The sequence below is a fragment of the Aristolochia californica genome, unplaced genomic scaffold, assembly GCF_029961685.1.
Source record: "Aristolochia californica isolate CCGP_79_NKW_82.1479 unplaced genomic scaffold, dmAriCali1.0.hap1 SCAF_6, whole genome shotgun sequence".
Classification (NCBI taxonomy): Eukaryota; Viridiplantae; Streptophyta; class Magnoliopsida; order Piperales; family Aristolochiaceae; genus Aristolochia; species Aristolochia californica.
Window position 1 is genome coordinate 36,942,503 of NW_027182257.1, and position 60,948 is coordinate 37,003,450.

Genomic DNA, 60,948 nt, shown 5'->3' on the forward strand with positions numbered 1-60,948 from the left:
TAGTAATCCTCATCCCAATGATTTGTTTTGCAGCACCCAAATCCTTCATTACAAATTTCTTGGATAACTCCCTTTTCAAATTATCTATTTCCTGTTTGCAAGCGCGTGCTATCAACATGTCATCAACTCAACATATAGTAGTAGGATGATATAGGAGTCATCAAAGTTCTTCACATAACATCAATGATCCACATGGCACCTTAATAAACCATTACTACTCATAAAGGTGTAAAAAATTTTATACCATTGTCTTGGAGCCTGTTTAAGATACAAACTTTTTTGAAGTTTACACATCCTTTTCTCCTTTCCCTGTGCTTTGAAATCTTGTGGCTGCATCATGTAAATTTCTTCCTCCAAATCACCATGAAGAAAGGTTGTCTTTACATCCAATTGCTCTAAGTGCAAGTCTTCATTTGCCACTAGTCCAAACATTGTTCTAATAGTAGTCAATTTTACTACTAGAGAGAAAATCTTAGAGTAGTTAATGCCTTCTTTTTTTAAAGTCCTTTACCATCAGTCTTGCTTTATACCGCTTGTTGCCATCATATTCGTCTTTTATTCGGTACACACATTTATTTTGCAAGGCCTTCTTCTCTTTTGGTAGCTCAGTCAACTACCATGTCTGATTGGATAACAGTGAATCCATCTCATCCTTCACGGCCAACTCCCATTTGGTTGATTCATCAACTTGCACGACTTCCTCATAACTCTCTGGTTCACCTTTATTAGTCAACAAAATATAATTCAGTGCAGGAGAGTACCTCTGTGGTGGTCTACTAGTTCTGGAAAATCTCATGAGTTTAGTCACAGGAATGTTCTGATTTATTTATGGGGGTATGTTTTCTTGGTCTTCCTGAGCAATATTCTTCATTTCAATAACTGGAAGATCTCTCAACTGAATCACTTCAGACTTCTTGTCTTCATCACTTGTGCTCTCATACTTTGTTCTCAAACTGTCTTTATACAGGGCACTTTCATTGAAGATCACGTCCTTGCTCCTGATAACCTTATGACTTTGGTCATCCCAGAAGCGATAACCAAACTCAGTACCACCATTGCCAATAAAAAAACATATCTTAAATTTATCATCAAGTTTACTTCTAACAGCAAAATTAATATGAATATAAGAAACACAACCAAAAACTTTCAAGAAAGAAAGGTTCACATCTTTGCCACTCTAGACCTCTTCTGGTATTTTCCAATCCAATGGTATTGAGAGACTTCTGTTGATCAAATAGGTAGCGGTGTTAATAGCCTCAGACTAGAACATCTTTGGCAATCCAACATGTAATCTCATGCTCCTAACACACTGGTTCAAAGTTCTGTTCATCCTCTTAGCCACACCATTCTGTTGAGATTTTCCAAGAATGGTCCTCTTCATCTTGATTCCATTATCAACACAATACCACTTGAAATCATCATCTATGTATTCTCCCCCATTATCTGACTGTAGGCACTTCACCTTCAAATCTGTCTCATTCTCAACCATTGCTCTCCATCTCTTGAAGGTATTAAAGAGATCAAATTTCTTTTTCAGGAAATAAACCCATACTTGTCTGCTTGCATCATCAATAAATGTCACATAGTAATTAGAACCACTAAGGAAGGTAACAGTTGAAGGCCCCCACACATCTATGTGAACCAACTCCAAATTTGTTGTCTTTTGCTCTTTCCAGCCTTAGAAAAGCTAACTCTTTTCTTCTTCCAAAAAATACAGTCTTCACACAAATTGTTGTTCACAGTTTTCAACCATGGTAGCTTCCCTTTGGACTGAAGCACTTTCATTCATTTCTCACTCATGTGATCGAGCCTATAATGCTACAAATCAGAATCAATAACAGCATAAAAAACTGCAACCTTGTCTTTGCAACTAGAAGTGACGTAAAGAGTTCCAATTTTTACTCTGCGTGCAACAACCATGGCTCCCTTAGTGACTTTCCAGGCAGCACCATTAAAAGTCATATTATGACCTTTATTATCAAGTTGCCCTACTGAGATCAGATTACGCATCAGTTTGGTTACATGTGTCACCTTGTGAATTTTTCACACTGATCTGTTTGACATCCTCGAACTGACATTACCAATGCTGACAATATCCAAAGGTTCTCCTTTAACAAGAAACACCTTCCCATGATCTCCAACAACATAATTCTCCATGATCTCACAGTGTACAGTGGTGTGAAAAGAAGCTCCTGAATCTAACACCCATGAGTCAATAGGGCTATCAACCGACAAGAGTAAAACATCTTGTACTTTTTCAATAATCACATTTTCAACATCGTTTTTCTTTTCATCCTTCTTCGATGCTCTGTAGTTCTTCTTTATGGGACCATACTTGCCACAATTCCAGCACTCCGCATTCCTTCCGTATTTGGACTTGCTTCTACCATTTCTTGACTTCCCTCTACCATTGCCCTTGTTAATATTCATCTTGAAGTTCCTACCTCTAGTATCGACATATAGGAAAGAATTAGATGTCAACGATTTTTGGGAGTCTTTTCTAAAAACTTCATTCGCAAGAATGGTATCCCAAACATCATTGCAAATCAACTTCTCATTGCCTATGGAGTTGCTAACTGAAGCCCTCATAGGCTCCCAACAATTAGGCAGAGACACCAAAAGTATTAAAGCATGAACCTCATCATCAAATTTAATTTGAACAGACATCAATTGATTGACAATCATGTTAAACTCATTCAAATGCGTTGCCATTGATGTGTTTTCTGTCTTTTTTAAGAGTTTTCTCATGAGACGTACTTAATTATTTGTGGAAGCTTCTCATAAATATTTGACATAATCTTCATCATCCTCACAGTGGTTTTCCCAACGCCACATTGTGAGCGATGTTCTTCGATAATGTTCACCGGACTACTCCCAACACCTGTCTATCAAGGAGATTTCACTCATCATCTTTCATACCTTCTAGTTTCATATCCAGAAGTGGTGAGTGCAACATTTTACTGTATTGATAATCTTTGATTTGCATCCTCCAAAACGTAAAATCTATACCATCGAATTTATTGATTCCAAGTGTCTATCCTTCCCCTCCAGTCATTGCCCTTAATCACAAACCAAAGCTCTAAGACCACTTGTTAGGAATTAGTCGCCCTAATTCCAAACTAATGAGAATAATAATAATATTCGCAGAATAAAGGAAAAATAGCACAAGATTTATATAGGTTCGCTTCAAAGTGAAACTATGTTCTGTCTTTCGTCGTTGCAGTAATTCACTATGAAGATGAAATAGTTTACAAGAGATATCACACACACTTACAAGAGAGGTAGAAATAGTTGGTACGTAGATCCACGATATATGGACTGCTATTAAGGGCAGTTTGAAAATTTTACTCTTATAAAGCGGTTGCCCTAGTTTTCTCTTTTTAATTGGGGGGGGGGGGGGGGGGGGGGGGTTATTATGGTTTAATCAATCATCTAAAGAGCATCAATTGCAGTTAAGAGATGTTAGAGAAAAACAAGACTTGTAAGTGTGTGTGATCTCTCTTATAAACTATTTTAATCTTCATAGTGGATTACTGCAGCGGCAGAAGATAGGACGCAGTCTCACCTTGAGATGAATCTATATTAATCTTGTTTGTATTTTTGTGCTTGTTTTTTTTCTTTTTGTGCGATTATAATTTTTGCTCCCCCCCCACACTCCCTACTACTCTTCCCGAAGTCTCAACTTATAGATGAGTTAAGTTACAATATTATAATAATACCCCTGAGAATAAAACTAATTACATCAATGTCATCTCTATGGGATGATTCTTTATTTACCATCACTGTGTGGGCTTGACCCATCTTTCACCTCTCTTGGATGTGTGGCCCTTCCTTAGTCTGTGAGCTTGAACCCATCTTCTATGACACTTGGACGTGTGGGTCTTCCTTGGTCCTGTGGGCTTAGGCCTATCTTCCAATACTCCCCCTTAAGCTGGGAATGAGAGAATATCATGAACGCCCACTTGCTACAAATAGTGTGTAGGATCTTCCTATATAACATTACTCATAGTCGTAAGACATCGCTCTATACTGTAATCAAATGATTCATGTTGGATGTTGGCGCACTCCTATCCTATGTAGGTAGTGAGTCTATAGGCATTGCTCAGAAATGTAGTAATAAACTCATCCATTATAGTGTCCAACTCTCAAAAGGAGTAAACATGCCAATTAAAGGGGGAAAAAGGTAATCACCCGAAAGATGTCCCATCGAACATGTGATCGAGTGATCCCTCGTGCTCCCTATCAGTACTGACATTGTCAGTGCCAATGCCAAGAACTTGTCCAACGTCGCCAGTGTCAGATACTCTGACCATGCAGGGAGTCGAGTTTTCTATTGTGAATAGATCATATGAGTGGACTATTGACCTCTCAAAATTGTGTCTTGGGTTCAAATTTGCCTCTGGAGCGCATATTAGGCTTTACCATGGGATTTACTAGGGCTAGAGGGCATTCTTGCATAAGCCCGAGCAGAAGTCCCTCTTTTTTGAGAAACTTATTAAAGTCTCTCTTGATATTACTTAAGATGTGGAATATATTCATTCACAAGAAGGAAAAAAGAAAAAAAAAAGGAAATGAGGGGAGGGAAAAAAAAAAGGAAAAAAGAAAAAGTAAAAAGAAGAAACGAATGGAAGAAAGGAAACAAAAAAAAAAAGGAAAAAAGGAAGAAGAAGGAAAAAAGAGGAAAGAAAAAAAAATTGGAGGAGAAAGAACCTAAGGAAAAGAAAAGTAAATAAGACGAGAAGGAAAAAAGGAAAAAGAAAAATAGCAGGAGAGGTAAAAGAGAAAAAAGAATAAAAATAATTATAATTTAAAAATAAGGTAAAATTATAATTAAAATGAAAATTAGGATTAGAAGGAAAATGAGAAAAACAAAAAAATTAATTTATAAAAAAATAATTTTTTAAGAAATAAAATATTAATTACTTAATTTATAGTTTAAATTTTTTAGTATACTAATTTAAATTGTGGGAAAATTAAATAAATATTTAAAAATGATAAGAGATAAAGATAATTTAAACATAAAATATAAAGAAAATAAAAATATATTAAATTAAAATGCAATAAAACAGAAGATAAAAAAACATACATAAATATGATAAAGAAATAATAATAATTTTTAAAAAATATTTATTAAAGACCAAAATAAAATAAAACAATCAATTGATTCATTATAAAAGCAAAAGGAAACAAGAGTTAGAAAATTTGTACAAAACAAGAAACAAAAATAGATAAGACAACTAACCTTATTAAGCTTGTTTATTTCTGCTAAAATAATAACGTGATTTTTGTAATTATCTGGTAAAACCTTTTCTGAGTGAAATATCAAATTTGTTGGGAAAATTCCTTTTTTTGCTAGCAAATTGTAAATTCGATGGGAAAGAACCAAAAAAAAAAACAAGTAAAGACTCCTTGTTTGTTTTTAAGTAAATTTTGATTTAAAAAAAAAATAATTCAAAATGCAATAGATAATACACGTACAGAATCGCTACAGGCTCACCCCTTGACCTCACACACGTGCGCATCCATGAAGCCTGAACTTCGGGAGCGTGATTGCGTGCACGTGTACCAAACTTTCTGGTACGCGTGTTTGAGGAATCCGAACTCCCGCGGAATTATTTTCCGAGGAGACCTTGTCTTATTATTGTGGCCTTCATTTAAAAAGAAAATTAAAAAAAAAATTTCTCAGACGTATGTGGTTCGAAGTTCCCCCACTAGCTATCCTTTCTCCTCAAGGAAACCTTTAAAAAATATATAAAATAAAGCATTTTAGGGTCTGCGAGGCCACCAAAGGCATGATTCCGCAAGCAGCATGCGGCGGTGTCGTGGTTGACTTGGACTTTTCTCTAGCACGCTGAACCATGGGCGCTGTTGTAAGTCATTGGGGGAAGAAAGCGGGGGCGTTTTCGTCATGAAAATCAAGCATAAATAAGTGGTAGGGAGAAAAAGGATTTTCTCAATCGCGACCAGAGGGACGGAAGAAAGATAGGGGATTGGCGTATGGGCAAAGGGATGTGATGAAGGAAAGAGAAAGGGTAGAGGAAGAAAAGAATCGAAGACCCAAGGATCGACGCAGATAAAAAGCAGAAGAAGACGAAGAAATATCGTTCCCTGGACGTTGCGATTTTAGAGTAGTTTATTTTAATCTTGTTATTGTGGTTTTTGCCGGAATACTTTATCGGCGGCGAAGATCTTTTCACGATCGAGGAAGCTGATATCGTCGTGGTTGATCGGAAATTTTTTCCTGCCAAGTTTTTTTTTTTCTATATACAGGTATTGAAACCCTCGCTTTTAGATTTCTATTATTTTTGGTTATTTTTCGTCGTCGAGATTTCTCTGGGGAAAAAAAAAAAAAAAAAACAGACTGGCATCCTCGATTGCGTCATGGAGGCCGGAGGGTCAAATAGTAAGGATGCTTTTGCTTGTGGAAAACGATTGGCATCAGGGTCTGGAAACAGGTTTTGTTCCTACTGGAAGAGAAGCAGAAGAAGATGAAGAAGAAGTAAGATATAGTAGAAGATCCAGAGATAAAAAAGATTTGTTTTTCAACGTCCAAATGAAGCGATGAAGCACTAAAGTTCGCACAAGTGTAATTGGAGCTAGGGCTTTTAGATCTATTCGATTTCTAGGGTTCATTGTTTTGTTGTGGATTCTTTCTTCAGAGAGCCGAAGGTGCACCACTGGGCGGGATCGCAGTTCTTTTTGCTCTTCTATCGATTGGTGCGGGGATTTGTCTCCTTTCATTCAGTGATGCCAAGCGGTTGCTTCCTTTTTATGCTACCTTTTTGCACACTACAGGGGGAAACACGGGCTTGCAGTCCTGGATCTAGTGTTTTGTCATGGGGCTCCTCGGACCGAGTTTCCTGATTCCTCTAATACGTTTTTTTATGCTCCTAGGTTTTGTTGTTACGGGAAATCATCTTGGCTTTTGCCTGTGTACTGGCAAGACATGAGTAAGACGGGTATAGGGTTTCATAATCTTTGGGCGAAGGTGGTGATTTTCTAGTTGTTTTAGAGACATACAGAACACCACCTAGGGTATGCTAGGGTTCACAGGATCCACGGCTATTGGTGACATCTGATGTGCCAGTAAATGTACTGCCTGTCTAGGTCAGCTGGATATCTGTCACTCCTCCTGGTGGGCTTCTCCAGGTGGGCTTTTTAGGTTGACGTGGTTGACGGTGTGCTCATTTAAAGCCTCATCTTGGTTCCTGCCGGTACTCTTAAGCTGTTGAATTGCTTCATCATGATTGGAAGAAGTGGTTTTGTCAGCTGGAGGCTGATTAATAAATCGAGGATTGAGATTTGATGTAACGACATGAGATTCTGAAGCTACCATGTTGATCAAATGTTCTTGTCTGTTGCCTTCTATCTTCCAGATGCTTTGATCGTTGATCAATGCTAACTTTAGCATCAACATAACGTAACCATTCAATTGGTGATATGATTGGTGAAGAGTTCTGGATCCTGGGGCACCTTTCATTTGGTGAATGATACTGCAGTTGTTCTTCCTGGTTCTTCAGCTAATGGGCTGTTTGGCAGAAAGGCTTATAACTTGTGGAAGTGATTATGTGCTTAAAACTGAACTGCTGGAAGTAATTTGAATAATTTCTACACAGCTAGATATATTATGAAAATAGTGAATTGAAGAACCTTTGATGAGTCACTTTTGGCTGTTTATGCCCTGCTTTTGGAGGAATGTTGTTCTACTCTTGTTCTGTTTATGTTACTTGAAGCTTTTTGGCTGGTTATGTACTGGCTATGAAGAAGCCTTCAGCCCATATGGGCATAACTTTTTGACTGTGGCCATGTCAATGCTGCTATATGAATTGAAGGACTTACATGCTAGCCTTTAAGTCTTAGTTAACACGATCTGCCCCAAGGTAATGGCCTTGAAGGCACACATTGGCAGTCTGTTGTCAGCTTTAGGGCTCAGTTAGGTAGCCGTTTGTTAGACACTTTAACTGTATATCACATTTCATCTAGAGCTATGTAGCTTTTCAAGCTTGAGCTAATGGTCAGCTCATTTTTTGACTGCTCAGGGTCCTGTATTGTTCTGTTGGACTTCCTCTGCAAGGGAATGATCAGTTAGCTCTGTATACAAGGACAATGTGGACTTTGATTCAATGGTCAGTAGCTCTTTCTATTGATATAATCTGCCTATTTAATGATAAGTAGTGTAGAATGTACCTAGTTCTTTTTCGGATTTCCAGGTGTCTACTATATTGCAGTCTCAAATGATGTGTATTTGGCTAAAGATGTCCTCTGGTTGCAGATTCAGTTGTGCACCTGTACTGGGAGGTCTGCCTCTACTTTTGAGATTGGTAAAAACTGTGAAGTATCACTTCCTTGCAAGCATTGTGGGGGAAGGACGGTGGATGGGAAAGAGGCAATACAAGGGAGCATGCTCAGCACGGTGGGTTTGGAACTCACAAGAGTCATTGACCCAGATTTGACGTGGAGGACAGTTGCGAATAGGAAAGGAAGGCGAGCGAGGACTTCTTTGACTGCTACTAATAAAAAGAAACCTAATCCACAGAGTTTGAGAAATAGGGGGGACCTTGTTGATAGGAGCTCAAAGGAAGTGGAGGACATGCCAGTTTCTGAATCTGAAAAGGTCCACTTCTAGCTTTCCAGACATTTTTTTGCTTGAGACTCTTTTGTTGAAAGCTAATTTGTGATCTGTGTCTTTTTCTCCTTTACCAGCTTGGGGTGACTATTCTTGGGAGACGCTTCAGTGATACACTGGAGAACTTACCCATCAAGAAAAGGAAATTCATGTTGGTCCGGCCTCCATCACCTCCCTCGCGAACATCTTCTTCGCTTTCAGAGGATTCTGCTGGCTCCACAAAAAACTCAAATTTTGAACAACACGATATGGTGAATGGAAAAACTAACTTGGAGGGTGAAAGTGAAAAGGCTGGGTGTGATCTGGAGGGTGAAAGTGAAAAGGTTGGAGGTGATGCAGATTTTTCTGGTATTTCGATATTGGCAACAGCAGCTTGCAATAGTAATAGAGGAAGTGGCATTAGTAATGCTAATAATTCAGAAGTTTTTCCCAGAATTCCACAAACTATTGAGTCAAACCCTGTTGAAATTTCTGATAAAAATCTAGAGGAATGCTCTGGGCTCTCAGGTGATAAATCTGACTTGAACGGATGTGCGGATATAGTGAAGAAATCTGATCATGTAGAGACCATGAAGGATTTAAATAAAGAAACTGGTACAACTGGAAGGTTGGATTCCTCTTCTTCACGGGATGATAGGTCACATTGGGACTTGAACACTGTCATGGATGAGTGGGACAGTCCAGAGGATGATGAAGATAATTTAGAAAATAAAGAAAATGTTGAGTTCAGAGTTACTGACTCTCTATCATGTATAACTGTTCAAAAGATCCCTTCAGTTATGCCAACTGAAACGCCGAAGCTTACAACTACTGAATATGAACTGAAGCTAGAGATGCAATCTGATCCTTCTGCCTGTTCTCAAGGGAAACGCCTCAATGGTAAGGTTGAGGACATACTAAATGGTGATATGGCCCTCGCCAATGGCACTGGGGTATTGCATAATCACGACAATAGTGGTATGAATGTTGAAGCTATTCCTGCTTCTGTCAGTGTGGGTGAGCTGATTGAAAACCATTCTGCTGCTGTCCAATGCCTAAACTTTGATTTGATGAATAGAGGTCAAAGCATGCAACAGGATGCAAACCTTATACAGGAAAACAATATATCTGAGCCATCTAGCAATGTTGTCTTTGCAGATAAAAGTGACCTTGCATGGGAAGTGAGTCCTGGCAATACCATTAACGAAGAGCAGAGGGCGAAGACCCTTGATTCTCAGAGTTATGTTTCAATATCTTTAGATTCAGAGAAGGGATCCAACAAGGATAGTGATTCTTTGATTCCGGAACCTGCAAAGGTTACGTGCTCTGATGTAGATCTGCTGAAAAATGGAGAGGCAAGTTCATGTCCCCAAAGTTGTGATGCTTCTAGCTTTCTAGGCTCTTTTGATTCTGACAAGTTACATATGGCTAGTCCTTGTGTTGGTGAGGGGGAAACGTTGGTTGCAGATTCAAAGACTTCTATAGCTGCCAGTTTGGGCACACAGATTGATGCTGAGGCCCTTCTCAGAAATCCAACCTCCAAAACTACAAATGTTGCAACTGTGACAAGTGACTTGAAATCCTCTGAAACCTGCAAAAGTGATGGCGATTTGCCCAAATCTTATCCTGTTGAAGCAGCAGATCCTTGTGAAAGTGATTTTTCAGATGTTTCTCAAAATGATGGTGATCATGCAATGGGGTTGGAAAAAGAGGCATTGCCTCAGGGAGCAGATGAGGAATCTCAGTATGAAGATGGTGAGTTTAGGGAACCTACACTACATTGCTGGGGAGATGTTGGTGACGAGGGGGAAGCAGAACAAGTGGACTATGGTTCTGACAACAGAGACATGGATGTCTTTGAAACTCCTGCAGATTGTGGCGTTTCCAGTTCATTACAATGTGAGGGTGATGAAGCTGTAGCACAGGAGATTCCTGTTGATCAGCCAAGCCTGCCAAGTTCGTCAAGAATAATCCAGTTGGAAACTCAGTCTGTTAATACAAAAAAAACTTTGAAGGTGGTGAAAAAGATCTTGAAGGGCAATTTTGAAAAAAAAGAAGGGAGTCAGAGTATTGGGACGACCACAAAGATAGGTAATGAAGCAATGGTAGAGGATGAGGCTGGTGATAAACATGGTGGTGGTATGGGATCGAGCCAGACAGTGAATGCAAGAATGAAGTCAACAGGATGGGATCAGTTGCCCGATATCCATAATAGTTCTGAGGAAGCACGTGAGGAGAGTAGCACTGTTGTAGTGGTAAAATCAAGTTTGGGTAAGGAGTTGCCATCACGTGTTGAAGGACCCAGATCCTCTGACACATTGCTTGTAAAGGACACTGAGTGTGTTCATGGAAGCAGGTAGACTGCTCAATACTTTTTCACTCTACATTTTCTAAAGCTGTCATTTCATATCTATTCTTGTTAAGATTTTGCAAAGTAATTTCTTGCTTTTGCAGGTCTAATGATCGTGAAGTGTCGAACTCTAGGCTTGAGACAAGTGCTAGCCCCCGTAGATCCACTGGTAGGGGTGGATCTTCGATGCATGTCCGTGGCAGAGGCCGTGGAAGTGATCACTGGTTGGATTCTTCTGGAAGTCATTGGGGTCCAAAACATTGTCGTTCACCTGGTTACTATGGCCCTAGTGATTTTGGTCCCAGTGGGCCTAAGAATAATGCTGCTGCCGCTGCTGCCAAGGTGGAGAGCAGTGGCTTTCTTGTTGCTCCTGATGGTACTATTGTGAAAGCAGGAGGAATGGGACCAACTGGTCGTGGAAACAGACAATCTACAAATACTTCCTCACAGGGTGTACGAAGAAGGGGATCTGCAACAGATAGGGACGGAGGTTGGAATTTTGGAAAGAACATTGAATTTGGACCAAGCAGAGAAATGTCTCCTGACCACAATGTTAGTGTTGGTAGGGGCAGGCCTACTGGATATACTGGCACAAGGGTGGTCAATACAAGTCACAGAGAGAGATACAATGGTCCTGTTTCAGATGAAAGTTTTGACATGCAACATCCGTTAACTCATAGAGAAGGAAGCTTTTCTCCCATTCATAGAAGACCTCTTCGTCTATCTCGTTCTCGCACAAAGTCTAGGTCAAGATCAAGAAGTCGTTCTCCACATATGTGGGCATCTTCAAGGGGTAGAAGAAGCGGTGGCAGAGTCACTGGGGGTCCTGGCTTCCAAAGGCATAGTAGGTCTCCTCCTAATTTTCGGTCAGAAGCTAGGATTGAAGGAGGGAGGTCACCCCAACGGCGAAATAGCAGATCTCCAAATTTCTGGCCAGAAGCTAGAATCGAAAGAATGAGGTCACCTCACTGGCGGCCTGGCTTTTCAGAACACATTGGTTTTGTCCCTACGTCTAGGAATCACAAGTCCCCTCCTCATGCTTCTAGATGGATGGATGATAGGAAGGATGCACCAGATCATTTCAGAGAACAAGATTACAAACGCTCATCAGTTTCAGAGCGGAGTCCACCTCCTCCAAGAATCTTTTCTAGAAACCAAAGATTTCATGTGATGGGGTCCCTTGGGAGAATGAAACCAGACGAGTACTACAGGCCTATTCATTCTGGGAGGTATCCGGAGTTTGTGGGAGCTGATAGAGGACCTAGACATGAAGGGAGTGACGAAGATAGAAGGAAGCACAGTGATAGATATGGTATGGTCCATCCTATTAGGCATCATGATGTTGAAGGAGATGTGAAGCGGTTCCGATATGAGTTTGATAATGGTTTTAGAGCACAAAATCCTCATACAAAAAGTGGTCCAGATTTTCATGGTAGGGGAAGTCCCAGGGACTATGGACGGGGGATTGAGAGCCGTCTTGGTGATGGGAGTAGGAGAGGTAGGGAAGAAAAAGATCAGTTTAGATATAGTCGAGAAGGAAAACACAGTTCAAGCTTTGGTTCGTACGGAGTACGGGAATGTGAAGAGGATTTGGCACTAAGAAGGAGAAGACCTTCGTGATTTGGTGTTATTTAATACCCTTTTTTCGTTGCTTTTTTTCTGGATGCATGGATGCCTTTGCTGATGAATTTTTTTGCCTTTTCTCAGCATGAAAGTGTCTGTCACCTGCAGTTTGGTGGTGCCCCACACTTGTAAAAAGGGACATAAGTATTAGGTCAATCTAAATTTGTTTGGGCTCATGTTTCTGCACTCTTTTTTTTTCTTTTTTTCTATGAGCCCATTCTGAGTGGGATGTAACCTCTTCATGAGGCCACTAAAATTGATTATCTAGTGGAAATTCAATTTACGTTTGTCTGGCTTTGCCATCAAATCGACTATGATGAGAAATTTGTTTATGTTGGATTAATGATCTCAAGTGAATAGGTAGTTTCCCATTCCAAAGTTTATCAGGCTTATCACGGAATGCTCCTAATAGCTCAGGAATTCTGGTCTACCTGCTAATCACTAGGTTGTTTTCTGTTCCGAAGGTGTGCAACTCAGAAGAATGATCTACAGAAAGGTATGTCTTACTCTTCCATCCTCTATGATGGCAATAAAATATAATGTTTACTGCATCTTTTCCTTCAATTTGACGCTTTCAATATCTTAAAATTGTCCAATTGTCAGAATGATCTTATTTGTGCATTTCTTACTGATGTTTCACCTCATCTTGGTTTTTGCTTACATTAGATTAATAAGTCCTCACTCTCAGCATTCTGTTACATGTCGACATGCATGGTTCCTCACGTCTAGTGGGTAAAGGTGCAAACGAGAAGGCCTTCTCAGCTATTATGGTCATTCTTCTCCGAATGGTTGTGGCAATGTGGCTCTGGGTAAGACTTTTGGTTGCTTAGTGCCATTCTGGTTGGCTGCTGCTCAATCTACTCAGGTGGGAAAGGGCTCCGCAGAAAATGATCCCACAGTAAGATATTTCTTCCGTAAACCTTCTTCCTTCCTCTTCTTCTACCCATTTTTTTAAAAAAAAACACTTTTTCAGTTCTTCTATTTATTCCTGTTCTCTGCAGCCCATTAACCAATAGAGGAGATCGGATCCAATGTCGCTCATCTTCTAGATCCATTCACCGGTATTGTAGAACAGAATCACTATAAAAAAAACAGAAATTCCGTTACCCAGATGAAACACTCCGCATAAGAGACCTGGATTGGGGCGAGAGAAGAAGACATGGAAAAGAGCTCCCTGATTTTTTTTTCCCTACCACTATCACAAACATAGGAAGTGATTTTTTTGTCACCAAGAGAACCTGCCCAATTTGCATATGTAAATCCTTTGATTTTGAGGTGTTCGAGATTCTTATATTACACCCCATTTCCCAGGACTTGTTTTTAAATACGTCAAAATCCCCTCTAGAATTTTCTAATGAAAAAGTTGTGGTTTGCGTATAAACTAACTAATAACGATTATTGCAAATAAGATATCGGTTTAGTAAATATCAAATCAATTAATTTTTCAGCTAATCTTTGAGATTTTTCAACATCTACCTCATTACCCGATCCTACACAACTTCACATTCGGATCCATCAGGGTGTGAAGAGATTACAACCAAGTATTCTGGAACATATTTTCTTTGAGATAAGATAATACAATGTCGAAACTGTAACACTTCAAATCCAAGAAAATATTTTAATAAAACCTAAATTGTTAGTTTGGAAAAATTTACAAAACCCCTCCTTGAATTGGTGAATACCATTCTTATCGCTTTGAGTCATGAAAATATCATCTACATAAACAACTATAAGTATAACACTAATATTAGTACGATTTACAATATAAAATGATCCATCTCACATCTCTTATTCTTGAAACCACAAATCACCTTGTTGAATTTTTCAAACCATGACCATGGTAATTGTTTGAGCCCATAAATTGACTTCTTTAGCTTACAAATTTTCTCCCTCTTAACCACAAAATCTGGTGGTTGAATTATATAGATTTCTTCAAGAAGATTACTATGAAGGAAATTTTTTTTGACATCAAGTTGATAGACAGACCAACTAAAATTAGTAACAATAAAGATAGGAAGTCTTACAAAATTGAGTTTCCCCATAATAAATTATGTAAATTTGAGTGAATCATTTGACAACCAACTTGACTTTAAGGTGTGTAATACTACCATTAGGATTATGTTTTATTTTTAAAAACCCATTAGTAACCCACAAGTTTTTCTCCCATGAGGCAGATCAACCAAGTCCTAAGTATGATTGTGATATATGACTGTCATCTCCTCTTCCATAGTAACTCTCCTACCTGGATGTTTCAAGGTCTCTTCATGATTCTTGGGAATATACACATAAGACAAAGCAACTAAAGAACAACACTCTGAGGAGAGTTAGTGAGCAATGAGCATAAATAAAGTTTAGACATTGGATGAGATGTGGAGGTCTTGTGTGGAACACAAGAATGAGGTTCTTTACTAGTCGCAATAGATCGAGAATCATATGAAGGTCCAAAAATAACAGAGAAGAGGGATGGATCACTAACCTCATAAATAACAAACTAAACAGGTGAAAGGCCGGCCAAAGGAGTAAGAGTATCTATTAATTATTGGTCAATGTGAGGTGGTGGATTGAATGGCTCAACTGGGCAAGGCATACTTGTAGGACACTGAAAAAGTAGAGGATTATAAAGCTAGATAAGTAGATGCTTTGGCATAGAGGGGTTGATCCTCAATTAATGTGCAAAAGAGAATGATAACAAACATATCCTTTTTTATTTCTACAGCAATCCAAAAAATACAAAGGATTCTGGATCAAATTTACGTTCACCTGGCAAGAGGTTATGAATAAAACAAATGCATCCAAACACTCCGGTTGGAAGAGAAATATCTTTCATCTGGTTAAGAGACACCCACGTGTGTAGGGGTAGCATGACTAGTAAATAAGCAGAACTTCCATAGAAATGACATATAATTGTAATTACGCAAGCTGATGCATGTCTTCTTATGTGTTTTTCCTTTTGAAGTATGTAACCCTAAGAGCATTGTAGTCATTGTAAACAACTTCCTACAACTATAAATACAACCTCAAGCATGACGTAGATTATTCAAGCCTCTCTCTATCTCTCTCTCTCTTTTTCTCTTCTTTCTCGCCCTTGGTTTCTTCTCTTCTCTCTCCCAATAGTTAAAGTTAATTTCTTCTCTCTTTCCCTTGAGATATTTTTTGTTTATGTGTTGGTCCAAGAAATCAATAAAAGGAGATAAAAAAAATGTTTCTTGGTGATTTGACTTATAGACATAAGGCTTAGAAAGAGAACTATGGAACAAATAGAACTTTAGATATAGGCAACAATGGAGAAGGTGAAGAATCACCTATTCCTTAAAATTTAGTTTGAGAACCATCCAGAATGGAAACAAAATGATCAGTAGGATATGGAGACGAGGAAGGTAAATTACCAAGTTTTCTAGTGAGATGTTTAGAGGCACATGAGTCTATTATCCATGGTGAAGTACTGAAACTAGAACGAGAAAGGTAGCAAAGTGATAGGTGGAGGGTTGGAAGATGTGCCCAATATATTTTTAAACTTTTGAAAAATTTCAAATTCTTCATTTGTGAGTGTTTTAGAACCCGCAGATAGAGAAGTTCTAGTCTCTTTGTTATTTGGGACAAAAATTGTTTGATTCATGTTGACTGGTTTTATATGCAAGTTCTAACATCTATCAACAAGATGATTGTTTAATCTACAACAAAGAACAATTATGGGTGGTGGACTGGTATCTGGGTGTATCTCCAAAGGTTCTTCGTTTATCTCTACCTCGGCCAACATCTCTACCCCAACCTTTACTAAGAAGTTTTGTCCTCTACCTTGAGTGACATGGTTTATGTTTCACCACCTTCTATTTTGAAATTTATTTTCCATTGTGATGTTTCACCAAATTTGCTGGATTCTAAGCATAGTGGAACAAATATCATCAAAAGAACGTTTTACAACTTTCCAAAAAGGGCTATACTAACTGATAAAACGGAATTTGTAACAAATTCACACCAATCTATGGAATAGGTAGGATTGTTATGTAAAAGGTTTATGGACAGAGTTAGGTAGGATTGTTATCAAAATGTATTCCCTCTTGACCAAAAGGAATTCCAATGAATCCAACAAATAAAGTAAATAAGACCAATACAAGCATAGATAGTAACCTAGTATTGTTGGATTCCTGCAATGGAGAGAATTTTGGAGTTGATTGACTTCATAAACCATATCAGCAAGTTGTCTATAAGTTGAGACATGCTTAAGCATTATGATTCCTGTTTGCAGCTTTTCTCATAAAGTGACAGTCCACCTCGATATGTTCTCATGAAACATTGGGTTAGAGGCAATGTGTTGCTACTTGATTATCACAATAGAGTTCCATATGACCTTTGTGGAATCCTAATTCTACTAGAAGAGATTTAATCCATAGAAGCTCACTTATCCCATGTGATACAGCTTTGTATTCTGCTTCTACACTGGATGTTGCAACCACATTTTATTTTTTACTCCCACATGTAACAAGGTTGCCTCCAACTAGAGTACAATATCTTGAAGTAGATTTTCTATCATCTGATTATCTAGCCCAATTAGTATCGGCAATGCTTTCAATATTGAGATGACCATTACACGTATATAAGAACCCTTGTCCCGGTGCCTTTTTCAAGTGCTTGAGAATCCTCTCCAATGCCTGCCAATGAGATATTTGAGGTTTATGCATATACTGGCTGACCACACTGACTGCAAAAGAAATATCTGGTCTAGTCACATTGAGATAAAGAAGCTTGCCAACTAGACTCTAGTACTTGCCAATATCAACTTGACCGATCACATGATCACATGATCAATCAATGCAATTTCTATCCTTAAAAAAATAAGTTGATTGATCAACCTTAATCAATTAATTGGTCATGTGAGTTTACATAGTTATGTCTAATCGATCAATATTGTACGTGTGACTGATCATGCCTTATTTTTTTATGCATGGATTAGGTATGATTGATCAATCCTGTAGGGGTGATCAATCATCTTAATAGTTAATTATGGCACAATTCTAGGTGATCGATCAATCCAACTTGGTTGATTGATCATGCTTTATAATGTTTGCCACTTTGCACTAAGGATGATCGATCATTACTAGTAGTATGATAGATCATGTCGATTGCCAATTTTCTTTCTTAACTAGGCTTCTACGCATGATAAAATTGATATTAAGGTTTTGTAACTAGTTGGAAACATTAATATGCATAAAAAACATGGTTTGAAGAGTATTTGCCCTAAAGCTCCAAAAACTCTTATTTTTACCTTGGGATGAAGTCTTGTTGACTCTTCTCTTATGTGGCTAGAGCTCTTGGGTTTTGTTTACTTGAGTTGACTTTAGTCTTCAAGTCTTCATTTTTCATGTTGGTGCTTCTTGAAGATGACTTGATACGTTTTTAAGCATGAGGTCTTGAGATGTGTTTGGTGGTTCATTTCCAAAAACCTTGAAAATTGGGTCTTTTGAAGGAAAAACATATGAAATGCTAATTTTGCAATCATCAATACTATTATGTTTTATTATCATCAAAATATGGATGAGAGTCTAGGTCAACAAAAACTCATACAAGAGAGGGTTGAGCCAAAAATGGGAGATTTCTCAAAAGTCATTGAACTTGTGTATGAAGAATAATTTTTTTTTTATATATAATGAATGATAAAAACAAAGGGTTGATCAATCTTTACTAAGAAATTAAAAGAGGGAAACTCTTATCTTTGAGATGAAGATACCGGTCATGCATAGGTTTGCCTGATCATCTATGTATTTTCTTCTCAATGAGCTTCTTTCCTTTAGTCACAAAATTTGAGCAACCTTCAAGCAAGGTCCTAGGTTGTGAGCTCTGATTTCTAGGGCCTTATCATATAGTTGAAAAGGGTTTAAAGAGAAAGAGAAGAGACAACAAAGAGAGGAGAAAAGAAGAGGGGAGAACTCTATCTCAGAGATAGAAGAGACGAACTCATGAGAGGGAGAGAGAGGAGAAGGAGAGATTCTCAAGGAAGCAAGGAGGGAAATAGGACTAGAGCTTGATGCTCTAACCCAACTTCCAAGAGCCTTTATTTATATTTTTTGAAACGAGTCTACAATATCTAATACCCTTAGGACTACATCTCAAAAAGCAACAAAGACAAGCAAGGACACATACCAGCTTGTACACTAACAAGTCTATGCCACCTTTGCTTAGAAATCTTCTTATCTACATTCCTTGATACCTTACACATGGGTGACATTTCACTAAATTTGAAATCAAAATATAAGTTCAAAAATCGAAGACCACAAAAGTGACAAAATTTTGAAGTTGTTGAAGCCAAATGAAGACTAGTTCTTTAAAATAATTAATGGGTATTTTCCCTTTTATGTTTATGAGTACAAGATAGCCTCACAGCTTCAAACCGTCCAAATTGTGTTTTTTCCTTTTTTGTCCTCCTCTCTCCACCTCTGCTGCAAACGAAAGATTTTCATCTCTGTCACAGCATTTGAATTTGCTGAAGCTCTCAGGGCGGCCCATGTGGGTTTCCTCTGTGGAGCCGCCTAGCCACATTTGCGGCTGTTCGTCAGTCACGTCCGCCTAAAAGATCATAGAATTGATGACGAAACATCCCCTCTGTGATTGCTGCTGATGCTTCTCTTTCGATTTTTATCCAATTATCTATCACAAAATAGTGGTCCTTCCCTGTTGGATTTTATTTAACATCAGCTTTGTTTTAATATACAGATCACAAAGTTGAGTTTGATTAATTGTTCTTCCGGATACACTCGTCCGTCATCGCAATTGACAGCAGCCAGTGGAGCCCCATGTCAGCTGTTCCATTTTTTTTTTTTCTGAAAATTGTTGGGTTCATTTTTCGTTTATCTTTATTCACCTTTTCTGTCCACTTTAATGGCTGAATTCGAATGCGAAAATCCAACCGCTTATTTTATATGAGATGAAAAAGGTGAGTTGGGCATTTCATCGTTCAAATTGGAGGCTCAGACAAGCGGCGGTAGGTCGTCATCACCGATTGCTTAATAGAGAAAGCCACCATTAACGATTCTCAAGGTTAATTTCTTTCTTCAAGCAAACGAAAATCCTGTTTCTCGTGAGACATCTTTCTAGACGATTCATTTAATCTCCCAAATCGTTGCTTTGACCGGCGCTAGCTAACTCGAACCAGAGATGCCAATTCCGACTTCCCTTTCCCTTGGCCGCTAAGAAAAACCCCAAGCTCGGCATCTAGAAGCTAGGCGGATAACGCTGTACACGACAGATTCACAAGCCAAAAAAAAAACTAAAATAAAATCGGTTGCTTTTGCAATTGAAGTCCACGATTGACATTCAAGAGTAGTACTGAACACTGATGCCAAATCTAACCTTCATTTTCCATTTGTAAAAAAAACTAAAAAGTCAATATTTCTGCAACTAGGATGGAAAATCAAACATCAAACGGAAGTTTCAGTTCTTAAGTCAAATCCAAACAAAAGCTTTTATGGGAGACTCCCTCATGAAAGGGCACCTTCCGAGTTGGATACTCACACATAAGAAACTTCATTGCGAAGTTTGTTGAACCTTCTTCTATCCCTTGAGGCGGCGAATACATGGATAAGTCCATGTACATCATCGATTCGTCCGACTCGGCGACTCCGACAAACAAGGTGAGAGACTATGAGACCCACTACCCCAGCCACGTGACGTCTCTCTGTTTCTTAATGCCGAGTAGTTGCTCTCGCTTGTTGAAAATTAACGATAACAGACGGCGGCCGTACACTCTGTGCTTCAGTGTAATCGGTTGCGGCGGCCTCGTTGATCGAAAATACAATAAGACCCAGATGATCGATTGATTGAAGGAACTGGAAGCGGCATTTTGGTAAAATTGGGAGACTGGCGTAGGACCTTTAAGACTCCAATCTTTTATTTTGGAGCAGTAATTCTAGCGGTTTTTGCCGTTAGTTAGTATATGAGGAGCCTCCATTTGACTGGCGTCGGCCAACTTCCGTGAATAAGCACAAAAAACAGACAGTCTCCCCACGACGATTCTGGTCAAATCTTCTCACGGGCCTGCAATTTCCTTGCCCTTCCCTCCTTCCCCGCTTTCTTGTGGGCTCTCCTCATCGACCATTTAAAGCTTTTCTCTTTGCCGATCATCTCCTCTCATGTCGGAGAGAAGAAAAATGGTTTTGGGCAAAGAGAAGCCGGGGAGGTTCGTCAGAGGTGTGAAGACAGTCTTCTTCCTGGTCAGCATGTTATTCTCCCTACTCCTCTTCTCTGCTCCTGTTCTTCTTGTCATCACCGATGCTATCCTTCCTTCTGCTCTTATGTCCGCTTTCCTCTCCCCACTCTCTATCGAGACTCTGGGTGCGCATCTCAGGAACTACGATTTCCGCGTTTCGATTGTCGATATCCCGCTGATTTCCATCGCCAGATCGGTTGTTATTATCTGTAAGTATCCGAATCCATGCCTGCCGTCTTGAAACGAGAAACCACAAATTCCCATCTATTCATTTTGATAGATAAAGATTAAAAAAATTTCATAGGCGTTTGTCTTTCTCCTCTTAGGCGTGTATTGTCTCTGCGACGGACCTCGGTTGTCACACGGCCCGTATCTGGAGATTACCCGTCTGTGCTCTCTGCTCTCCGTGGTTGTGGTCTCATTGAAGGCCTGCGTGTTCGGCGGCAGGCTGGGCGGCGATGAGGCGTTGAGCTTCCAATCGCGTTATCTTTCGGGGAAGGAGACGTGGGCCATGGAAGCCATGTTCCTCTGCTCGCTCGCCCTCGCCGTGGGTCATGTCGTCGTCGCCTACCGGACCAGCTGCAGAGAGCGACGGAAGCTGCTCGTCTACAAGATCGATCTCGAAGCTGTAAGTTCATCGATCCTTTACTCGTTCTCCATTCCCCAAATGTGAAACGTTGGACCGGGGAGGGCACTTGCTGTGGGACCCAGTTGATAGACCTGACGTGTAAAATGATGCGGATCACACGATCTGACTCACCAATGGGTCCCACAAGATAGATGAGTCCAATTGAACACAAGGGAGGGAAAGTGTCAACAACTTCTTCAAATGGGAATTGATTCTAACATGAGCTACCATGAATTCCAGAACATGGGCCCCACTTCATTGATGTGTAGCCTCCTCTTTTTATGCATGTCCCACATGCTAACATGAGCTTGGGGGTGTGTGTGTCCCATTCAAAACAGATCTTATCACAAAATTATAAAATACGACATGTGACACATGAGCCCACCAACTCCCTCTCTTTAAAATTTAGTGCTTTCGTCCCATGTTTCAATGGACAATTTAATCCCTAATCTTTGCTAATAATTCTTTCAGGTTTCAGCTTGCAAGAAGGGGTTTCCCACCTACCACAAAATCCTCCAAGTGAGAACAAAATAGAGTATACTGAGTTAGCATCCGCTTTGGTCCAGTGAACTACTCCGCAATCAGGAGGCGTCTTACTGTGAGAGTCATCGTATGATTGTTTGTTCGACTCAATCGGCGGCGGCGGTGGCGGCCGGCCGAGTTTTGTAGAATGTACATAAGAGGTTAGGAATGAAAGAAAAGATGGACGACAAGGGGTTTATGTATTTGGTTTGTTAAGCATGACCGGTCAAGATATTGGTCATGAGCCATCTCTTATTCTTTGTTGTGTAGTTATATGGGAAAAAAAAAATGTTCAGGTGCAATGGATTTATTTTTGTTTGGCTCATACATGTGATGAAACCACATGGGCAACCGTCCCTTTTTCTTATTTTCAATGGCTGATTCTAAAGTCAAGCACAATCTCAATTATTCAAACAAACAAAGCAAACAATTTTTTCAACCCCCAAAAGGAACACATAAAATTTTATAGTAGTTTACATAATATTTCATATATTTTTTATCCACTCCTAGGGATTTGCCCACCTTAGAATTATATCCACTAATCAACAAAAGTAGAACACAAAAGGGTCCAAGTTACAACACCAACCCACTGAGACTTATGGTCAATAGCAACGAAGTACAACAACTACTAATCAACTCTAGATTATTTTACGACACAACAAATATTACTTGTGTTTTTACTCGAGTTCAAAGGCTCTCAAACAGGTAAATATTACAATAGTGAAATACAATAAAAGTACATGCAATTCTAGGTGATTTTACTATAATAAATAGTAGTTCAATTCAAATATTAATTAATTAATTTCAAAATATAGGTTCAATGAGATTATAAAAACTCAGTGCTTAGAGTTTGAAAGTTGTGGGGAGGCCCATATTAAACTCAATTCCCATGATTTCAAAGTAAACGCAATCATGTTGAACATGAAAAACACTAAGTATTAGAAGCATTTCAAAGTAATGAGCTCTAATACTTATCAAAAACTTATTTGAAAAGCACTGGGCATACAAACGCAATGGGAGCTTTGAATTTAATTTTAGTAGACTTTGTATACAGTGTAAGGTATGAAACCATTTAAGTAGACAATCAAATGGTCCAAAAATTGCCTTTTAAGAGTCATTTCTCCCACAAAGGACACTTTGTTATTGAGTAAAAATTAGTCAAAAAAATTAAATATTCAAAAAATATTATAAATTCATGATTTGAGTTGCTAAACACACTAGTATCTGACTTACAACAATCATGATTTATTTTTGTTGAATCAAATATGTCATTTCCGTATTTTTGGAGTTTTGAAGATGTCATCGAGTCTAGTTGGGTTCGACTTGTTGACCTATGTAAATGATTTTGTTCCCTTTCTTCATGATGTTTAGTTGATGCTTTGACCATGTGTTTAGTGAGACTTTTCCTCTTTAACATTATCTAATTGATGTCGTATTTGTGGGTCGGCCCTCTATAGTGCCTTTTTCCTTCTTTCCATCATCCACCTTGCTCATTCTATCGTCTAGGCGCACAACTTCAACCTAAAGTTTTTTTTTTGTCTCATGTCGAAGCCACAGCCAGATAGTCAACCTTCATAATCACCTTTCCTAATTTGCATGGATGTCACAAGTGGCATCTAGTCAATCATGACTCGTGTGGATGGGTGTACTTCCCATATTCTTTTTCATGTATTTTTCTGTCCACATTGCTTATTTAAGTTTTATAATTAGTTCATAAGTGTTTGTTATCATGACAATAACTTTATTGGGATTTTTTTAGCCAACAATCTCGCCCTTTTTTTATGGGACAAACAACCTTTTGAACAATAAAACTTTATCAAATTTAAAAATACAATGGATGCATGAATGTGAGAACTCCCATTGAGTTTGTTCTCTAAATTTAGTATTGGTTATACTTTCTTTTTGTTTGATCTTTTTGTGGTTGTGTTGCTAGGTGAATTATTAGACTACTCCTTTAGTTTTTAATTGGTTTCCATGGAGCCTGTCCTCCCCTTTTGACATCATCAAAATTACAAGATCATAGACAATTACTAATTTTTTTTTTTTTTTTGCATTTGATAGAGTATAGAACAAGTACAAGTACAAGTGAACCATATTTATAATTGCATTTGAATAATTACAAGAGGAGTGATAAAATTCTTTGCCCTTCTCAACCATGTTTGTCAAGAGGCCTTCACAATGTTTCTTCTACATGGTTAATAAATATAGAGGTACATCAGAGGGTGGAGTTCTCCTTCATTGTTGGTTTGTGCTTAGCACAAGTGGAAGAAAAATCTATCACTTCCACTTCATTTCCTAGCAATAGAGTGGTGTTGAGGACTAGTGTAGAGTAGGGAATAATGGCTTTAGATAGGTCTTCTCCTTGTCCCTCATTTTTCACATAGGGTGGTATTACCTCAAGTTCTTCTCTAATCTTGGCTACCAATTTGACCAAGTATTTATCAGACACATTTCTAACAAAGTTTTTTGTAGTCTTTTTCCCTTTTACTTTTGATGCCTATTGCCCTTCCAGTAACTAATTCATGTTAAGCAATTCTTCCTCCAAATATACCTCTTCTTTCTCTCTTTAAATATTTTTGTCTTTCATCTTTTTCTTGTTTCAATTTTTCCATTACTTGGCACATTTCAAAGCTTTATGAAGTGCTTGAGGGCTTATCATTGTGGCAAGTGCTTACAACTCTCTTTCTACAACTACTTCTTTAGCCTTGAATTTTTCAGCCAATTTGTGTATAAAATCTATTTCTCTTCAAGACTAAGCGAATCTATTTTTATGGTTCCTTCTAAATTTTCAGATTCCTTTGGTTCTAGTGCATCCTTATCAACCTCTTCATGTGAGAACTCATGGTATGAAGAGGGAGGAAAAGTCTCTCCTCTAGGTGCAAGACAATTGTTAGGCTCATCGTGATAATCTCCCTCTGTTTGATCCAAGCCATTTCTTTATCATCTTCTTCATCCTCTTTATCCTCTGTTTCTACTTCCTTTTTATCTTCATCTATTTCTTCATTCCTTACCCATTCAAACTAATCAACTTCTTCATTATCAGTTTCACCTTCATTTTATATGCCTTCAATATGGGGCAAATAGGTCCCTTCTTTTCTTAAATGGTCTTTTCACATCGTTACTATGTTAACCATTGGCTACAATGAGAATATTGATCTTCAAAGGGCTTCTGAACATTACCCAACATACCTTGCAATATACCAAACTGCTCAAAGGGCCTAGAGTCCATATGATCCTCCTGTGAAACTACCTTAAATAGCTCTTCCCTTCTTCTTTTCTTACTAGTATGGAGTTTCCTTCGTCTTCCTGGGCTGACATATCTCCTTCTCCTTCCTTTTCTCCCAAATTTTCTTTTCTATGTCCTTGAAATCCAATTGTAATGGTAGAATTCACTAAGTCTCCAACATTTTCAACTCTAAAATCCTTTAAATAAAATCATTTTGCTAATAAGATAATGGGTAAGAATCCACCTATGAGTCATCTTATAAATTTTCTTGTCCTACTATTGAATATGACGTAAAAATAACATAGACTCCAAAATATATTTAATCTTTTCTCTTAAGAATATACACCAAAATTAGATCCATTATGGATCGATGCTCTATAGTCATACTAATGATGGTATATTGGGCAAACAACCTGGCCAGAAGAGGCAAGAAGAGTAAAATGAGCAAAAGTAGTCGACCACATAGCAAGAAGTCAAACCCATACATAAATGTTAAGCACATCAATAAGAAAGATTAAGTCATTAGGTGAAAAGACAAAAAATAATCAAGCATATGGTGAAAAAGAAGCAAAAGAAGTTGACCCCAATAGAAGGAGCCAACCTTTATTCATAGTAGAACAAAAACAGGTGTTGACTATGGAAAAAAAAGATAAGGTATCGCCACCCGGTAGGAGTCGTCGACTCCTTAGCATTGGATTCGACTCCTTTAGAAGCACATACACACACACACACACACACACACATATATATATATATATATATATATATATATATATATATATATATATAGAGAGAGAGAGAGAGAGAGAGAGAGAGAGAGAGAGAGAGAGAGAGAGAGAGAGAGAGAGAGAGAGAGAGAGAGAGAGAGAGAGAGAGAGAGAGAGAGAGAGAGAAAGAGAGAGAGAGAGAGAGAGAGATCATCCAGTATGAAAGTCTCTATCGTGTGAAACCTACAAAACCCATTTCTAACCATTTGATTTGTTGGAAGATATGACCCAAACCCACACGACCAAGGAAGACCTACATATCCAAGTGTGTTGGAAGATGAACCCAAGCCCATAGATCAAGGAAGGCCCACATATCTAAGAATATTGGAAGATGGGCCCAAGCCCATAAGATATGGACCCACCATGATCACAGGAGCTGGTGGGATCCACCATGATCACATGAGGTGGCATTATGAGTTTTACACAATAAGAAGTCTTACACAATAAAAAGTCTTACAGAGCTACAATTATTATGGAAGGAGGTCTCACAGAAGAGTTTCAGTTTAAAGGTGTTTAGTCACGTTAGTCTTCTATTTATATTGGGTTATTTAATTATGCTAGGACTTATCTTTAAGTGTTAGAGTTTGCATGTAATTGGGACAAAGGTAGTTTAATTGTAATTGGATTCTACTACTTTCTTCTATTATAAATAAAGGTTCATGTACTCTAATTACATTAAGTCAATGAAGTACTTCTCTTTTCCATAAATTCAACATAATCTTTGTCAACAGTGTCTGGGAAACAACTGCACTTCAAGAGGTGAAATTCGCATCCATCTTTCTTGTTGATATCTAGGGCCAACACATAAACCCAAGAGATCGCAAGGGCAGGAAAGAAGAGAGAAACTCTAGCTCTTGGAAGAGAGGAGAAAAGAAAACAAGGGAGACAAAGAAGAAGAAAAGAAAAAGAAGTACAAGGACAAATTTGAGCTATGCCGAAGAGGCTTGAATACTGTACCCCATGCCTTGATGTTGTATTTATAGTTGAGGGGAAAGTATTTACAATGACTACAATGCTCTTAGGGCTACATGTTTCAAAAGGAAAAAGACATAAGAGGACATACACCAACTTGGATAATTATAATTGTTAGCCATTTTTATAGAAATTCTCCTTATTTACTAACCATGCTACCCCTACACATGTGGGTATATTTTAACACTCCCCCTCAAGTTGGTGTTTCTAATTCCACTTTGAAAATTATCTTTGTCAAGAAACTTGAATGCCTTTATTTGATTCATCTTGTTCTTGTTTACATCTTGCTTCTAGTCTTTGTCTTGTTCTCCCCCTTACTTCAATATTCTAGTCACATAAAATTTGATTGCAACAACACGTGAAATTCTTCATTATAAATTATACGTTTTCTTCTCAAATGATAGCAACACCCATATTTTAATATGGAAGGAGGTGCAACTACTGCAACACTCAACTTCCAATCTCATCCTTCATACTTCTTCTTCTATTCTCGCCTTCAAGTTGTGAGGTAATGATAATAATCCCAGTTTGAAAATAAAAATAAAAATTATAGTAACTATCTCCTCCATCAAGGTAGCCCAAGTATAAGCAATAAATTGGACACAAACTCTCAAATGGTAAACAACATGGGTGAGAAAGCAGGACTACAAACCAACCTAAAAGGATTTCAAACAAAGCAGTGATAATAATTACTAAAGAGGGTAATGTCTATCACTCAAAAGATGATGATAAAAACCCAAAATGTACCGATACAAATAGTCTCAATGGGCTTAAATATACTCATATATATAAAAAAGGCCCAACCAAAGCAATGCACCAAGGGGTTGGCCTAAGAGAGTAAATGAGAGTAAAAAAAGGATGGTAAGAAAAAAGGCAACCTAGTAAAATGGTAATGGGGATTAAAGGGAGAGAAAATAACCACTGCCATAATAAGAAGGAGACAATATTGATAGTATTGAAATAACTTAATTTTTTTTGGCAAGCCTCCCTATCTTGATCCCTACTTTGTCCCTGCACCATGTTGTTTTGTTCTTGCCATAACAATAATGTTGAGAGAGAGGATGAGAGACACAAAAAAAGGTGGGAAGGGAGATGGGATTGTTGTGCACTTCCTCACTTCTTTGCCAATGTTACAAGTCCCTAGAATGGGATGACATCTCCATTACCCCTTTAAGTGACACATATTCCTTGTTTAATTTGTCCCATTGCCATCCCTTAGTGTAGGGGGCCAGCCCTTCCCTCTATTCTAAAATTGTATTTTGTTCACTAACTATAGCTTTTAAAATAAATGTAGAATCCATTAGAAGTATAAAATCAATGGGTTTAGAAACCGGTCATTTGGATCTTCAAAATCCACCTTAAATGACTCCCCTCCAACAAAAGTTTTGAAAAGAATTATAAAATGAAAAATGTAACAATTTGTAAGTTAAAGAGAGTAGAGATTGGTGAACCAAATTACTTCTCATAACCTCTATATTTTGAATAGAAATATTTGGATATATATTTTAATTTTTAATTTCATTTATTCAAACTTTTATCCTAGGCATTATGTTTGATTAGTATAACTTTTGCTTTGTGGGTGTTCTAGTAATCTAGTGTGTGAGTGGCTTTTACTTAAAAATACTTCAGTTTCTCAATATATAAAGAACGGGCAAAATCAAATTTTCGTTTATTAACCTGTTCTGCAAATCCACAGAAGTCCGGGAGTTCTAAAATCCGGATTTTTCACAAAACCCTTTAAAGATGGCCCTTTTCCTCTTTAAAGCCAAGATTCTTCTACTACGTGTAGTGCCTCCAACCCATTATTGATGCCCGGCGCCCCTTCATCCGACTCGTGCTCCTTAGAGTTCTCTGCAAGAGGTAAATAATCTCTCTGTTTCTCTTCGAAAAGTCTGAGCTTCAGTGGGTCTTCTTTCTGCTGCCTGAGTTATTTATTTTTTTATTTTTTTATTTTATGTTTGGTTTCTTCTGCTCTGATTCTGAGCCTCTGCCTATAACTTCCTGTTCGGTAAAGATGTGGGGCTTTGGTTTTGTATTCTGGTTGTTCCACATTCAAGAGTCAGGACACAATATCTCGCAAGGAAACTAAGAATAACTCTGTTTTAAATTGAGGGTACTGCGGTTGCAGCCAATAAGTGATCGTTTCGAAACTCAATGCTGCACTTAGGAACATACTTAGTGATTTTGCTTTCTACAACAGTTGTTCACAGAAGAAAGGAATGACCTCATGAACCATGAAGTAAAATTGAGCAAACAGACCTCTATTTTGTGTGAAAAGAAAAAAAAGAAAACAACATTCAAGCAATCTAGTTGGTTTGAAGAATCATGACTTATTAGCTTGATGTGATCAGTGATCTCTTTGCACTTGCAGCTGTCCTAACTCCTTCCTATACCATTTGCCATTTTTAAACTAATTAGCTGCTTATTTGGCTGCTCTTCTTTGTTGAAAGAGTTTACATTTGATTTTGAACTTTCAACTTTGGTAGGTTACCATGACCAGTATAGCAAAAAATCAGAGTTTCAAATATGGCCTTCTATCTTTTGTACAGTAGTCACAGTGGTTAATGTTTTTAATGAGTTCAAGCAAATCAAACTTCTTCTAATTAAGATTTTTCTTCTTACGACAAGGCCATGATCATGCTACTTCCTTGAGCCCAAGGAAATTTCATCTTCATTGATATATTTTATTATCTATTTTACTGGTGATGAAGGGCTTATCATGTATTAGTATGCATCTATATAAGCATCTGTTTGAAAGCTACACCAACAAGGTGAAAGCATTTTTTTCTCTGATTACTTAGAGAGACATGCTAGTTATTTTCCTTCCATGCAATCTTGTACAGGCTATCAAATTTCGAGGCTATTCAATGAATTTGAAACCAAGGCCATCAAATGAATTTAACCCTGATACACTGTAATGGTGTATCAAAAGGGACCTCAGATTTGTTTCACAAATTGTTTTTGACGTTTCTCAACTGTTTGTTTGGTAACTTGAAAATGTTTGATGACCTGGGACTATGAGTCATTTCAATTTTATATCTGTTACAGTTTAAACAAACATAAATCTTCCAGTGGACTTTTTCAAATCTGGAAACAAGGTGAAGTTAAATACTATAAATTATTATGTAATTTGATCAACATCTAATTATTAATTTTCCATCATTTACTAGGAAAATGCACTAATGATGACTAGGAAAACATGATGGATTTTCCAGGCTGTTAATTAGTGAGGCACTAATAACTCTCCAACTTTGGGTTTCTCGGAAACCGAAATAGATTTCCAAGATTTTCTATTATTACAGGCTTTATTCACTTTCAGGTTCTTGATTACTAATGGACCAAGCAATGGAAGCTCCTCCATCAGCTCCATGCTGGAGCTCAATTGTACAGAAGCAGGCCCCCCAAAAGCCTCAACATCCAATTGCAAATTGCGTATTTGAAAACTACAAGTCCAAGCAGGGAATTGCTGTTGCTGTTGTTGATGCTAATGCCATAATCCAGGGTGGAGATCAGCTTGTTAACATGGCAGACAGAATTGTTTCAGTTTCTGAAGTCCTCACCGAAGTGCGAGATCCCCTATCCCGTCTCCGACTCCAGGCTGTGCCAGTCACTATTGACATCATGGAGCCTGACCCTGATGCCCTTAAGAAAGGTGAGTTTTTTTTACTGTTTATGTATATTTTTTTAAAATTTTCTAGTCTTGTGCTTCATTTTTACCAGGTTTCTTTTCTTTTGAACTCTATGCAATGATAATAGAAAAATATAGGAATATTTTATGAACTGTAAAGTTGATGTGAAACACTTACTTTAAATCAAGTAGTTGTCTGGGGATAAGAGCTGGAATGCTGCTGTTAAGGCATTTCAGGTATTTCATGGTAATTCCTAGATAAACCTTGTAATTGGATATGGTTTTCGGATGCAAGGAGTATTTCTCAATCATGAAAGACTTCTACATTGGTCTACTTTTTTCTTTTTTTTGGCTGAAATGGGTCATTGGTCTACTTTGATACCACAATATCTAGCAGCATATTATTTTCGAGCTAAAAACCAGTTTTTGATTTACTATTTGTGAAATGGCAGTTGTCAACTTTGCTAGGGCAACTGGAGATCTGCAAACCCTTTCAGATGTTGATCTTAAACTGATCGCTTTAGCATATACGTTGGAAGCACAGTTTCATGGAACTAAGCATCTCAGGGACAATCCTCCTCCACTGCATGTAGTAAATGTGAAACGACTTCCTGAGAAAGAAATGCTTGGGTGGGGTAACAATGTGCCTAATTTGGCAGAATGGGAAGCTCTAGAGAATGCTGTTGAGACTGACTTAAATCCTGATTCACGAATTCTTGCTTTAAAAGACCTGAACTTGGATGTCTTCCCTTCAGGTGATCATACAAGAAGTAATTTAAGTGAAGATGGAAATAGATCTCAAGCTGAGCATCATGGGGATCCGGATGTTGTTTCTGGTAGGCGTAGGAGGTTCATGCCTAAAAAGAAAGAAATTAATCTTGAAGAGAAGAAAATGGTTGCAAGTGGAATTGATGCCTCATTAGGAGAAGATGCATATAGTGTTGATGATTGGAAGCCAGCTGTTAGCCGCAGCACACACAGGAGATACTTAAGAAGAAAAGCGAGGTGGGAATTGTCTGAAGCATCTGAAAAGCTTCACCATACTGATGATGAACTAGATGATGATAATAAATCTGTAGATACTTGCATGCAGGGAAGTTGTCAGGCTCCCCATTCATCTAATGAGCCCCATTCATCTAATGAGGAGTTGGGTGGGAAAGATGCAAATGTGGGACTTAATGGTTGTGAGGAGCACACATGTTTGGAGTCAGATCCCTCCATATATTTGCAAGAGAATGAAATGGGTGAGTTTCGTGAAGGAGGGAAAGATCAAGATTCTGTTGTTGCTGAAGCCTGCTTGAGTAAAAGTACTGCTGATGAGCATGATGAAGTTGAAGCTTTAACTACAGATTTGGATAATCTTGAAATCCTGAGCCATGCAGATGAAAGTCTTGATACTTCTGTTGTGGATGATGGTAGTAGTGTGCAGAGTTGGACACTACAATCCTTATCTGATTCTACTGTGGCCTGTGTTACGAGTGACTTTGCCATGCAAAATGTTATTCTACAGATGGGTCTACGGCTTGTGGCCCCTGGGGGGATGCAGATTCGGCAGCTGCATCGGTATATACATGCTTATTTCCTTTCTTGTTAATTTTTCGTTTTCCATATTAATAGTTAGTGTCATAGGGAGGCCTTGTTGTCAGTTTGGAGTAAAAACAGTACTGCAGTTGGTTATATCACTTAATATCGAAACACAGAAGGCTGTAATGCGGCCAACTAAATCGGAAGCTCAATATAGTGTGATGCTTTCAGTTGGTAATGAATAAAGCTCTCTTATCAATTGTTAAAAGCACATCAACTTTTATGGTTGAGATGTTTATCTTTTGACATGCTTTTTGCTTTAGGTGGATATTAAAATGTCATGCCTGCAATAAGGTAACAGCAGAAGTTGGGAGGATTTTCTGTCCAAAATGTGGCAATGGTGGAACTTTGCGCAAAGTATCTGCAACAGTTGGAGAAAATGGGATCATCCTTGCTGCTCGTAAGCCACGTGTTACTCTTAGGGGCACAAAAGTAAGTAATACTTATGTCTGAATCCATCAAAATTTGATAAGTATGCTTTCAACTGCTAATAAACTTTGCTGCTCATGTGTATTGCAAATGTCTAGTGAGAGCTGCAATATTATCTTCTTCATTGCTGTTGTTTTCATTATTATTTTTGTTTTCTTCTATATGTACAAGATAGTCGTATATTATGTTTTTACATGATCTATATTTCATTATCTTAGTCTGGGCCCCTTCTTGTCAGCAAACCTAGGGATAATCTATATTAAAAAATTTAACTTCTGCTCATCTGATTCATTTGTTTGTGTTGATTTCACGTATGGCAGTTTTCACTTCCATTGCCTCAAGGTGGTAGAGATGCAATTACTAAAAACCCCATCTTACGCGAAGATCAACTCCCTCACAAAGTTCTCTACCCTAAAAACAAGAAAAAGCCAAACAAACAGGTTTTGGGATAGTTCTGGTGGTTAATTCTGTTTTCAACTAGTATTCTCTATCTTATACCTTTGGTTGACAAATTCTTTGTTTTACAGGACTTGGACATGTTCAATGTGGATGACATCTTTTCTCACGGTGCTGACAAGAGAGCTCCATTAAACCCCCCTATAAGAAACGCAATGGCACTTTTTAGTGGGAGGAGAAACCCAAATGATAATCATTTTTTCCGTAATAAGCATTAACATAATTTTGATTTGTATTTTACTTCAATGAGTAGAAAGGATGTTACATTGTCTTTGATGGAAGTGAACAGTTGTTTTTGAGCTCATGATGCTCCTTAGTAAGGTTACAGAAATGAGTTGATATTGTATTCATTTAGTCCCATTGGATGAGAAATCCTTAAATGGGAGTGGTTTTGGTTTAATGTGACTTTCCCTGGTTCATGTTCATTAGAGGTGGCATTTCGTGAGTAGCTCGAGCTCAGTTCGGTTTGAGTTATCTCGATCTTGAATTGAATTCGAGACTAGAGCCGAGCTCTAGTGAACCCTGGTTTGGTTTAGAAGCTTGCGTGTTGGTTCATTACTTAATCACACTTCGGACTATAGACTTCGGCAACCTTTAGAGAATTGGGGCTCGAGAAAATCGGGAGTTCAGGTGTTTACCTTGCCTGTTTGTGATGTGAAGTTTGTTCGTTGGTGATTCTCCGATATTTCCTAAGTTTAAATAGAGAAAGAATTAATCTGCCCATTTAGGGAAGTTTTCGTTATTTATTTGATTTCATCCTCTATTTCTATGATGTTCTTTAATCTTTTCAAATTGTTGTTCAATCGATTTTTGTAACTAATATTGGGTATCGTTGACGGAAGTGATGGAACATTAGTAGAGGTAAGCAAATCTGCCCCCTCTCCCCTTTCTATCTCGTGTTGGTTTCTATTATGTGATTGATTGCATTGAAATCTTGTAGCAAATCTGCCCCCTCTCCCCTTTCTATCTCGTGTCGGTTTCTATTATGTGATTGATTGCATTGAAATCTTGTATATGTTTCCACAAAAAAATTTGGCCACCTTTCTCTGTTTTTTGTTTGTTTCTTGCCTTTTTTTTTTTTTTTTTTGAAAATTTCCACCCTTGGTAAATTTCTTTGCAAAGTCCATTTTCTCATTGTTATCTAAAAAAAAAAAAAAAAAAAAAAGGTTGAGGCCAGTTAACATCTTGCAATGAGCAGTCTAGAGGATTTTGAGAAAATGAGCAGTCACACACCCATGTTTGCCTGGTGTGAGCTTATAGATGCCAAAGCCCCCATGTGCTTTATGAGTGCTAATGTTTTCACTGAGCAGGGAATATATCTAAATGCACCTGTACATTTCTTTTGATTATGTAAATACACTTGATTGCAGGGTCTAGAATCTAGGCCAATGAGCCAAATGCTAATTTAATTGATTTTAATTTTTTTTTCTGAGCACATGATATTAAAATTAATGTAATCTGACCTACCAATCATATTTTTGTTATGTCATAGTGGATAACTGCTATGGCAAGTTTGTGGAGTGCATGGAACCAGCCCTCGTAGTATGTCACACTAAACCAGAAAAAAAAAAACAACCAATTGGTAGGTAAGTTCTTAATAATTTGCACGGAGAAAAATAAACAACCAATTGGTAGATAAATTTTTTATAATTTGCATGGAGAAAAATAAACAACCAATTGGTGGATAAATTCTTTATAATATGCATGGAGAAAAATAAACATTGAGCTAATGAATCAATGTCTCACTCTCTACATATAATTTACATAATGAAAATTGTTTGTATCTCTTCTCTCATCTATGTATCTACATTTATTTGTTAATCTTTCTTTTTTTGGATTTATCTTTGGATTGTTTTTTTTCTTTATGTTTTTAATTTGTATTTTTTTATAGAAGCATGAATGTCAACACCTCTTACTCAATTGACATAAATATTTAACACTCGTTCTAGTGTGGCTAGGGGTGGCATCGAGCCGAGCTGAGCCCGAATCTACCTATGTTCGAGCCGAGCTTGATTTAAATATTTCGAACTTGAGCTCGTGCCGAGCTAAAATTGTTATCGAGCTCGAGCCCAATAATTTTAACTGAGTTCGAGCCGAGCTCGAGCTTCAATATTCATTTAAATTTTTTTGAAAAATACATGTCTCGAGTTCAAGCTTCAACATACATTTAAAACTTTTCAAAACACACATGTCAAATAAATTGTATATAAAATTATGCATACATTTTAAATAAAATTAGGCATGACCTCTACATAAAATTGGGTATGACCTCTACTTTAAATTGGGTATAAGGGTGGCATCGAATCCAGCTGAGTTCGAACTTTCCTATGTTCGAGTTGAGCTTGATTTAAATATTTCGAACTCGAGCTCGAGCCGACCCTAACCTCAAGCATAAAATTGTAATCGAGCCCGAACCTAATAATTTTAACCGAGTTCGAGCTTAACCTACATTAATACTCTAGATAAAATATATGTCAAATAAATTATATATAAAATTATGCATACATTTTAAAAAAAGAATGATATGGAGGTTCAGGATTGAATCTCGATAATAGATTAGAACGCACCAATATTAATCTTTTTTACCCCAAATATTGTCTAGCTTATTTTGTAATTTTTGAATCTGGCCATAAATTTACTCTGACCTCCTTAGTGCTCCTGGTTGAAAATTTATATTCTAGGAAAAACTAGAAATGTTTTTCCTATGATACATATTTCTAAAAAGTCTTTTAAATAAAATCCTATGACTATTAATGACTTTCTAGAAAATTACAAGAAATATTTTAAAATTTTCTTAGGAAAGTTAGATGGACTTCTTATTGCCTATTCTAGGAAAATAAATAAAAATTAATAATCAATCTAATATAATACTATACTTATTGATAAATTTTTAATCAAATAAAATGTCAAACAAAAAATTGCTATGAAAATTGCCTCATCCTAAAAGTATTACAGTATCAACTATCAAATACTTATTCAAAAATTTTCTATACGGTTTTCTATCCCATCCTGGCAGGGAAAATCTTACTTAGAAAACTATAAAAAAATTTTAATAAGAATTTTCAATTAGAAAAATATTTCCAAAAAACATCAGGCACTAAAAGTCCCTAGAAATGTATTTCTACTAAAAATGTCTTTTCAACATTTTTTGAAAAACCACTAATAGTCCCTAAAAATGTATTTCTACTAAAATGACTTTTCAATTTCTTCAAGAGCCACGATGATGCCTAGGGAAGGGTTCTAGCGGCGGAGGACCTGTCATTGAGGATGACGACGGCAACGGAAATAGAGGCGAAGGTACGAGGAAGAAATTGAACGAATAAAATGGAACCAAGCGGCGAAGGCGGCTGGCGAACAGTTGTCGACGGTGACAGCAGCGGACGGAGGGGCTCGGCGGTGAAAGTCTGAAGTTCACATAAGGAAGGAGGGATTTTCTTTCTGTGTGGGAATTACAGAGACTTTTCTTCTTCTTCTAAAATCAGAATGTTTCTAAACAATCTACAACTTCAATTCCAACAGAAATAGAAATCAGACTTGATGGGCATATTGGCATAATGGGCAAAAAACGATCACCTTCGATACTGGACTAGCATGTTGCCGACCTTCCAGATAGCGATCTTCTCAAAACCGGCAATGGGCATGACGAAATGCTTGTTAGGGGTTTTTCAAATGACAAGGATAAGAAGAATCCCAACCCCCCCCCCCCCCCCCCCCCCCCCCCCCCATCTCTCCCGCTCTTGCCCTCCCGCGCTCTAGTCCCCGACTCTCGAGCCCGAATCCTAGACTTGCGAGCTTTCAAGCCGAACCTTGATTCGGTGGAGTTCTGCTTGTTAATTTAATTGAGCCGATCCTGGATCTCGAACTCGGCTCGAGATCCAGGTATACCAAATCGAACCGAGCCGAAATAGAGCCGACTCGGTTTGAAGCCACCCCTAAGTGTGGCCATAGAAAATGACTCAACTCCACCAAAGTCATATCCCCCTATAACTACTAATGTAACAGTAGTGAGCCTAGATGAAGGTACCCTAAAGGAGGAAGTAGGTGACTCTATCCGGAGTTCAAAAAGACAAAAAAAGGTCTCATGTGTGGTTAGAATTCAAAGAAGTCTCATTTATAGGTGGTACAAAAAAAACTCCATGTGTTCATTGTAAAACCAATTTGAGTATTATTAGTAGTGGAGTGAACACACATATGTAACATTGTCGTAGTGGAAAAGTGGCAATGAAAAAATCAAAAACCATAAACATACAACGGTCTAATGTTGATCAGAGTCCTCCGGGTCTTACTTTTATGGATTTTGGAGGCAAATATGATCAAGCTAGAATGAGAGTACTCATTGTTCATTGGACTCTTATGCATGATCATCCATTTATGACAGTAGAAGAAGAGGGATTTAATTTTGTAATGAATATGGCAAATGTGAATTATAAAAAAATATCCCGTAAGACCATTAAGGAGTGTATGAGGTAGAGAAAAAGAAATTGAAAAAATTATTAAAAGAGATTAACAAGATTAGTCTTACCATAAATCTTTGGAAGTTCCAAAATCAAAAGAATGAATGAATACATGGTTATTATTGGGTATTTTATTAATAATATTTGGAAGCTACAAAAACGAGTCTTAAGTTTTGGCATGTTCCTCCTCCTCATCGTGGTGTTGACATAGTAGATGCTATTTATAAGTGTTTGAAAGATTGACAAATAAAAAATAAAGTATTTAATATCTCATTTGATAATGCTGCATATAATGATGTTTGTCTGAGAGTTTTGAAAAATGAATTTTCAAGAAATAGGAAGTTGGTTTATGGTTGGAAGTTATTTTATGTGTGTTATTATGCTTATTTTTTTTATCTTATTAGTCCAAGATGGTCTAGTTCAAATTAAGGATATCATCGAGAATCTGCGTGAGAGTGTCAAATTCATAAATTTGTTTGAGGCTAGACTTGACACTTTTTCTAAAATTGTTCAACAACTACAACTAGGTGCAAAAGGGTTGGTTAAACACGTTGGAACTTCACTTATGACATGTTGTCTTCTGCATTAAAATTCAAAGATGTTTTTCCTAGATTTCAAGATAGATAACCAATTTATGATCGTTTGCAAGTCTTGATGAATGGGAAATGGTTGAAATGGTGTGTGAGGTTTTAAAAGTTTTTAATGTAGTCACTAATATAATTTCTACGATGTAGGAAGGTTGCCAACTTTTGAAGATACTTGGAAACTAACCCTTTGGGTTTTGATTTACTATTTTGGTTCCATTTCTACTTATTTACCTAGACTAAATATTATGGTATGTGATTGTTCTATGTAGTTGCAAATGTGGCCAATCTAATTCCTCAAAAGAAAAAAAGAAAATGGGTTCGAATTGGTAGAAACAAAATAATATGCACCACTGAAATCGCCTATAAGCATGCATCACTAGATATGAATAATCCAGTACTACTAACTAAATTGTGTATGTAGCAATCAAGTGAGGCATATATATTACCATGCTGCCCTTTAATTCCCAGCCACCTAGCCCCATTGAAATTGAGCAGGTTTAGTTTGTTATTGGTGGTTTTGAATAGATTAAGAGCTGTTCATATCACCGTCATTGCCGGTGGCCGTCCAACCAAATTTGTCATGTCCAGGAAGCAAAATGCCTCGAGAAATCCTGAAAGAGTTCATAAGACTGACTGACCAATATAAGTATTTCGAGACATCCAGACAAATTCGTGGTGGATTTCGCTCCAATTATCTCCCCGGACGCTTCATTTCGAAGATAATCCATTATTATGATGTTTTAGTTGCAGAAGATACTATTAATTAAGTCGTTCATTCTTTGTTGGTAAGGTCGCTGACAATGACCTCAAACCACAAGAAAACATGTTTCTATTTGATCCTCCCCCTCCTTGGGACTATGAGAGTCCTCAACTGGAGCTTCATGGAAGTCGTGAATTCCACTCTCTCACTGAATTTGCCACTGTAAACTGCAGATGGAGCATTGGCAAATCGTCCTTCCCGTACCAAATACCATTATCTTGATCTGTTCAGCTCCTGTCAAATCCAACTCTTCGTTGTGAAAGAACCACTCTGGTTTACTTGTTTCAACTAGAGAGATGAATGAATGAAAAGAAAAAACCTTATGTTATCCTTCAGTAGGAGATTGACTGAAAAGGAGAACTACTGAAAAAATCAATAAGACTGAAATCAGCTCTAAAAGCTATTTTGAAGTAACTGAGCTTTTTTTTCTCTCCAGAGTTCCTTAGACAGCAGCAGCTTTAAAAGCTATTTTAATTGAACTAAAATAGCAATGTAACTAAGTGATATGCCGATTTTCGGTTGTCCATGGCTTCAGCTTTTAGTAAATTTAATGGAGTTGCATACTGTTTATGGAACCTTAAATTTTACAGGCAATTTGCCGTTCACCTGTAAAACCAATAGACAAATCGTAAAAAAGATTAAACTGAATCTGCACAACTTTAAATCAAAACCAGTAATTATGAACTTCGACTTTAGTACCTCTAATGGTCCGTGCCTGAGACTTAACCTGACAAATTTCAGTGGGGATATAAACTAAGAACAAAGAATTGTCTCTAGGGATTCAGTTTTGTCAAATTTACCGGCAGAATCTACAGAAGAATTAATGAGAATTAGCTTCTGCCAACAGCTAAAGTCAGTACGTTGTCCATCGAACTGCCCTCCTCTTCTAGGTGATAGCGAACGCTATCCTCAGGATTTTGCCGAACCTGTAGCCATCACGAAGAAATTATGCGAAGAAAGTCTTGCTCGCAGATCAAGACGGATGTCAATAATAAACAATCAGGGGAATGCGATGCGCAGACAATTCTTCGCTAGGTGAGGACGCAGAGCGTATCAGAGCATGCACGAAATCTGCCGAGACCTGCTTCACAAAGGTCATGACGAGCTCTTTTCTGTCCATGGAGGTATCGTCTCTCATTTTCCTTGTTTTGGCAGCTGTAGCTGGTACCGTGTTCTTGTTTTGGAGTATGGTTAAGAGCAGAAAGCTGCCGCCAGGACCAGTTGCTGTACCAATTATTGGGAGCTTTGTATGGATTACCAGCTCGGTAGTTAACTTGGAGCCCGTGCTGCGGCAGCTGTGGAGGAAGTATGGGCCAATCATGACGATACGGCTGGGTTCCCGGACAGTTATCTTCATCTGCAGTAATACCCTGACGCACGAAGTTCTCGTCGGCAAAGGCGCCGTCTTTGCTGACCGCCCGCCAGTGACGGCAGCTACAAGGGTCCATACTGCTAACCAGCACACCATCACTTCAGGGAGATACGGCCCCGTCTGGCGCGTCCTCCGCCGGAATCTCATGACCGAGATCCTCCACCCCGCCCAAGTCAAATCCTACCACCAGGATCGTGTATGGGTTTTGAACCTTCTTATCCAACAGTTGGAATCTCTGACCAGGGCAAACGGAAGTGTTCAAGTCATGGAGCCCTTCAGGTTTTCCATGTTTTGCCTTCTCCTCTTCATGTGCAGTGGGGAGAGGCTGGACGAGAAGGTTGTTAGGGAGGTTGAAAAAGCTCAGAGAGCTTACATTAAGGCTTTCGTAAACCTCAACATCTTCGTCATCTTCCCCCGGATCGGGAAATGGGTGTTCCCTAAGATGTGGAAGGACCTGGTGGAAATTCGCCGCCGACAGGTAGAAGTTCTTCTACCTTTGATAAAAGCCCGAGAGGCAAAACATGAGAAACGTCTGCAAATAAATGAGGGAGGGAAGAGCTTCAAGGACGCCTACATCGACTCGCTTCTCGTGCTCGAGATTCCCGATGATGGGGGACGAAAGCTCACATATGACGAGATGGTCAGTCTGTGCTCGGAGTTTCTGAACGCAGGGTCGGACTCCACTGCGACCGCGCTGGAATGGATAATGGCGAATATAGTCAAATACCCCGAAATACAAGAGAAACTGGTGAAGGAAATAGAGGAAGTCGTCGGAGAGAGACATGCCCATGGAGGAGAAGAAAACCCTAGGAATTTCATAGAAGAAGAGGACTTGAAGAAGATGCCATACCTGAAGGCCGTGGTGATGGAGAGTCTCCGGCTCCACCCACCTTTAAGTTACGTGCTACCTCATGCCGTGATGGAGGAGGTGGAGATTAACGGTTACGTGATTCCAAAAGAAGCGACTGTGAATTTCTCAGTAGCATCGGTAGCAAGGGATGAGAAAATATGGAAGGACCCCTTGGAGTTTAAGCCCGAAAGATTCATGGAGAAGGAAGCAGTCGACATTACAGGGACTCGGGAGATCAAAATGATGCCATTTGGCGTTGGAAGGAGGATCTGCCCAGGGCTTGGAGTGGCGATGCTGCACTTGGAGTGGTTTGTGGCGAATTTGGTGAGAGAGTTCGAGTGGAAGACGAAGAAGGGAGAGGAGGTTGACCTCACTGAAAGGATTGAATTCACCACTATCATGGAAAATCCTGTAAATGTCGTCTTGCATCGAAGGAGCCAGAGAGTGCAGAACACCTAAGATAAGAGGGAAAGGGATTGGAGGAAACAGTATGATGCAAAACTCATACACTTTAATAAACACTTAAATAAACACTTACATAAACCCAAAGTAAATCTGGTGTTGATTTATAGCTTTTGTTGATCTCCTTCACCACTCAGACATAAAATAATTAAATAAATAAATAATACCTTTGTCTCGGGAAAAATCACCTATTGATCTGACTGTCTAGATCTGTAATAATTTTGATATGATGGTTCAGATCATTAATCCCAATATGACTATCAGATCTGTAACTGCTTTGATCTGACGATTTAGATCCGCAATGGCTTTTGATCTAACCGTTAGATCGGCAACAACGCGATCTGACCGTTTGGATTTGTAACCGTTTGATCCAATGGTTCAGATATTGTAACTGTCTGATCTGATCATCAAGATATGTAATCGTTACAATCCAACGACTCTGTTTTCATCTATTCCCAAGTGTGACCACACACGTGTAGGACGACACACACGTGCAAGCATGATAGCCTGGCACGTGTGCGTGTACGAGTCTCACACAAACTCAAGGAAGATTGATGTGGGTAAGTGTATTTAACCTAGGAAGTTCCAATTGCTTTTAGTAATGTGGGACTAAACAAAATGAAACCAGAAGAAAAAACTTATCTTTAGTCTTGACAGATCTTGAACTTGCCACCTCAAACAAATATCACAATGCTCTGAACAACAGAGCAAGGCACGCACATGTACTTGTTGTGCAGACGCGTGTCTTTTATTTTTAAAAACCTTTGACATTCCCCATCATTTTTGAAAATTAAAAACCAAGATATGATTAGATTTGACAAGGTTCAAACAATCAGTGTAGTATAGCTTTCGGTGACAGGTGTCTTTCACACTTGAACTTGCATCTAGTTGGAATTTCGCCACCCACACCGATCCTAAGTGAACGAATCTTAAACTTGAACTTTATGTGTAGACTTTGAGAATATCGAACAACTAAGTGTTAATCTTGTATGTGAGTTCCATCGGGATAGCGTGTTACGATCATGCACATGTGTCTTGTATTGTGAGTGCGTCTTAGAAAACAAACCTCTATTCTCTGTTAGATTGCGGCCACACAATCACACATTCACATTGGTGATATCTTTGAGGGTATACTTTATCTCTATACCCTGCTATAATAACTTCGATATTATTAAGGTAATACACCAACCTCATATCCAATATAGTTGAGCACTTACTTCATAGAGATGGGACATGAATAAAATTCACTTTAATTTGGTGCTCCTACCAGTCACTCATTCAGCATGTTTTTCCCATTGAACCTTCGTCTTGAAATTTCCAGTCAGAAGGTTGGGTTGCGACTAGCGATGACTCAAGTAATAGGCTTTAACCCATCCCCTTCGAATCATATTGTACTTGTCCTCTCGACAAGCCTTTGTCAGATGATCTGCCAAGTTTTCCATTGATTTAACATAACTCAAGGTTATAACTTTAGTGGATGTGAGTGTTATGGTCTCTGACCATGGACCGAGTGATTGGGAGAGGTCTTCTTGAATTTCCGTAGCAGAACCAGGGCGTCGGGACCTTCTTGGTCTACCTATGTTGACGATTTGGGATTGAAGATGGAATCGAGAATGAGAATAGGGAATGCGCACAGGAATGAGAGTGGAAAGATAATCAAGCTCGTCGAAGGGAAGCTTACACCTTGGGTTCCTCACGGAGAACGCCGACCCTTTGATAAAATTCTGCTTAGCTTCTCATTCCACTCGTTAGCCTCATAAAGCCATCATCCAAGTTTGAGCTATAGATTATTACAATTATGCTATTCATGTCTTAGCTACTAGCAACTAATGAAATAAAGAACATATAATGCCTAAGGTGCTTCATTTGCTCCCCTGAGTCACCAACTCACCGCGTCGCCTCTAGATGACTCGTCTTGCTATGGAGTCCATAACATCACTCCCCCATGGAGAAAAAGCTTGTCCACAAACTCAAATGTATGGTAGATGTGCTTAAAGACGGCGAGATCTTCCCATGTGGCCTCTGTAGCATCCGCATGCATTCACTGAACTAGAATTTCTGTCTGTTCTTCAAGCTGGCGAGCACTCAAAATTTTGGTAGGTGTGAGATCAATTTACCGTCTTCAATAGGCGTTAAAGAAGGAATCGAGAGTGGTGATGAACCTTTTAATGGCTTGAGCAAGGAGACATGAAAGACGTTATGAAGCTTAGACTTTGGAGGTAGGTTGAGTTTATACGCTACTTGTCCCACATGCTGGAGAATCTGGAATGGTCCAAAATATTTCGGCGAGAGCTTGTCCCGAGTGCCCGCAATGGAATGTTGACGGTAAGGATGGAGATGTAGCCATACAAAATCTCCCTGATTGTACTGGATATCACGGTGATACTGATCATAATAAGCTTTCATTCGGGCTTGAGCTTTTTGAAGACGGAGGGTAGCAAATTCCAGTAATTGATCACGATTGAGGAGGGCTTGGTCAACTGCATCCACTCTGGTGGACCCCTTAGCATACGAAAGTAGGCGAGGGGGATCTCTGCCATATAGGATTTTGAAGGGTGTGGCCTGTAATACTATGTGAAAAGAGGTATTGCAGCAGTATTCCGCCCATTGAAGGCATTCTACCCATCCTTTAGGCGTGTCCCCCACAAAACACTGTAAATACATCTCAAAGGTGTGGTTCACCACTTCAGTTTGGCCATCTGTTTGAGAATGATAGGAGGAAGAGTATTTGAGTTTGGTACCAGATAATCAGAATAAGTCTCTCCAAAAATGACTTGTAAATACCACAACGCGAACACTGACAATGGATTCCGGGATGCCGTGGAGATGAACAATATTCGAGAAGAAACTTGAGCCACCCATGCTGCTGTATAAGGATGCTCCAGTAGTATAAAGTGGCATATTTGGAAAATTGAATAACCATAGCAAAAAGAATAGAGTTGCCCAAAGCCTTAGGAAGTCCATCAATGAAATCCATTGAGATGTCCGACCAAACCTGTGTTGGGAGATTTAGTGGTTGCAGAACCCCAGCTGGACTTAAATTTTTGGTCTTGTTCCGCTGGCACACCTGACATTCAACCACATACTTGGCAATAGTGGCTTTCGTCCCTTCCAAAAAAAGTCTCCATGTATTCGCTGTAATGTCTTGAGAAGGCCCTTGTGAGTACTGTCATGGTATGATGAAACTGCAATGGCTACCAAAGGGGACGTGGCCGATAGATAGATGTGGTACTTGTATAAAATGATGTTGTCCTGAAGTGACTAGTGGGAAGACATTGTGCCCCTTGCAATTTTTTGCGTCAACTCCTTCATTGCAGGGTGCGTTGGTGGTCCTCTTTCATTGAATCCAGCAAGAGGGGCGTCAGGCGACTAATGGCAGCAAAAAGTGTGGTCTCCTCTGACTGTCGGGATAGGGTATCCGTAGCTTTTTTCAAGGCCCCTGCCTTGTGTTCCACAGTAAAATCAAACCCACGAGTTTTTTAATCCAATGCTGTTGTGGAGAAGTTGAGAGGCGTTGCTCCAATAGAAACTTCAAACTGTTGTGGTTTGTGTGGATGATAAAGAAGCACCCCCATAAATACGGCCGCCAGTGACGGACTGCCTTGGCTAGGCCAATTAACTCCCTTTCATAGGCCGGTAACTTATGATGATGAGCGGCAAGTTGGCGGCTGAAGTAAGCAATGAGGTGGTGAGATTGTTGTAGGACCGCCCCAATCCCACCTCCGGATGCGTCACATTCCACCACAAGTATGTCCTCAAAATCAGGTAATTGCAATACTGGGACTGTTGCCAATGTGTGTTTGAGGGCTTGGAAAGCTTGTTCCATGGTATCATTCCAATAGAAGGCATTGCGTCTGAGGAGATTTGAGAGCAGAGCTGAGAGTGGCGCATAATTGTGGATGAATTTTCTGTAGTAACCTGCTAGTCCCAAAAATCCTCGGAAGGCTAAAATATTTCTCGATTGCAGCCAATGTATGATAGCAGAATTTTTTTTCGGATCCACTGTGACCCCTGCTGATGTAATGATGTGACCCAAATAGACTACTTGATGGTGACCAAACGAACACTTGGAATGTTTTAAATATAGATGATGAGTTCGAATCAATGCGAAAACCAGCCACAAATGTTGTAAATGTTGATCCCATGACTTGTTGTAGATTAAGATATCATAAAAAAATACTAACAAAAATTTTCCGAGATAGCACTAAATACCTCGTTCATTAACGCTTGGAACGCTGAGGGAGCATTGGGCAGTTCGAATGGCATGACAACGAATTCAAAATGGCCATGATGAGTATGAAAGGTTGTCTTCGGAATATCTGAAGGATACATTCGGACCTGGTGATACCCCAAACGCAAGTCCAGCTTGGTGAAAAATTGATCCCCATATAGTTCGTCCAATAATTCATCCACCACGGGTATAGGGAACTCGTCCTTGACTGTCTTGTCATTCAATTCCCAATAGTCCACACAAAACCTCCAATTATTGTCCTGTTTCTTGACCAATAGCACTGGAGAGGAGAAACGAGACGTACTATGTCAGATGAGAACTTGTTGCAGCATGAGGTGACATTGATGTTCAATTTCATCTTTTTGAATGTGTGGGTATCTATATGGCCGCACCACTACCACCTTGGATCCCGCCTTCAAAAAAATCTTGTGGTCACAGTGTCTCAATGGGGAAAGAGACGTCGGTTCCTAAATGAGGTTGTTAAAGTCCTCGAGTAGCTTTTCTAGAGTGGTAGGTGGGTGCAAGTCCGGCTGAAGAACGTGTAAATGTGCTGGAAGGTGAGCTTGGCGTCCCGGTAATGTGACCTTGTTGTCGTCTAACTCAAAGGTCATGGTTATGGCCGTGAAATCCCACAAGATGGGTGCCAAAGTTTGGAGCCACTTAATCCCCCAAACCATATCAAAACCTGCGAGTGGAATGATGAGAAATTCTGCTGAAAATGGTTTACCTTCAATGGAGAACAGAATGGCCTTGCTGATCCCATAACTTTGAACTTTTTCTCCATTAGCCACCGAGACGGAAGCTATAGGACGAGGCTAGATGGGGAGCTGTAAATGTTTGGCAACATTGAAACTCAAAAAGTTATGAGTGCTGCTCGAGTCCACCAGACTTGGTAGCGGTTGCTCGCTGACTAAGGCACACACCTGCATGGTAGTAGTGGACAGGATGCCTGTGATGGCTTGGAGAGAAATCTCTAGTTCCTCCACTTGGGGCTCTGCGACCTTTGGAACTTCTTCCCCTTGATCAGTAACTTCCAACAAAAATAATTTCTGACATTGATGCCCAAACGTATACTGTTCGTTACAATTATAACACAATCCCTTGGACCTTCTTTCTTCCATCTCGGCTCTGTTCAATTTCTTGATAAATGCTGGTTGAGAAGGACTCGGATTAGGGGCTTGAGGAGGCACTGAATTCACAGAATTGCGCTTTGGTGGTCCTGTGTTGTGGGAGCCAACCATTTGTCTTCCCCCCTATCATGTCGGCTTGCATGACTGTAATTTTTTTTTTGGTTTCTAATGCTCTGGCCAAATTCATCGCCCTTGCTAAATCCATAGGGGCAAGGAGTTCCACCTCTAGGCGTAGTGCCTCTATCAACCCAGCTGTAAACAGACTTACTAGCTGGTCCACCCACACCACCTTGCTGGCCCGGGCCAACTTCTCTTGGAATGCCTTTTGATACTATGCAACAGTGCCAGTTTGGCGTAGTAACACCAAATCCCCCAGTGGATTGCTTTGAGCCGGTGGTCCATACTGGATTGAACACAATTCTTTAAATTTCTGCCAATTTAAATCTGGATACTCCAATTCTAATTGATGGCCCCATAGCTGCGCTTCGTGGAGCATATGGAAGGCGGCCAATCCCATTTTGTCACTTTCAGTAGTACGTTGGTGAGAAAAAAAATTTCCACACTTGTAGAGCCATATCAGAGGGTCCTTAGATTCATTAAAAATTAGGAACTCCAATTTGGTGTATCTTGGAATGGTCCCTCCTCCGGGATTCAAATTTCCTCCTAGCACTGGATGCTCTGTGCGTCCAGCATAATGTTGCCCCTGTTTGAGCGCAGGGCTTCTTTCCCCTTCCCGTGGGTTGGAATTTCTTCCCCCAGTCATATCATATAATCTATGAGATAGAGCTTCAATTTTAAATGTAACTGTTGAGAGACCCTACTGTCCAGCAATGCAACCAGACTTTCCTCGAACTCTTCTTGCCTTGTCGCCGATCGGGTGTCACTCTGTTCTTGCTCAACATGTATCATCTCTTTGATACTAGCTAGAAATTCGGCGCTGTTAGATGACTCTCCCATACTAACATGCTCTAATACCAACGTGTTATGGTCTCTGACCATGGACCAAGTGATTCGACGGTGGGAGAGGTCTTCTTGCAATTTCTTAGTAGAACCAGGGCGTTGGGACCTTCCTGGTCTACCTATGTTGACGGTTTGGGATTGAAGATGGAATTGAGAATGAGAATAGGGAATGTGCACGGGAATGAGAGTGGAGAGATAATCAAGCTCATTGAAGGGAAGCTTGCACCTTGGATTCCTCATGGAGAACGCCGACCCTAGGTTCTTTAGAGGAGAACGATGACCCTTGGATAAAATTTTTCTTAGCTTCTCATTCCCTTCGTTAGCCTCATAAAGCCTTCATACAAGTTCGAGCTATAAATTATTACAATTATGCCATTCATGGCTTAGCTACTAGCAACTAATGAAATAAAGAACATATAATGCCTAAGGTGCTTCATTTGCTCCCTTGAGTCACCAACTCACCCCGTCGCCTCTGGATGACTCGTCTTGCTATGGAGTCCAAGTTCACTTTAATTTGGTGCTCCTACCAGTCACTCATTCAGCTTGTTCTTTCCCATTGAACCTTCGTCTTGGAATTTCCAGTCAGAAGGTTGGGTTGCGACTGGCGATGACTCAAGTAATAGGCTTTAACCCATCCTCGTCGATGCATATTGTACTTGTCCTCTCGATAAGCCTTTGTTAGATGATCTGCCAAGTTTTCCACTGATTAACATAACTCAAGGTTATAACTTTAGTGGATGTGAGCTTCTTCAAAACTTTATACCAAAACTCAATATGCCTATACGATTTTGAATTGATTTTTACTTGTAATTTTCATAATACTCTCATGATTATCACAATTAATTAAGATAGTTGGAATTGGTTTATCCATCATGGGAATTTCTGATAATAGACCCCTAAGCCTTTCAAAAATTTCACCACCACATAGTGTAAACACTAACCCACTAATAGCTTTAGTGTTATCGGAATCAGAAATTCAATTTGCATCATTGTATCCTTATAGTAGAATAGGATGACCAAAATAGTGAATTTTGTAATTAAAAATACCTTTCAAACATTTAAGAAGTTTTTCCATAGCACCCCAATGACTTTTATTGTGGTTACTCATATACCTATTCTATCTTCCTCGCTAGAAAATATTTGGTCTGGTACAGTTTGATAAATACATGAGATTTCTAATAATTTGAGAGTACCCCAACTGTGAAACACTATCCCCACCATTCTTCTTTAATTTTATGCTAGAATCATATGGTGTGATAACTGGTTTACAATTCTCATATCTGAACCATTTCATAACCTTTTTTCCACATAATGAGATTGACTCAAACTAATGTCATTTTTAATTTTTAATTATTATGATTCCTAATATTACATTTGCTAACCCTATGTCTCTCATATCAAAGTTATCATGAAGGTATTTCTTCACCTCAAATGTTTTGATATTTTCATTTCCAAATATCAAGAAGTCATCTACATAAAGACATATGGTAATGAAAGACCTATTGTATATTATCAAATAAACACATTTACAAATCACATATTTTGAAACCATATGATAGGATTACCCTATCAAAATTTTCATGCCTTGACCTAGGAGTTTGTTTTAGATCATATAAAGATTTGACTAGTTTACACACCTTATTCTCATGACCCGAAATGACAAACCCTCTAGTTGTTCCATATAAAGTTCTTCCTCTAATTCGCCATTGAGAAAAAACTATTTTAACATTCATCTAATGTATTTTGAGATTATATGATGCAGCTAGTGCAATAAACACCCAAATTATAGTTATCCCAATGACTGGTGAGTAAGTATCAAAAATCAATCCCTTCTCTCTGACTAAAAACTTTACCAACTAATCTAACTTTGTATTTTCTATGGACTTATCAAGATTACGCTTCCTTTTGAAGATCCATTTGCATCCAATTGGTCTAGACCCTGGAGGCAAGTTTGTTAATTCACATGTATGATGTGAAAGTATTGAATCCACTGCTCCCTCCCACATGGATGCTTCACTAGATTTCATTGCTTTGTTAGAAGTCAATGGATCATAGCTCTTTGGATGGGGAAACGTGATGTCCCAATCATTGGATATAAGAAAGTGATCTAACCTGCGCTGAATGTTTGCTTCACCTTGCTTTTGGTCTAAGTATAGTCAGATCCACCCAAAGGAAGTTCAACCAGACTGGCCACCAGAATGAAGTCAGCAAACTCCTTCATGCTACAAAAAATGCCTTTTCTGCCACCCTTTTTTATCCACAAGAAGAAGGGTCGTCTATAAGGAATGCATAAAATTCATCTCATAGGTTCTTTTCTATCCTAGGTCTTTTACTCTGCCTAAGTTCAGTTTGTGCCACTTATTCGATATCCTCACCATGGTATCTAGAAGTCTCTCCTACTTATAATTTTCTCTTTTCTTTCACAGGAAACACATTTAAAAAAAATACAACATCATTATATTCTTTAATAGTATTTACCAAAGTTTCAGGTAATCTGAATGTACTATTAAAAACCGATATGCATTTATGTTTTCTACATATTCTTTGAGCTGCATCGTAAGTCTTAGGACTTAGCTTCGTCTTGTTAAAGTTAGTTTTAACTTTAGCAAGACAACCCCATACTTTAAAATATTTAAGACTAGGTCTTCTAAACCAACATAACTCATGTGGTGTTTTCTGAGTGTCCTTGTAGTGAATACGATGAAGTATTTTACAAGGTGAAAGTAACACTTCTCCCTACATATTCTTGGGAAGACCAAAATTAGCCATGTCTAAAATTGTTCTTTTTTTCCTTTAAGCTACTCCATTGGATTGGGGAGAATAAGGAGTCGTGGTCTCATGTATGATACCATGTTCCTCACAAAAATTTTCAAATTCTATAGAACTATATTTTCCTCTATTTGACCTAAGTTTTTATTTTTATTTTCTGGGTTTGTTTTTCTACTTCTGATTTATAAATTAAAAATTTTTCTAATGCTTTATCCTTAGTCCTAATTAGAAACATATTGTAGTATTTTGACATAACAATTATAAAGGTAATAAAATACCTTTTTTCTCCTCTAGTCAAAATACCACTCATCTCACAGATTTCATTGTGTATAAGCTCATTGACTTAAAAGTCTTTCCAGGTTGTTTCGATTGGATGCATATCTCACATTTATTTTGTAACTCTATGTTATTTTTAGGTATTAAATCTAAGTTCATCATTCTTTTTAGAGTATTCATATTTACATATCCAAGTATACTATGCCATAAGTTAAAAGAGTCAACAAGCATGACATGAGATGAAGCTTTATTCTTATTGATATTTTTGGCATAAATTACATTTAATTTGTATAAGTTGTCAAAAACATAACCCTTCCCTACAAAAGACCCACTCTTGGTAATTACTGTTGGGAATTAGATGCCCTAATTCCAGACTAAGGAGAGTAATAATAATAATCGCAGAAAAAGGAAAAGCAAACAACGAAAAATAACAAAAAGATTAATACAGGTTCGCCTCAAGGTGAGACTACGCCCTGTCTTCCACCGTTGCAATAATCCACTATGAAGATGAAAATAGTTTACAAAAGAAATCACAAACACTTACAAGTGTTGTTTTTCTCTAACCTCTCTCAGCCGCAACTGATGCTCCTCAGACAATCATAAAACCCTAATAGTGTATAAACAGGAAACTAGGGCAACCGTGATACAAGAGTAAAATTCCCAAACTGCCCTTAATAAAACAGTAGTTAATATATGGTGGACCTAGCGGGGGCTCCCTGCCCCCCTTCCAACCCACATAACAACCTTACCATGAAGGTCAATCTGTATACCGACTCAGCGTAAGGCGTTGATTAGACTCTACAACTTAACAATTACAACCTTATTCGATTCAAATACTAATTTATAGCCTAACTGATTGAAAAGGAAACCACTAACAAGATTCTTTCGTATGTTTGGCACGTACTGCACATTGCCAAGAGAGAGTGTTCCTGGATGTGAACTTAAACTCTATTTCTCGTTCACCTATCACTTGAGGAACATTGGAATTGCCTCCTGATAGGTAGAAAAGATGAAATATTAGAAAAAATATGGATAATTTCTCATGTGTCTATCAACCAATCGGTTGCATTAGATGCCTGTTATTTCCAAGTTAGTTGTTACTAACCTGTCATGGGTTCCAATCGAGCTAGGTTCGATTATCATATTTACTTGAGGAGTTGTACTATTTTTCTTGTGTCTACACAGTTTACCATAGTGACCCTGATTTTCACAGACATAACATGCCCTCTAATTATGTTCCTTCTGAATTTTTTGTTTAGGTTTACCATGGAATTTCTTGGGCTTCTTCTTTATAAATTTAGTCTTCTTTTATTCTATCAAATTTGCTCTACCCATAACTTTTGATCCGTTGACAAATTTTTTCTCAATATTGTTTATGCGTTCTTCTTCTATCTGAATCGGCTCTAACACTTTGTCTAATGTAGGAAGTTCTCTTTTATGTTTCATCTGGATCTTGAAGTCTTACCATGATGGAGGAAGTTTTTCTATGAGGGAAGATGCTTGTATTCTATGATCGATAGTAATACCCATGACAATAATTTTAACAACATTATTTTGAATTTTGTGTGCTTGATCAATTAACGATTTCTCATATGCCATCATGTAGATGAAATACTTTCCAATGAAAAACTTCTGTCCAGACTTTGTATCTTGCCTATACTTTGACTCTAAAGTCTTTCATAAACCTTTTGCACTTTTTGCATAAGAATACAAGTCATATAAATGATTGCTTAGTGCACTCAGGATAAGACTATGACACAAATAATCATTTTTCTCATATTTGTGTTTAACACCTGATCTTGTCGGTTCATGGTTCTTTGGGCTACTAACAAGTGGGCTACTCACAGGTACATAGCATAACTCTAGAAATGTTATTCAATACACCCTCCATTTATGCCTTCTATTGAAGCTTGTCCCATCAAATTCGGGTTTCAGTGTTTTGTTCAGTGAATTTTCTGATTTTCCCATTCTAGAAGTGTGGTTCCCTTTCAAAATTGTTGGAAATAATATGATGCAAACTTACAACACTTCAATAAACCCAAATTAAATCTGGTGTCGATAAATACATTTTTGTCAATCCCCTTCACCAATCAAATAGAAAATAATTAAATAAATAAAAAATACTTATGTCAGGCTCGAGGCGTGTATTCACTGCCTTCGAAAGAGATTTGCCACCTATAGTGCATAAGATGCTAATGATCCCTTCCCAAGATACAATGAACCTTTCTACTCTCTTAGATATACACAATACTAAATAGGCCCACAAACTCTATAGAACCTTTTGTGACCGTTCCACTAGATTGAACAGAGGATTTTTCATACTTTTCATTCAAAAATTGAGGAATTTCTCTTAGGACCTCAAGATCCTTTTAGACCACTTTTCAGAGCTTGGGAAAAACCACCTACTAATCTGACTGTCCAGATCTGCAACCCCTTAGATCTAACAGTTCAAATCATTGATCCCAATCTGATCGTTAAATTTGTAACCGTTTTGATTTGTAACGACTTTTAATCTAACCTATGATCAAGATCTATAACTGTGTCCATCCCATGGCTATAATATTGATCCATTCCCAACGATCGGATTGATTCGATAAAAAAAACACTCATCCTGCTTTGGCCCTATATGTCACACATGTGACATGTGGACCCACCTGAACATGTGCGAACATGTGTGATCACACGTGTGTGGCCATGCACACATTCGAGAATGATAGCCTTGCATGTGAGTTTCACACTAACTCAAGGTGGACTGGTGGGTAACTGTATTTAACCCCATAAGTCCTTATTAATTTAACAATGTAAGACTAAATGAAATAAAACCAGAAGAGAAAATGTCTTTGATCTAGGCAAGTCTCAAACCTGCAACTTCAAGCAAATATCACAATGATCTGACCAACCGAGCAAGACACACGCGTGACTCTTATTTTTAAAAACTCAGAGAAAAGGGAATGGAAGAGAATAAAAGAAATATGTTAGACTAGGGTTTCAACTTCACCATGCATGTTGCTATGTTAGGTTATTTGCTCAGAATTTGAGACTGTTGCTTCAACATTCCATGGCACGATCTTTAACGCAGCCCCTCGGATCACATTCATGCTCTCCTGCCATTGTTGGGAACAACCACCTGCTCTTCAAGAGCATAACTAAATTTGATTGCTCGCATCCTCAACTTAAAGTATTAATGTGTTCAAGTCCTTTAATTATACTGAACTTTGTTATTCCATGTTCTATAACTCTGCACTACTTCCCATAACGTTTTCACACAATTAACAAGCTTTATGAACTAATAGAGGATCACCACGGAAAGTGTTTGAAACACTTACTTCTCTAGTCTCGAGTAGAATCACTACAAGAGTGAATCAAATAAAACTCTTGCCAAAGACACCCTTGTGAGCAAATCGCAGAACACATCCATCTCACCAACTCAACAATCCTAAAAATGGAATCTCCTGAAATTAAGGGAGACCAAACATGTTAAGACAAATTTAAACCATGTCTCTTAATCTAAGAGATGTCGAGATTTAAGTGTGTAAATTGGAGGTTCCTCTTGTAAATCAACCAAGATGAACTCCATCCAAAACTTCTATAAAACACACACTTCTTTGATTGAAATAATTTAGTTTCATTATGAACTTCGTTTAAATGGGATTGAGTTATAACATTGTCAAGCTTCAAAGTACATTTACATCTTAGTTGAGAAAGGTGACAATCTTGGATTCCCATTTGCCCTTTGTAAACATTACAAGGGTCAAATCTATCATCCATACCAAGGGCAACAAAATTGGAGAAGGATTGCAAAATTTCTAGGTGGATCACAACTCTGATACAATCTAAACTGAAGATTTTTAGGTGGTTCGCAACTCTTATACAATCTACACTGAAGATTTTTAGGTGGTTGACAACTCTTATACGGATTGCAAGTGCATCTTCAAGATGTTTGACCACCTTGAGGATCCACTAAGGTTGGGTTACCCTAGACATCTACAACATATCGCCTCTAAGGCTAATTACAATGTTACCCATATAGGGACTTCATTCAATTGACCACCACAACCAACTTACCATAGTACTCCCTCATCAGATTTATAATGGCTAACTAAGCACACTAGCCTAGACCCATGAAGGGATTTTCCAATAGCTCACTTGGAGACATATGCTTAGACCCACAAAAAGATTTTTGGTAGCTCACTAGGTACACTAGCTTAGACCCACAAAGGGATTTTCATCTCTCATTCACCGGTCTATTTCAGATCAAGATGACTTAATTACTAGGTTTCTCAACTTTACTTAATATTTTCTTTTCACCTACAAGGATCAAGTCCTTGGGATTACATCCTTAGTTTTCATGACTTTAGATTCAATGGGCTTTGTAGGTTCTCTTCTCCCAACAATAATTTCCTTGGATTCTTCCGTCATACTTGCATCCTCCTACCTCAACTCATGTGCTTGTAAGGAGTCACTATTCATATGGTCATTTTTTTAGGTTGGCTTATTTTTCGAGGAGGCTTCCTTTCCTAGGTTGCCTCTATATCTTCATTAAGCATTCTAAATGTCCTCACAAATTGTCTTGAACATTACTTCCTCATTTTTTAAAATTTTCTTTGATTTTTAAATTCCATTGGAATGTTTGAGCATATAACATTACTCATTGGGTTAGATGCAACCAATCCCAACATCTTTCCTATCTTATCGCTTAGGCTGCATTCATTCGATTCATCGTCATAACAATCTTAACAAATACTCTTTGTTTGTTACAATACTTAAGAATGGAGTTTTACTCGTAAGCATTCAAACAACTCAAGTTCATATAACTCAGCCATGCATAACGACAACACATCAAGTTATTTCATAACATAAAAAAAGATTTCACATTTTATGGATTAGTGCTCGAAGAAATCTAGTGATACCAATCGTGACAATGATGTCATCTTATTTCTTTTGCCTTGTTTTCTTATCGGTCAAGGAAGTTGACCCTAAATTTCTTATCAACCAAAATTTGATGGTCATGTCTAATCCATTTTTTTTATTGAAGACTTTATTTTCTTTTCCTTTTGCTCTTTTTCTAGCATATTTTGACATTTGAGTTTTTATGGTGATATATCTATTTGCTCAAAACTCAATGGAAAAGCTGGGTGAGCTATAGTGGGAGGTTAAACATAGTTTGATTTTATAATGAAAAGCTCAAATCTAGGTTCCTTTTTCAAAATATTCTATTTTTTATGAAAAAATGCAAACTAATTATGACCGCAATTGTTATTGGAATTGTAAATTGATTAATAGCTGTTCATATCACCTTCACTGCTATTTTGACTCCATTACATTTGAGGTGATCCAGCTAAACATGCAGAGGTACACTTCAGAAAGTGTTTCGAGGTATCCAGACAATGTTTTAGTTGCAGAAATTACTAGTTAACTCGAGTTGTTCTTTGTTGGTAAGGTCACAGACAACAACCACAAGCACAAGATCACATGCTGTTATTTCATCTTCTTCCTCCTTGGGACGATGACAGCCTTCAACGGGTTCTTCATCGAAGTCGTGAATTCTCCTTTCCCAGAGAGATCAACTTCTTCTCCTTCTTTCGTCTTCCACTCGAATTCTCTCACTAAATTTGCAACTGTAAACTGCAGATGGAGCATTGCTAACGCGAGCCCGGGGCAAATCCTCCTTCCCACACCAAATGGCATGATCTTGATTTGTTCACTCCCCGTAAAATCCAACTCTTCTTTATGTAAGAAACGCTCTGGCTTAAATTTCAGTGGATCTTCCCACATTTTCTCGTCCAAACCCATCTCCAACACCGCGAAATTGATCATCGCGTTTGTTGGGATGTCGTACCCATTAATCTCCGCCCTTTTGGTCGCACAATGAGGGAGGACGAAATGCGCCGGTGGGTGTCTCCGTAAAGCCTCATGCACAACCGCCCTTAAATACTTCATCTTCTGCAATTCCTCTTCTCCAATAATTTTTGGGTCTTTTTCTTCGGTTCCCTCCGCCAAGACCCTTCCAATCTCTTGAACTATTTTCTCCTGTACTTCTGGATATTTCACAACATTAGCCATGACCCATTGCAGTGCAGAGGAGGTCGTATCAGTCCCGGCATCCAAAAACTCAGAACAAAGATTAATTATCTCAGATTCAGAAAGATTTCGATCCCCTTCTTCTGGAAGCTCAAGAGCAAGAAGGGAGTCAACATAACAATGACTAATGCTATTCTCGTCCGAGTGATTCTTCTTCCCCTTTTCTTTTCGAGCTCGTACCAGTCGTAGGAAAAGCTCAGCTTGTTTCTGCCGCAATTTCACCACCTCGTCCCAGTTTTTGCGAAAGAGGAACTTGCCTATCACAGGGAAGATAGAGAATATAATATTTTTATCCAAATGCACAAGCAATCGGTTCTGGGTGTACCCTATCTCCTTAGCGTGCTTCTCATCAAGCTTCTGACCGAAACACATCAGCAGAAGTAAGCGAAACAGAGAGTGGTAAAAACACTGTCTAATGTTAACGGTGTGTTCGCCCGATTGGGATTCAGACTCGATCGTTTCAATTAATATCTTCAACATCCAGTCACGGTGTGGACTGTATGACTTGATCGTAGAAGGATTGAGGATCTCTGATGTAAGATTCCGACGAAGAAGGCGCCATGTCGGTCCATAGCTTCCGCCGACGACGGTGTACTGCTGGGAGTTGGCGAAGGGGCTGTCTTTGGAGGTTGCCAGCCACGGCCTGTTGGCAAAGATGGCGCCCTTCTGTATTAGGGCTTCATGGGCGAGGGCACGATCAGAGATAAAGATGGCAGGTTGAGGTCCCATGCGGAGAGTCACGATGGGGCCATACTTGGCCCAAGCTTGACGAATCGCAGGCTCTAGGCTATTATAAGATCTGAACAGCCAGAGGGGATTGCCTATCAGAGGTAGAGCAGGGGGGCCTGGAGGGAGCTTTCTCTTCTCACTTTTCCTTCCCTGAAGTATCACAAGGGAGACGAAGAGTGAGATGGCGAGGAAGAAGAAAAGCCAGGTTCCCATTTTGTGTCGATTTATCTCAAGTTCTTCTTCCTTCTCTTTCCTGAGGAGTTCAGCAAGAAGTTGATTTTCAGAGATTATCTATTACATACTAATTACCAGCATTTCTACAAACAACTACAGAGATCAATGAAAAAGAAACACCTTACGATGTAATCCTTCAATAGGAGATTGAATGAAAAGGAAAAAAACTACTGAAAAATACCCTTCTTTCTTCTCAGCCCAACAGCGAATCGGATCAAATGCTTTGTCTGGCAGATGAGGTGGAAGAAGGCTATTTATGCTAGTTGATCGACAAAAAAAAAAAAACGCTTAAATTTCCGCTCCGAAACTCCAATGTAATGCCAATACTAGCAGCTATTGTTTCATTGAATGGCATTTACAGTCGCCATTTATTTAGGAACTGAAGCTACTCCCTTATGGAAATTTTACGTTCTCGTTGGGTTAATCAATGGGAGAGGTCTTAATGGTGGGCTGGAGCCTCATCAAAATTCCCTCTCATAGTGAGGCACGACTAAAAAGGTCCAAGTGCTTTTGAATATTAAGATTATATCTTTGTGGCTATAAGTGCAAGAACAATGGATAACCCTTCCTTATGTAACAAAAATCCCTCTTTTGGAGATAGTAAATAAAGAGTTATCTCATAGAGATGACATTTGATGTAATTAGTTTAAGTTCTAGGGTATAATTATAATATTATACTTTTATCAATCTATAAATTAAGCTTCAGGAAGAGGGTTAGGACATAAGTCCATAACCTCTTATTCTTCCTGTTTTTCTCCCAATGAGTCCCTTTGTCTTTTTCTCCATGAACTAAATCCATGGAATCCTGAAAATCAACATAAATTAAGATTTATTTTTACTATGAAGTCGAAATCCATAATAATACATAATGTTAAATTTGGTTGAAATTCAAAGAATAAAAAATTGGGCTTTATGATAGAATACAAAACATAATGGAGCAGAAACAAACAACAAAGATATATCACTCACTAATAAGACCTTGTTCGAGCACTAGAATCAAGGCTAGAAAAAAGTTAGAAGAAACATATTACCTTTAAATCTTAATGGTTTCTATATCTTTACTAAATTTTATGACTTTTGAGTAATATTCAAATTAAAAAATAACTTTTGTGTGTGATTGAAAATTCATACATAAAAAAAATTCAACATAAAGAACAACATTCACACACCACATGGATAAATAGATTTTTTGTTATTGATGTTCCCCTAGCAGTAGTCACCGCCCAAGAACGCTTGTTTGCGAAAATTCTATTATTAAACTCTAATATGGCCACATAGCTCAATATTGGATATTACACAATGCCAATTTCTCCAAGAGATTGATACTAGATTCTACCTCTAGCTAGGCTTTTCTATCTAGATTAACAGGTTCTGGATGAACCTTTCACAATTACATTAAAAAAAGGGAAAAAGTTACAACGTTACATGGAGATTTGTTTCTCCTTAAGAGATTCAAGTTGCCTCCTCCTTTGTAGCATGTTGTGAAATGATCAAGGAGTTTGTACTATGATGAATACAAGGATGATTGAAAGAGAAGAAGATATTTCAAAGTGTGTGGCCCTCTCTTTCTCTCTAAAACACTTTTGATGAAAATTTGCAAGATAAAGGATATCGTACTCATTCACTCCTTTAGTCACGATTAGGTGGGGTATTTTGAGCTTCTCCAACTCAAATTAACCATTATTTGCCAGTTTACAAAAATCAATACTTTGATTAATTGATCAAAAATACTAATTTTCTGTCAAACAATGACTTACTGATTAGACTGATCTATCAATAAGGTATTGTTGGTCAAGAAAAGTCTAAGTTAATCGATCAATATTAGTGGATGTTCGATCAATCGAGATTCCCACTGATTGTGAAATTCAAGTATGATCGATCAAAGTATCTTCCTATTGTTGATCATTTTTTATGTCCCTTATTGGCAAGGTTTTGACTTATTGATCAATCAGGAGAGATGATCGATCAATTAGGAGGAATGCTCAATCATTCCATGAAAATTCTGCTTTCTTGGACAGTAATGATCGATCAATCCAAGTGGGATGATCGATTAGGCGTTATAGCGTGAAATGACCATGTTCTAGATGATCGATCAATAGACTATGGTTAATCAATCATGTTTTATATTTCTGGCCTGCACAATTTTGGATGATCGATCATTACTAGTGGTTGATCGATCATTCCAATTTCAATTTAAAAATGTAGACTTTTTATAACATGGAAAATTTTCTCTAAGTGCTCTAACATGTTTCTAAATGATGTTTATGATGATCCTAATCGTGTCTATATGCAATTTATAACCTAAAATTCAAATTTCATAAATATACTTAAGGAATAGGAAGTTTGGAATTGCTTACTTATAGAAATTGACGGAGTTTTGATATTTGTCTATAATGCTCGAACTCGAGTCTTCTCGTTGTCTTCTTCCTTGTCGGTGCTTCTTTAAGAGATGTTCTTGAATTGTGCTTGATGTCTTAAATTTGGTTTTGACACTTTAGACATTGAGATGCTCTTGAAGGTGAAATATCTAAAATACTTGGATTTTTCAAATTATTCGTTCAATTAAATTTTGTTATCATCAAAAGCAATGTGGGAGTCAAACTATGGTAAAAAATCTCCCCCTTTTTTATGATGAGAAAACCTAACTAGGAAAAATAAAAATGTTAAACTTCCCTAAGAGTTGGAGTTACGTAAATAATGCAATTTTATCATAAGCTCCCTCTTAATCTTTGAAGTGTGTTTTAATCATTTTAAGCATAAAATTTGTAAATTTGTGAGTGTCTCGGTCGTTTGATCCAAGTTCCCTATTTTTCTCCCTCTTTTTGTCATACTAAAAAAGATAGGTAATTGAAATGCATATCACAAAAAGTGGCTCAAAGACTGTATCATAAAGATGCAAAATTGTATGAAAAGAAGTGTGCATAAGTATAAACAATAATACATACAAGTGTATCATAAAAAAACATGTACACAGGAAGTCCAAAAGGATGGGTGGATCCTAGGTCAACTAAGCTAGAGACATGAATCGATTGAGGATGGTGTCGAGGAGATGCTCAATCCTTT

At 38.3% G+C, this 60,948-nt stretch overlaps 5 protein-coding genes across 6 annotated transcripts; 4 read left to right on the forward strand and 1 right to left on the reverse strand.

Annotated features, from left to right (window-relative positions):
• The first annotated feature begins 5,972 nt into the window (after nt 1-5,972).
• LOC137967078 (probable GPI-anchored adhesin-like protein PGA55) lies at nt 5,973-12,857 on the forward strand. Of its 2 annotated transcripts, XM_068813502.1 has the most exons (6): nt 5,973-6,270; nt 6,895-7,880; nt 8,040-8,126; nt 8,273-8,614; nt 8,704-10,961; nt 11,060-12,857. In XM_068813502.1, exons 3-6 carry the CDS (start codon nt 8,124-8,126, stop codon nt 12,573-12,575), a joined length of 4,119 nt encoding a protein of 1,372 aa, XP_068669603.1. In that variant the 5' UTR covers nt 5,973-6,270; nt 6,895-7,880; nt 8,040-8,123; the 3' UTR covers nt 12,576-12,857. The 2 variants fall into 2 exon arrangements, with proteins under 2 accessions (XP_068669603.1, XP_068669602.1); XM_068813501.1 differs by lacking the exon at nt 6,895-7,880.
• A 7,581-nt stretch (nt 12,858-20,438) lies between these two features.
• LOC137967079 (uncharacterized) lies at nt 20,439-22,253 on the forward strand. Its single transcript, XM_068813503.1, has 3 exons — nt 20,439-20,987; nt 21,105-21,406; nt 21,878-22,253. Exons 1-3 carry the CDS (start codon nt 20,702-20,704, stop codon nt 21,938-21,940), a joined length of 651 nt encoding a protein of 216 aa, XP_068669604.1. The 5' UTR covers nt 20,439-20,701; the 3' UTR covers nt 21,941-22,253.
• Nucleotides 22,254-28,591: 6,338 nt separating this feature from the next.
• Nucleotides 28,592-33,405, forward strand: LOC137934691 (RNA-binding NOB1-like protein). The gene is made up of 6 exons (XM_068779174.1): nt 28,592-28,753; nt 30,213-30,545; nt 30,974-32,084; nt 32,369-32,537; nt 32,855-32,974; nt 33,062-33,405. The coding sequence occupies exons 2-6, from the start codon at nt 30,227-30,229 to the stop codon at nt 33,206-33,208; spliced, it is 1,866 nt and encodes a 621-aa protein (XP_068635275.1). The 5' UTR covers nt 28,592-28,753; nt 30,213-30,226; the 3' UTR covers nt 33,209-33,405.
• A 5,911-nt stretch (nt 33,406-39,316) lies between these two features.
• Nucleotides 39,317-41,472, forward strand: LOC137935366 (cytochrome P450 89A2-like). Its single transcript, XM_068780026.1, has 2 exons — nt 39,317-39,349; nt 39,997-41,472. Exons 1-2 carry the CDS (start codon nt 39,317-39,319, stop codon nt 41,470-41,472), a joined length of 1,509 nt encoding a protein of 502 aa, XP_068636127.1.
• A 14,668-nt stretch (nt 41,473-56,140) lies between these two features.
• On the reverse strand, nt 56,141-57,864 carry LOC137935367 (cytochrome P450 89A2-like). Its single transcript, XM_068780027.1, has one exon. It carries the CDS (start codon nt 57,862-57,864, stop codon nt 56,320-56,322), a length of 1,545 nt encoding a protein of 514 aa, XP_068636128.1. The 3' UTR covers nt 56,141-56,319.
• Between the last annotated feature and the right edge of the window lie 3,084 nt (nt 57,865-60,948).

Coding starts and splice junctions, on each gene's coding strand:
- LOC137967078 (XM_068813502.1), top strand. Junction 8,615..8,703: donor CAGTTTCTGAATCTGAAAAG/GTCCACTTCTAG, acceptor CTCCTTTACCAG/CTTGGGGTGACTATTCTTGG. Junction 10,962..11,059: donor GAGTGTGTTCATGGAAGCAG/GTAGACTGCTCA, acceptor TTGCTTTTGCAG/GTCTAATGATCGTGAAGTGT.
- LOC137967079 (XM_068813503.1), top strand. CDS start 20,702: ATGTCGGAGAGAAGAAAAATGGTTTTGGGCAAAGAGAAGCCGGGGAGG. Junction 20,988..21,104: donor CAGATCGGTTGTTATTATCT/GTAAGTATCCGA, acceptor TTCTCCTCTTAG/GCGTGTATTGTCTCTGCGAC. Junction 21,407..21,877: donor ACAAGATCGATCTCGAAGCT/GTAAGTTCATCG, acceptor TAATTCTTTCAG/GTTTCAGCTTGCAAGAAGGG.
- LOC137934691 (XM_068779174.1), top strand. CDS start 30,227: ATGGACCAAGCAATGGAAGCTCCTCCATCAGCTCCATGCTGGAGCTCA. Junction 32,085..32,368: donor CAGATTCGGCAGCTGCATCG/GTATATACATGC, acceptor TTTTTGCTTTAG/GTGGATATTAAAATGTCATG. Junction 32,975..33,061: donor AGAAAAAGCCAAACAAACAG/GTTTTGGGATAG, acceptor TTTGTTTTACAG/GACTTGGACATGTTCAATGT.
- LOC137935366 (XM_068780026.1), top strand. CDS start 39,317: ATGGCTTCAGCTTTTAGTAAATTTAATGGAGTT. Junction 39,350..39,996: donor TTAGTAAATTTAATGGAGTT/GCATACTGTTTA, acceptor AAGAGCAGAAAG/CTGCCGCCAGGACCAGTTGC.
- LOC137935367 (XM_068780027.1), bottom strand. CDS start 57,864: ATGGGAACCTGGCTTTTCTTCTTCCTCGCCATCTCACTCTTCGTCTCC.